Here is a 60,948-nt window from a genome sequence, read left to right as displayed (position 1 = left end):
TGGACAAGCTTAATGAGTTTTTCGAAAAGCTTAAGTCATGTTCAGCTAATATTGAACTTGAAGTAGGGGAGAACTCAAGGGCTCCACTCCAAAACCATAGAGCATAACCTGGGAACACCAATGGAAACCGTCAAAATGGATCACAGCAGCATTTCGCTCCAAAGCTTGTCAAACTCGATTTTCCTCGTTTTAATGGTGTAGACGACACGATGAGTTGGACTTGCAGGGTAGAGCAATTTTTTCAGTTCCATCAAACACTAGAGGCAGAACGTGTGGGCTCTTATGTCCTTCCATTTGGAGGGTGACGCTCAGCTGTGGTACCAACTATTCAAACAAGAATGAGGCAAAATGACCTGGCAGACGTTTTGCACGCTACGTATGGTCCCACCCAATTCCAAGATTTCTTTGGAGAGTTAGCTAAGTTGCAACAAATTGGAACTGTTCAAGACTACCAAAGTCAATTTGAAAGGTTGCTCACTAAGGTGGGGTATCTTCCTCCTAACCGCCAAGTTAGTTGTTTCATCAGCGGATTAAGGGACAACATCAAGTCATACGTGTTAGCAGGGCGCCCTACAACCTTATCAGCAGCTATCAGACTTGCCGGTTTGTACGAGGCCTGTAATTTCTCGCAGCGATGAGTTGTTCCAACGTCCGATGCGAAGAAGTCCATCACAAGCAACAAAGAGGCAACCAACAGTCTTCCGATACGAAGAAGTCCATCACAAGCAACAAAGAGGCAACCAACAACTGTCCTACGTGTCCAGTTCGACAGATGACATCTGCTGAATTGCAAGAGAGACGTGTAAAAAGGTTGTGTTATAATTGTAATGAAAAATTTGTGTCGGGGCATCAATGTAAGAAGTTTTTTTTAATTAAGGCATGTTATGAAGAAGAAGATAGCATCGTTGGAATAGACCAACAATTTTCAGATTTTGATCTTGAGGACAAGACCAAATTTTAAGGAGGGAGGAGATGTTTGATCTTGAGGACAAGACTGAATTTTAAGGAGGGAGGAGATGTTTGATCTTGAGGACAAGACCGAATTTTAAGGAGGGAGGAGATGTTACATGCCTAACATGTAGTTCATCAAACAAGATAAGCATGGTAAATAAGGCAGGCATGGGTATGTATATCTCATGCAGAGTCGTCTAGGAGTAGTTAATAAAGTGATGTATATCGAGTTGACCGATTCTTTGGGTAGATTTATACAAGTAGTTAATAGAACTGATATTTTGGCTATTTTCTTGGGTTTATCGGGTAGATTAGTAGTTAATAAAAGCTAATATTTGGCTTATTCTTTTTTTTTTTGTAATAATCGTGGCTTGAGTATTTAATGAAAAGTAATTTTTCGAGAGGGAAGCTTTTGAACCCCAACCAACACTTGTGTGTTAACGATAACAGGTTTCCTCCATTAAACCAACCAACATTTACACTTGTGTGCTAAGTGTTAACGAGGACACACGACGTTAGGTTTCCTCCCTTAAACCTATTTTACTCACTACTAATTAGATGTTCTTGTTTTCTGCTACATTAGCAAAATAGGTATGTCGAAGAACAAGAACATAGAAACTAAGGAGAACATAAGGGAAATGACAAAAAATGTAGGCAAAATCAATGAGAAAATGCATAGAAATGCAGAAATCATAGATACACTACTAAATGTTTATACTAAATTGAACATCACTTATCATAAAAAAAAATCATAAACTAAAAATTATTTGGGGACGAAATAAATGAGAGGAGAGAGAGATACGTATATATTTAAATTAAAAAACCATTGAGTGAAATATGGCTGCTGCTTTACATGTGACAAGAGAGAAAATGAAAAATTTGTGATTGAGAGATAATATGAGAACGTTTTGGAGAGAAGAGAGAGTTTGTTAAGATATGAGAGAAAAAATAGAGTTTCCATAATAGATATAATGCTATAAATTCGAAATAGAGAGAGAATCCGTGGTAGGGAGAGAGTTAGATAAATAGAAGAAAGATTTTAGGAAAGAGGATGAGAGAGAAAGAGATACTATAAATGAGAGAGAGAGAGAGAATCCGTGGTTAGGGAGAGAAATTGTAGGAAAGAAGAGGAGAGAGATAAAAGAACGTTGATAATAAAAATAAGAGAGAAATATCCATGGGGAGGGAGAGGGTTACGATAAATAAATAGAAAAGGTATATTGTATAAATAAGAGATAGAAAAACCATTGTGAAGGGAAGAGAGAAATAGGAATAAATAGAAGAGAAAGTAGAGAGATTTTAGGAAAGATGAGGAGAGAGATTGAAAATGTAGATGATATAAATGAGAGATAGAAAAACCATTGTGAAGGGAAGAGAGAAATAGGAATAAATAGAAGAGAGATTTTATAAAAGAGAGAGAGAGAGATAAACGGTAGATAATATAAATAAGGGAGAAATGAGAGAATTTAGGAAAATAAATGGAAGAGTGATTTTTAAGAAAGAGGGAGATGAGTAATAGAAACTGTAGATAATATAAATAAGAGAAAGAATTGAGGAAAAATGTAAAAGGTTTTTAATGAGAAGAACACGTGGCGCAAAAATAAGCAGGGTCCTTCTTTCGCTTAATATATAATAACTAGTGATATTCACGTGAATTGCACATGAATTAAATGTTAATTACGAAAATAATTATTTATCTGGAAACATTAATTTAAAAACACATTCAATAATAGAGAGAAAGAGAGAGCCTACATCTTAATGTAATTGTAGTGAGAAGATGGATCTACATTGCAAGTCTCATTTGATGGAAATAATTGACAAATAATAGTCAATTGGAAATATGAATATTCCTCTCTTATTCTAATTTAAGACATCCTGTTTACTTATGTTTGGAACTAAATCTCAAATACTTCCTTATTTGTTATTATGTTTTTCTTTTTCTTTTTTCAATCATATCATTCATTAAATTAGTTTTACTTATATTAGTACATATATTATTTACTAATAAGTGAGTATTATTTAGGAAAATTTTAAAAAAAAAACTAAAGATGCAAAAAAGAGCAATAATGAAGGAATTATCTTATTTCTTTTTGGTTTTAGCAAGATAAGTATTAACTTTTTACATTTTAATTATCAGTACATATTATTTACTTATAAGTAACTATTATTCTAAAAATTAGAGATTATGAAATTACAAAAACACGTTACATACTATATATAATAACCTTATAATAATTAGATATCTATTGCAATCAAAGCTAATCATAACTCGGTATTTTTGTTCTTTCATGATAGTGACAATCTTTGTTATTTGTTTTCAATTTAGTTTTAGATTTTGAAAAATATGAAAAATGTAGACAAAAAATGAAAGGAGCAGAAAAGAAAAAACATAATCAATAAAGAAAATTGGAGAATGAGTTTTTTTTTCATATACTAATTGTAGTCATACTGCAATTTTAATTACTTTATTATACTAATGTAACTTGCATTTTGAGGTAGTTATTTCTCGAAAATAATTTCAATTGTATTATTACTTCTATAATTTTCATTTATGATTAATTATTATTCTATTTCATTTTATATTTGCAATTACATCATCCACTAATTAAATAATTTTTAATTATACAAAAAATGTAATCTTATATGTAAGTAGCAAAAAAAAAAATAGTGAAAGAATTATCTTTTTGTTGTTTGCATTTACCGCTATAAGTACTAACTTTTCCCTTTTCTTTTTTAAGGCAATAGTACATGATTAACCTATATAATTAGCATTTCCGGTTGATTATTTTCTTTTTTATATTACATTTTCAAGTTTATATGTTGTAACCAACTCCAAAATTCTCTATAAATATATTAGCAAATATATTATGTACTTCTAAGTACATATTATTCTAGAAAATTATAAAAATAAAAAAACAAAAATATGTCACATAAACTTCAAAATACAATTAGAATTCTATTTATAAAATATATTTACAGGTAACTATTAATTCTTTCTCTCTCACTCTCTCTTTCTATTGAGAGAGAGATTGGGGGAGATAACATAATTAAGAGAAAAATCCAAAATCTAAAAAAATACATAACATTTAATGCTACTAAAATAGGATAGGAATGCAAACCGGGAGAAAAAATCTAAAAAATATGGAAGCATGTACGACAATGAGAAAGTACATGGAAATAAGGAGGAAAACTTGTGGAGCCATATATCATATTAAAAAAGAAATATAAATTCAATCTAAAAAGTAGGGAAGAAGTTAAGATAGTGAGAAAAAGTACATCCAAATTCTGATAGCTTTAAAATTCAATGATTGAAATGCCCGTACAAATTTTAGGGGAATTATAATAATTTTATCATGGGCAATATTTTTTGTTATTTTTATCTTGTGCTCCCCTATTAGATGTATGCATGCCCCAAAAGTTGCTACAAATTATTTATACAACAAAACTTTAAAATGAAACACTTTGAGCCGTCAGATCAAGATCTGGCACTCAAGAATTTACTCTATTAAATCGGACGGTTGAGAGCAAGGGTCATGTATACTTTATATATGGGTGGGGTCATGTGTAAAGTTTTCCTTTTAATAACATTAAAAAGAGTATTCGTGCATGAAAATAGGGAAAAATATAATTAGAGGGACAATATACTAAGATCTCATGGAAATTAGGAGAAACACCGTGGGGGAGAAAGATAGAGAGAGAAAGTATTAAGAAAGTAAGCCAAAATTATATCTAAAATAAAATTTTTAGGAGTGAATCTAACGTTTTATTACATGAATATATTTCAGTAATTAATTTTTTTATTTATTTTTTATAGTCATATAATATTTGTACGGTTCATACTTCATATTTTTGTAAAAAGAAGTAAATTTAATATTTCAATAATATAATAATTTAGAAAAAATATCTCCATACCCCCTATTTTTAAGTTTCATTTTACAATAGATCCAAAGTTTTAAAAGATATTTTGGAGTATAAAAATTGTAGATTTTATTTCTTCTAACATCTTGATTTAAGTTAAACCTATTTTTTTAGGCCAAACAATATAAAAAGACGTGTTATTTTTTAAATGCTATTCTCCCTTTCTAAACCCCTCTCCCTTCACGTTTTCTCTCTCCCCATCTACCAAATCCACGTTTATCTCAAACCCCTCTCCATATTTCCCCATTTTCTCTCGTTGTGTCTCTCACTCTCTCTCTTCCCATGCTCCCCTACTCTTTCTCTCTCCCGTGATAAATCAATTTGATAGACAAATTGCATAACCCAATTTGACTGCCACCCATCTGGTACTCCACCAACTCTAACAATCCATCTCAAAGCTCAACTCCATTTTGACTGTCAACCCATCTGAAAGCGCAGAGGATGTGTTTGAGCATATTGCATAACCCAATTTGACTGAAACCCTGAAAGCACAAAATTTAACTGCTATCGCATCTGAAAGCACAGAGGATATGTTTTGGGAACAAAGCTCAGAGAATGTCTTTCGAGAACCATATCTATACTAGTTCTTGAAAATATTGACTTTGTCCATTGAAGCTTTGTACTCCATCTATGTTGTCTATATACTTTTAAACGTTTATGTTGCAGAAAAAGAGTTGGGTGTAAAGAGAGAGTGGGAGACAGGGGGAGAGAAAAAGAATGAGAATACGGAAAGAGAGAGAGAAGACAAGGAGAGAGAGGGGGGATTTTGGGAGATGGGGAGGGAGAGGGCAGGAAGAGGGCATGAGAAGAGAGAGAGAGTGAAAGACAAGGGAGAGAAAAAAATAGAGAATACAGAAAGAGAGAGAGGATTGGGAGAGAAAAATAGTGGAATACAGAAAAGCGGATAGGATTGAGAGAGTGAAATATAAGGGAATAGGGAGAGAGAGAGGGGTTGGCAGATGGGGGGAGAGAGAATGGGAAGAGAGAGAAGGGTTTCGAAAAAATCAATTTTTTTTAAGTCTGACAGGAGGAGCGAAAGGGAGGAGATAGAGAGAGTGAGAGACGCAGGCAGAGAAAGAAAGAGAGAAATTTGGGGTATATAAGTGAAGAGAGAGAAAGGATTGAGTTTAGAAATAGTATGTCTTTCTCACATTTATTTAGATTAAAAAATAAGTTTCAAGTGACCAGAAGTTTAGAAGATATCTTTTGAAACCTTGGGTTTATCAAGAACTGAAACCTAAAAATAGGGGATATGGAGATATTTTTTGAATACTTTATAAAAATCTAAAAAATTCTCATAAACTCCATCAGATTCAATTATTAATATCACAAGTTCTCATATTTCTTAAATAACATATCAAGCTTATTTCAAAAACCCTGAGATCTTTAGGAGGTATTGTCCTTGGTTGTTCTCTCTTCCCTGGCCTTGGCATCATTGGACTCGATGGAATATAGGTTTATCTCAACTCAAACACTAGCAGCAACAACTCACACAAAACCCAAGATGACGAGGGCGGCAATGAATATAACAGTCATGCAAATCCTCATGAACCCGGATTTAATTGGTTGATGCCTGATGATTTGCAACGCTACGTCCTACGTTCAATTCCTACCATGGGTAGGGGTCCTCTCCCTACTAACTCACCCCAAAAACAAAAAAAACCCTAACCTAATGGATAAACCCGATTATAATCTCTCTCTCTCATATCTGATGGGCATTAGGGTTCAATGGGGTTTTCTTTAGGAGGAGAGAGAACTCTTGTTGTCTCTCTTGTTCAACCAAACTTTCATAAGAAGTATTAATTTTAAATTAAATATAAAAAAATCCACAAGCTTTTTTTATGAAAACAATTTTAAACGATGCATCCAAACAGGCCCCTAATAAGACCTGAAGTCAATTATATGACAACAACCCAAATTAACAAAACTCGTGGATCCCAAATTAGAGTCGCCCATCATGCCTTTGGGGTGGTCGTAACAAATATTGATTAGGAAATTATTAAAAAAAAGGTTGAAAACGTTTATGATATTATTAAAGGGGTTAAAAGATTATAAATTACACTTATGGGCATATACTTTCAAGTTTTATATCAATCAGGAATGTCCTAAAAATATTGAAAAAGTTCTCAAGTTGCCCCATTCAGTGTTGAGAAGCCAAAATAGTTAGGGTTACTTTAGTAATTTTACCCCCAAATAAGCCTTAACCCAATGACACTTGGGAGCAAAATTACCTATGTATCTCTAATTGTTCTTGTTTCCCTACAAAGAATATGAGCAATTGGAGAATTTTTCATTTTTTTGATGATGTACCTCATTGATAAAGAAATTTAAATGTATACCCTCGAGTGTAATGTGTTACCTTTGGACCCCTTTAATGATATTATCAAGGATTTCATCCTTTTTTTTAAATATTTTTGCCACAATAATTACATAAACTGAAACAACATAGAGAACATGCTTTAGGCAAAGGTGGTTAGGGTGTCTCATGCCACAACATGAGATCTAGAGTTCCATTTTCACCATGTCCTAAGTTAACATTCAAATAGACCAAAGGAAAACAAACAAGTAGTAATAAAGAGGGAAATTATGTATGGACACGGTTAAAATTTTGGAAATATCCTTTGGTCCATAATTTCATAAATTTTACAACAAAGTCCTTCATTTTCATTTTTTTTTTTCCCCCCCCCCCTCATTTTCCCTCAATTTAATGTTTCAAAACTTAGGCCGCTTTATTTTTTATTTTTATTGTTGAGATTTATGGCGCAGTCTGATGGATAAGATACTTGATCACTCAATTTCTAGGGTGTTTTGATATTTGAAACATTTGACTGCCCTATGATCCAATATATTCTTTTGTATGGGGCGGTTTGATATTCCATGTCATACCTCTTCTTTCTTTAAGGTATATGGGTTCGATGTTTGAAACATGGGACCGCACCATACAAAACACTGGCGGTTCGATGTTTCGAACATTAGACTACCCCACAAATGCCAATTTTTTTTAAAAAAAAAAGCGAAAAAAAAAAAAAATCAAGCAATTCAAAGTTTGCAATATCGAACCAAGAGCAATGTTGGAAAAATATAAAACAAGGACCTTGCTGGACCAAGGATATTTTTGTAAATTTATCCCGTTTTGTACATAAACTTCCCCAATAAAAAATACACAGTGCATTTTTCTATAATCAAGATAATCTTTCTCAGGCTCGATCTTATTCTCTTTAAAATTCTTTTGAGGATTTCTATAATGTTTTAAAACTCAGATCGGTAAGGTGAACCTGCCACCCGAGAAACCGGTTTAGGTTAGTGAATCACTAATCCAGATTGGACATCCAGCCTAGAGAATCAGCCAATAATAATAAAAATAATTGAGAAAATTAAAAATTAAAAATAATAAAAAATTAAGTGTGGTGTCGGATTGGTAGATCTATCAGAGAACATGTGGTTTTTAGTGTGGACCAACCTATTCCTAATATATTCAGGAAACCATGATAGCCCCATTGATTCCTAGGTCGGATTGGCGATTTCGATCCGACCAAGCATTTTTTTTAAACTTGAGCACTCTCTTAATTACTTTTGACTGAAAAGGAAATTATAGAAAGAGAGCATCTACTTTTATTATAAAGAGGCCACAATCACTCTTGTCCGTTAGATTAAAAATTGGGTGGTTGTGAGCATGTCATTAATTAGACTCAATGTTAAAAAACATTTCTCAAACTTGTGACACATGCCAAGCCCTCCAATTGGACATCTAATGGCTAGGAGTAATTGTGATCTCTATATATAAAGGGTGCGGTTTGTATAGAGCCGAGGCTCTAAACAATCAAAGTAAAGTACACCTTCAATATATATTTTTTTTATCAAATAAATTTTATTGGAAACTAGCTCAGAATGGAAGTCTAAAAACTTAGCATGGGCCATAAAACATTATGTTGAGAATGGAAATAAAATCATGACTTCCAATCATTAAAATAGTTTTCGTTGCAGAAAATAGCAAAACCACAAGGAATTTCTTGATGAAACTGTTTTTTTTTAAAAAAAAATTAGACTCAATTTGATGAGTCACAGTCAAATTTTAGCTTGAAATAAAATCATATGGTTGGTGGGAAAAATCACGGAACTCAATGGACAGTTTTTGGATTTTGCAGGATCAAAACTGACACCCTTCATTGATGAATCCATACCTCTAAATTCCCTTAGGATCCTACTCTAAAAAACACATAATATTACTAAAGTATGCAATTGAAAAATGACTCATTATTTTCTTCATATCACTACCCTAAAGTAGCATAGAATACCCATTTTGCATAGTACTTTTTTTGGTGTTTGAATATTCCAATAATTCTTTAACTAGGGTGTATTGCTTGACCACAAAGGTTATTAACTTTTTTATATCTCATTCTCAAGTTTGATCTAGACTCAATAAAGAGAAAAGAAAACTAATTAAATCAAATATCAATAGCTTCGTTACCAATGAAAGAAAGACTAATGTGATCTTGTCGAGGGATATATTTTTTTATTTTTCTTATTTTCACCCCTTTTATTTTTATTTTTCTTTTCTTTTAGCAAATATTACTTACAAGTAGTCTTATCACAATAACTATTGCTTCAAAGAAAATAAAACTAACGAATCCAAGATCTTAAAAACCTTGATGCCACTAAACCAATTTTTTTTAATCAAAAAAAATAACCACAATTCTTGTGCTTGGGAATATAACGACAATATTATTAAATATGGTAACATACAAAAAGAGAGTGTCGAAGATTACCTCAATTGGGCTTATTACACCCCACACCGAGTCACCACCATCCGATGGTGACAGATCAACAATCAATTTTCAATCTCAACCGGCAAAGCAAGTTTAAGCCAATGCAAGTATGAACTTCTCTTAGATCACAAATCTCAAACTTAGGTTCAAAATCTCACTAAGCCTAGTTCAACAGAGATAACATCTACTTACTACTATCCAACCCTTAGGATCAACACCACTACAATATAAGCCAAGAGAGAGAGAGACAGATCTAAGTGGGGCATGCCCCCCTCTTATAAAACTTTGGAAGAGAGAGAGAGAGAGCTTCTAGGTTGAGGTGTACCCCTTTACGGTTTAGAGAGAGAGAGAGAACTCCTAGGTTGGGGGCGTGCCACCTTAGGTGGTACTTCATAGGCCTCACCCACATGCAATGGTGGGGCCCATTAACATATTGGGCCTCCCATGCAATATTAAAATTAATTATATGATTTTTTTTAGAAATCCATAAAATCAAATTTGAATATTTATATAAATCCAAATTTGTTAAAATAAAATATTCATAGATCTAAAAAAATTCAAATAATAATTTTAAAAATCTCTATCATTAAAACAAACATAATTAAATTAATTAGATGAGAAAATGATCTATATAGTATAAGAATTAAATAAATAAACGTCGTGGACTACGGTCCACACTTGCTTTATCAAACCGACCCATTGTCTCCCATGACCCACTGTCCATGTAGGGGTTCATTAGTGGGTCACCAAAATTTGACCAATGAGCTCAGGGGTTGTAATCCCAATTTATGGATTTTAAGTTCAAAGTCACCTAGACCTGATCCGACCACCGCTCCTATGTCGCATAGGGGTATCTCTCACACATGCACAAAATTTACCCTGAAATGTGGTTCGCTTTACCAAAACAACTATCATTCATGCATGTCGTGTGATGGTTCTCGGATGAGGCTTTGGCCCCCATCTTTGAAGGCCACCATCACACACAAGGTTCACACAGTCCCTTAGCTCACTCATGGGGGTATACTTTGACCTCATCAAGGGATGACTTATTAGAACCCTTATCAAAAATATGTCAGGTAACATAGGTTTTTCTCAATCGACTGGCCTAGCTCGTCAGCTCAGTCTGGTATCAACAAACATCTTTTGTTTAGAATGGTCCACACAGGATCACACTCCCACTGAGTTCATGTTCCATTATATTAAAATGTTTATTACAATCACTCATACGGCCTTTAATGATCACACTCACCCAACATCTCCCATTTAGTATTTAAAGGTATTACATTTTCTTTTCCTCACTTTCTCACATCTCCATCTCTCTCATATGTCTTACAAAAGCATTAGAGGCAACCTCCTTTGTTAGAGAATTTACAATCACCAGATCGGTCGATATATAGCTAATATCGATCTCTCTTAATCTCACATCATTCCTCAAGTGATAGAAATATGGTTTTATATGCTTGGAGTTCTTATGGAATCGTGGCTCTTTTGACACGCATATCGCCGTCGTATTGTCGCAAAAAATCCTTACTGTCTCACAACACATGGGGTGAAAGTTAAGTTGATTAAGAAATCTCTTAATCTATAGAGCCTCCTTGACTGCCAAACAGCAAGTCACGTACTCTGCCTCCATGATAGACCATACCATTACATCATGTTTCTTTTTTTTTTTGTTATAGTTGTGAATTATATTTTGAATATTATAAGACAATTTTCAAATTTATTCTTATTTGCATAGTAAATTATTATAAAATATAAATTAATAATTTTAATTTCAATGTATTATATTATAGTTAGTTAGATTGTGATAATTTCAAATGAGTGAAGAGAATTTATAAATGTTTGATGTGATACTAATTCACTTTATATGGAAAATATATTTTTTTTAATCTTATAATATGAAAGTGTTATCTAATATTTTAGATTCTTTTGATGTAATATTATAATATTATATTATAATTAATAATAATAATACAGTCATCCAAACATGATCACAGACTCTCAATATTTACCTATTTTTATAAAGTAATGAAAGTACATAATGTGTCACTCCTAATTACGTTTAGAAACTAAAAGAACATTATTTTAGAGATTTATAGTGATTTTTTGAAAAAAAATTGAGACCAAAATTGCTAATTCCACCGATTCTCCGATCCGGCATGGGTATGGGTGAGGCCGATTCGAGTCACCGATCCGATTTTTTAAACCTTGATATTAGCTAATAGACTTCGACATGTATTGCATTTGGTTATAAAAGGTCATCAATCAACGTTCTTATAGGAGAGACAAATTATGATCTGTTTTCTGGGTGCGTAAGAATGTATCCATTCTAGACTTAGAAAGTGAAAGCCAAGTCTTATCTGTGAACTTGATTTTGAGAAGGCCTATAACAAGGTTGATTAATAGGTGTTGTGTACAAAATCATGGACATAATGGGCCTTAGATCAAGATGGAAAGTATGAATTCTTACGTGTTTTTCCTCTGCTCATTTCTCTATCCGGATTAATGGGAAAGCTTCTAGTTTTTTAAGGATTCTAGAGGCACCTATCGCTCTTACTATACACATTAGTAGCTGAAAGCTTAAGTATTATACAAGTCGATGGTGAATCGAGGCCTGACACCATTATCTTTTGCAACACAGATAAGGTGGAAATAAAATGCATGGAATCTGTTACGTGGCCTAGGGTCAATTTGACAAAGACTAATTTGATGGGGGTGGGTTCCCGAGAAAATACAGTGAAAGTAGTGAGAGTTTTGGGTTGTGGATTGGAAAGTCTTCCTTGCTAATATCTGGGTATTTCACTAAAGAACAATCATACTCCATGTTTTATCCGTGATCCGGTCATTGAAAGATTCGATAAGAAGTTTGATTTGTGGAAATCAATATGTTTTTTTTTTTTGAGGTAGATTCACGCCAATTAAATCCACTTTATCTAACTTGCCCGTGTATTATATATCATTGTTTCGTATTTTTAAAGAGATTGGAAGGTGTTACGAGGGCCTTCTTATGGGGGAAACTTTGACAGTTCAAGGAAATTGCACCTTTTTAACTTGAACAAATGTTGTACTGCCGTAAAAGAATGGGGTTTGAGGATAATAAAGCTTAAAATCATGAATTCTAGGCTCCTCATGTTCTCAAGGAAAAGTATGGTGTTGATTGTACAAATGTTTTAACCAAAAGCCCCAAAAATAAGTAAGCTCTATCAAATGTTTGGAGAGGCACCGATAATCGTAGACCCATCTATCTCCGGCAACATTGTAAGGTGGTAAAAAATGGTGAATGTACCTTATTTTGATGTAATAAATGGCTTGGGAACTATCCTCTACGTTATATTTCTTGAGGTTTTTCCAAAAGTTAGTAATCCTTTGGCTACGATCAAAGAGACAAGAAAGAAGAGTAGTTCTAATGGGTCGTGGTCTATAACTTGCAAATACATGGTGATAAATGATAGATTCTTTAATGAATTTCAAAGTCTCATGCGCAAGTTAGATCAATTTTATTACTCACCCAATATGGAAGATCACAATATATGGGATCTAACCGTGTTGGCTTAGTTTATTGTTAAATTAGTTTACAAGTTGTTATATAATGACCATAGCAGATTGCTGGAAGAGGATTTAGCAAAAATTTGGAAGATACAAGTTCCTCTAAAGGTGTAGATGTTTTTTTGGATTGCATCCCAAAGTAAGTTGGCGAGAGTTCATAACCTCCAAAAAAGAGGATTGGTGGCTGATTGAATTTCTGTTTGTAAAGACTATAAGTTCACCAGAAGCCAAATCATCTTGAATCTTATGAAAGTATCTCGATTATACTTTTATAAATGGAGAAATATACTGCCATAATCCCCCCACCAGTTGGTAGTGTAAAACTAAATTTTGATGGCAGCTCATTAAGTAATCTTAAGCCGATAGGATTTGGAGGGCTCATAAGAAATCATATAGGACAAATTCCAGTAGCAATGCAATAGTTAATGAGGTAGAAGCGAGTGGTCTATTGGAAGGACTTAAGCTTCTAAGAGGTATTGATGGCTGCAAAATCATCGAGGAGGACTCTGCTAATGTCATTGTTTATGGAAATGGTGAGTTTAGATTTCCCTCGAGACTAACTGCAACTTTTATGGAGGTTAGATATGTATTATCCACCCAATCTATTGAGTTGGGCCACATTTTTTGGGAGTCCAACGTTGAGGCTAATTCACTGGCGAAGGGTGGTGTGCACAACCATAGTTGGTAATTACCAACTTTGTTAATCTTTGTACCCTTTTGCGTATTCTATCTCTTGTACTATTTCTTAGAAGTTAGTAAATTGTTAACATTAAGAAAAACAAAAAATAAGGTCCACAATCTTTATAAGCTCACCATATGCTCTATTTTTTTTTTTCTATTTGATAAGTTGAAGGTGCAAATCGAGGGTGAGACGTTATGTTGAGGCATCCTCCCCTAACCATCGATGATCCAACCCCAATTCCCTCATGATTTGCTCTCTTCACAGTATCGATTTTTTGGTTTAGCAGCGAACGCTCTATCCAAGAGCTATGATTGGACTTTGCACATATTTTTGAAATATTCCTTTCAATTCTTCAAATGTCATGAGACATGCAATGCTTTTGGAGCTCGAAATTCATGAGTTCAAGGTAGGAATATATTTGCATATTTTCAGATGCGTTTTGAGTACAATCTGAGATATGCTTCCCTTACTCAGAAGAAGCCAATGATTTTCGAATTTTCGATTTTTCAATTAGGCCAAAGCAAATCAAAGAATTATAATTCATTCTCTCTCTCTCTAAAGAGTCACGCCCTAATATTTCCTCTCTCTTCCATATTAAAGCTTTTTAGAGAGAAAAACACCTTAAAAGTGAGGCGCAATTTATCTATAGTGAGGGTTTTGAATAACATTCAAGATACTCTTGGTGTTGATTGACGGTAGCTAACGAAGGCTAGGGATTACTGAGATCGATGTTTGGCTAAATCTACCAAACTTAGTGAAATTGGGGATTGTTAAATGCTATCTAAGAGGTTGGTGGGAACCGCCATTAGTAGGTTGTTTTTAACTTAATTTTGATGGAAGCACTTTTCGTAATTCGAACATAGCCAAAATTGGAGGTGTAGTGGGAGTTCGAATGGCAATGTCACTCTACGTTATGCTGGTTTGTGTGGTGTTACAACTGCTAATCACTCTAAACTGCTTTCTTTACTTCAGGGGTTGAAGTTGTTCAAAGAGAAGATGTTAGGTAGTTTCATTATGGTGGAGGGAGACTATTTGAATGTCATCACATGATGTAATGAGGAAGAAGTAGTACCATGAGTTTTGAGGTCTCATTGGTTGCGGATTTTAGATACTAGGGCATTGTTGCAGATTTTATTTTCTTTTTCGATATTAGGGCGTTCTCGTTTTCTAGCCATATATAAAGTGTGCATCACACACACATGTGAATGTACATATGTATGTTTGTATGTATGCATGTAGGTATGTTTGTATGTATATAAATATATATAAATCACACACTCGTGCAAACACACACTAACTCCTGCATAAGATTTTAGCAAATATTAATTCATGATGACTATATGGCTAATAGAAAATGGCTCATTGGAATCATGTGTTTTTGAGAATCACACTTTCTAGACCGCATATGTAGAAATACGGTCCAGCCCGCATGAAACAATTTTCGATAGAATAATCTTATTGCAAGTGTGGTCTGTATGGGGTGCAAACGTTGAACACTTAAGTGAAACGCACCTCCAAATCATGTTGAAAGATGTAATTTTGTTGCCGGAAACCCTGTGGTAGCTAAAAAATCTAATTTCAAACCATTTTATGAAATTTAAAGCTCCAAAACTAGTGTGGATTGAGCAAATCTATAAACAGTGGTAAATATTGAAAATGAATTGTCCACATATTGCATTATAAGGTGCAGTATTCTAAAATTTGAAATCATTTTTTTCATATTCATATATCTTGAATTTGAGATGATCGATTGGAAAGTTTTCCAACATCCAAACAGCTTTTTGACATGTTATAAAGCTGCGCCTTACTTCTATATACCTTGTAATTTACCCCAAAAACAGGTCGACACCTTGTATAAATGTTTTCTATTACACTAATCAACTACATTTCCGTACACTAATCAACTACATTTCCTTACACTAATCAACTACATTTTTGGATAAATGTATAAATTATCCAAAAATATGTCACAAGTTCTTAAGCTTATATATAGGCAAATTTGATTATACATAATCAGATCTTAAGTATTAAACTGAGTATCCTTACTTTTATATTTTTAAATTATTTAATTGCTTAATTTCTAGCTATGAGAAAGTGTCCCTTAACTCTCAAGAGGCAACTTAAATCACCATACACGATCTATTGTAAGCTAAACATATAGCCATAATCTATGCGAAAACAATAATGATATGTGAAAATTTATATTTTATTGATCATGTATCATGTCATTTAATTCTACATCGTCGTATAACACGTGCAACACATGTGCTTTTGTTGATTAACTTGAATGAAATTAAATCAAATTTTGGCATGGAGAGCCAAGAACTTGGTCCTCCTCCAAGCCAAGCCAAGCCAAAATTTCATTCAATTTCATCCAAGTTATCCACCAAAATATGGACCTCATCCTTTAACAAAGTCTCCCATTTTACTTTTTTTTTTTTACTATACATACATATATATTATTTTATTTTATTTTATTTTTTATTTTTTTTCTTTTTTTTGTACTGAAAGTATTGGATGTCTCCTGACAAGCCGAATTTATTTTTTAGTTTCGTTTAGATATATGATAATCAAATAAGCAAGATGCATACGGCGTAGATAAGCATGGCTCATGTGGACTATCATTGTTATGATGAGAAAGAGGTCCATGAGTCCACAATTTTAAGAGAGGGCCATAATTATTCATGTGGCCGTCCAAATTATTGGCGCATGTGCATTTCAAAAAATCGGTACTGCGCTCCGGTTCACGAATGGATTGTGCCCTTGCCAAACTCAGTTTGATCGAGTTTGATATTAACTAGGCTATTATCACCCGAGCTTTATTTCATTTAGAGTTTGATATTAACTAGGCTGTTATCATCCGAGCTTTATCTCAACTAAATCAAATAAATTATTTGAAAAACCAAAAGACATGTGGTTCAAGGTTTTCCAGGCCCATTGCTAGCCTCGTGGACAAGCCATTTTTAAATGCGAAAAGTTTATATACCGCCTAAGCTCTAAACAATTAAATTAGAACCTACCTCAAAAATTTTACTGGAAGAGGTTGTTTTGATGTCCAAATATCCTCAAATTGATTATCTCGACATCACGATGCATGTACTTGAGACAAAAATAGATTTCAAGTTTTGAAAATAGTACGTAATGCATTTTTGAGCCGTCAAATTTTAAGTTATTCAAGTTTCATAAATTTAATCGATCTACACTATTTTTTAAGCTTTAAATTTTATAATTAAATATAAAAATATATTTTAAGACTGGTCAAAGATTATTAGTACTGAAACTACATTTCTCGATACTATTTGAAGGTGGGCTCCAATTTGATTGTTTAGAGCCTCGGCTCTATATAAACCACACCCTTTTTAAATCCTCCACCTAATTACCTCCATTGGTCAAAGAAAAGCCAAAAGCTTTTATAGTCTTGTGGTATTCATGCACTCCATCAGGTAAAATTCAATGTAGGAGAAATTCTCGGTTCTCAAAATTTCACGATGTAACCTCTTCAACCCATACACTAACCTCTAAAAGGAGAAATTCCAAACTATCTATGCACTTAAACAAAATTTAACATCTCAATATTGAACATAGACTCTCCAATTTTTTGAAAGTGAGATCTAAATACTAAAAAAACTTCAAATTCAAATTTCATGTTTTGAAAATAATTATTTATTTTCTATTCGCTCCTAAAATTGTAGATCCAAAAAAACTTTCCAAGTAGGTTTTTCCTCGAGGGACATGATTGCTCTCGCGGGAGTATAATATATATGCTCAAGAAAAATTGCATCACCATCCAATAATTAGGTGCAAGAGAATTAGGAAATGTGATAGGATCCTAGGTCCTACATTACCACCTATCCAACGATTCGCCATTGATGGATACTTCCGGAAAAAGTATACAAAAGAGACCATTTAGTTTTGGTACGGTCACAAGCATTCTTGTCCTTCAAATTTCAAATCAAATGGTTGTAAGTGTACTTGTGACTAAACTCAAAGCCCAACAAATTCTTTCTTGAACTTCATGGCATAACCCAAGCTGTTCAATTGAACATCTAATGGTTAGGACTAATTGTGACCTCCTTGTACTAAAGATAAATGGTCTCATTGTAAGGACTTATGATAAAGCACGGTGTATATATTTAAAAAAAAATTATTTACCCCTACACCGGGAAGATCACTTACAATGTCCCAATATAATCAAATCACTTTTGAAATAAATAAAATAAAAATATAATCGATTCTCAATTGCTGCCTCTTCAAATACAATTCTTTATTCAAGAAACAAAAGTAGACTTTAATGTTTTATGGGAAGAGAAGTAAATATTTTAAAAGGTAAAATTGCCGGAGATTACCTCAACCGGAATTAATACGCCCCACGCTGAGTCTCCTCATTTCGATGGTGCTCGAGATCTATGATCGGTATGTTGATTTCCCTACTATGGCAAATATTTGACTTAATCTTCATCAAGTCTCTTAACTTGATTTTAGAGAGATGAGAGATGAATATGAAAAGAGAGATGTACTCGAAAGGGGTTCCACCCCTTTGCCACCCATAAAAAACAAAGAACCCCTTTGCCACCCATAAATAATAGAGGTGATGTGTGCCATCAAAACATGGTGCAATTTGGAGAAAGAGATATAAAATTGGGAGGTGCCTCCCTATGGTAATCCAAAGCCCTTTTTGGGGTAGGGAGATAAAATTCTTAAAGAGAGAAAAGAGAATATGTATCTCATTTTATGAGGGGAGACCTCCTTTTATAGATTTTTTATGTTATAGATTTTCTATGTCATAGATTTTATCTCAATTCATAGGGTCAAATCTCAACCGTCGATCTAAGGAGACTTGTGGAGGTGAAAGATTTGAATAATCTATCTTTTTGATCTACCATCAAGATTCAAAGATATGAGCTAGAGTCTTATCCCCCATTTCGTAAATCTATTCCCATCAAATAAAGAAAACTTATATTTTAATATATTGAATCCTTAATTATTAGATCAACCAAACTTGATTCACAGATTTAATAAATATCTCAAATATTCAATCTTATCACATAAATTGTCTATACATAAAAGGATAAGCCAACGAAGAGGATACACATTATTCTCAATGTTACGTAAATGGGTGGGGGCGTGCCACCCTTTTAGTGCCCACATGACCCCATTATTCTCAATGTTCCGTGAATGGGTGGGGGCGTACCATCCTTTGAATGGCCACATGGCCCCACCTAATCTACATCTTTTTAAATTTTTGGCTCCATATTTTATGGAGGTCCCAAGTATTTTTTAAAAACTATTTTATTTTATATTTATAATTTTTAAATCTTATATTTTATTTAAAACATTGAAAAATTAATTTATCTTAATTTATAAATTCAAATGGTAAAAATAAAATATCAATTCACAAAAATTCAAATAAACATTCTAAAAATCACATACCATAAAATTAATTAAAATTAATTAATTTTGATAGGAATCAGATCCATTAGATTTAGGAAATTATCAATACATTGGAGCATTCCACCTTCAACTGCGAATGATGATCTGCCTAGCTTTATCAAACTGACCCAGCAGTTCCTATGACCCACAGTCCACTGTAGGGGTACATGATCGGACCACCAAAGTCAGTCAATAGACTAGGAAACGCAAACTGTGAGGTTCATGATCGGACCACCAAAGTCAGTCAATAGACTAGGGAACGCAAACTGTGAGGTTCATAATCGGACCACCAAAGTTAGTCAATAGACTAGGGAACCCAATATCAGTTTATGGATTTCATATTCTCCCTTAGAGACAAAAATCATGGTCTTCTAGACCATGATACAACCATGACTCTACAGTGCATAGAGGTAATCTCTCGTATATGTACACGCTTCACCCTCATTGGTGAATCTCATAACGGCTATCTATGTACATGTTGTGTGATGATATAACGGTGAGGTTTTAGCCCGCCTCTAAAAGCTATCCATCACACACAAGGGCCACACAGTCCATTGGCTCTCATCTGAGCATACTCCGACCTCATCAAGGGATAACTCACTAAACCCTTCTCGGTAGATCCATACGTCTGGGTATCTTGGTTTTTTCCAAACTTCGATTGGCCTAGCTCGTCGAGCCTAGTCTGAGTAATAGAAAATAACATTTGCCCAATATGGTCCACAAAAAGACCACACTCCTACTGAGTTTATGTTCCACTCTATAAAATGCTCATACAAACTCTCATAAGGCTTTTAATGGCCACATAAACCCAACACTCATAGTATTCAATCTCATATTTGTTGTAAGACTTTCATCTTTGATGGATTTTATTTTATCATTTTCTCCTTTTAAATAATTTATTGAGATGTTAAAAAATTAGCAGACACCAAATAATTGAGATAATGCCTGAATGATAATAATGATGACGAGATGCTAAAAAACCAAAAAGTTGTGTTTCAATCTCATCTCGTTAAATAAATATTGGCGTTCAAACAAACACAAACAAGAAGGATAGACATTTTAAGTTCAATCCAACTTACAATAAGCCAGTCTAATAAAATAAATATAAGCGAGCAAATTTCCTCACTAGGAGGACCCTCCATTCGCTTCGCAACAGCAAGATTTCACTAGATCAACGCTGTAAAAAAAAAAAAAGTAAATAAATTGTCACTTATAAACATAAAAAAATGAGAAATGGAAAATACAATAGTATTAATAAAGCTGAAGAAAAAAATAAATAAATCTAAATAAAATTTGGATTATTATGATATATTGTCTATGATACAGCGATGATTAAGAAGGTGAATGGTCGAAAATGTGATTATGGTGAAATAATGGTGATGACAATGATAATGGTGATGGATATGTTGATGACCTAAAATAAGTACAATAAAAAAGGACACTTAGAAGGGATTGTCTAAAAGACTATTTATTTTTATTACAAGGAGGTCACAACTATTCTCACTCATTAAATGTCAAATTGAATGGCTTGGGGTAAGCCACGAAGTGCGAGAATTTTTTATTTTTATTTTTTTTGGAACTTTGTGTCTATTCAATGACATTCTTACAACGACCCATTTTGAAATTTAAAGGACGAAAATGATTGTGACCTTCTTGTACAAAACGTAAAAGGTGTGATTTGTATAAAGCATAGGATCTAAACAATCAAATTAGAGCCTACCTCTAAATAGTATTGAGAAATGTGGTTCCAATATTAGAAATCTTTATGATAGTCCTAAAATATATTTTCCTCTTTATTTATAAAGTTTAAAGCTTCAAAAATAATATAAATCGACAGATCTATGAAAACTTGAATACACTATTTTCAAAACTTAAAATCCATTTTTTTCTCATATCCATGTACCTTGATGTCAAGATGATCAATTTGAAGAAATTTGGGTATCAACTCAACATCTTCTAGTGAAATTTTGAGGTAGGCTCTAATTTGATTGTTTAGATCCTCGGCATGGCCTCTTTGTAGACCATCCCCACTTAAAAGGGTTACAACCATCTTTTATATATATATATATATATATATTATGTGTTCTTATCTAACATTTAGAAAATCGACTAAGCCATAGCCAAGGCCCCAGTCGAGCTAATGTTGTATTTGTTACGCAGCTTGAGATAAAGTTATATCTTTGCAAGAGGTGTAGGATTTGATTCTTGGGGCTATACCTTTTATTTAGAACTCCATCTTATATATAAAAATAAATAAAAAAAGGTTCATTAAAATGTAGAATTAAGGTGCACCTCAAAAATCCATTATCAAAGGTTGTTTTGATGTTGGTATACCCTCAAACTGATAATCTCGGCATTAAAATGTATGATAAAAAAAAGATTTCCAGTCCTAAAATAGTGTATCGCGCAACAAATTATCTGGACCGTCAATTTTCAATATTTTCAAGTGTTTATAAATCTACTTGATTTGAACCATTTTTGGAGTTTAAGATTTTATAATTAGATATGGAAATAGATTCTCAAGCCATCTTAAAAAAAAATTACACCAAAATTATATTTATGATAAAGTTTAGAGATGCGTCTTAATTTGATTGTTTAAGGTTGCAACCTTATATGCTAAAACATATGTGACAAAACTAACCGTAGAGTCATCTAAACATATATGATTTAAATTCACTGTATTAATATAAATAGAGTTTATAAACATGTTGTACAACCTACTTACCCAAAACTCGACCCGCTCATAGGGCTTGGCCGAGTTACTCAACCAAATCCGAGTGGCCTCGGCCGATTCTCATAACACTGATCTAATCAATTGAGTTTCAATAAGAAAGGCTACTTATTCTAGTCTATTAAGTTTTTCTATTGAACTTTTAATATAAATAATTAACATTCTATTAAAACAACTGCCTAACCTTTATTGCCACATTAATCAACAGAGGCTTTACTATTTATACGTTGGCCACCAATTCTTTTAGTGGAACACTATGGAACCAAGGTTAATGAGAGAACAAGAAACGGCGGTTGACTGTGGTTGGCCCAGAGAGAGAGAGACATATTTATTTTTGGCGAGAGAGATTTTTATTTTGGAGAGAGGGTTTTATTTTGGGGGGAGTGGGGTGCTTTTTTTTCACAGTCCTCCTCAAACTTAAGATGATATGGGAGAGAGCAATTGGAGTTTAAACACTAAGTTGTAGAAAACAAGTAGTTAGATATTTAGGTGCATATTTGGATTGCTTTATCAATAAAGCTTGCATATTTGGATTGCTTTATCCATAAGCACAGAGGAACAACATAATAGGGCAAGCTCAAACAACAACAGATCAATAAGCTTCAGAAGCAAAAGGCTCGAATAGAACATGCTTTAACAACAAACAAAAACTTTAGATCTTCTCCAAAAAAAAGCATTTTAATCAACTGAAATAACAAAATAGTACTCGAAGGAGCCAACATAATTTGGTACAAATCCGAGACCGATTAAGCAACTCGCGGATAGACAGACAGGATCGAGTAAAAAGACAACAGACTTGATCATACATAAAAGAACAAGATCAAGTGATGTATTCGATCATATAGGAATGGACACAATAAATATGAATATGGCTCTGGTACTATGTGAAGAGTCTCAAGCTTTCTCTGAAAAGACTTAGTAATTATTAAATCAATATGTATATACATGATTGTCATGTATAAACAAATACAAATGACAAGAATAGAAATATATCACAAACGCCTATACTATATCCATACTAATAATAAATTACAAGATATTTTACTTATCAGTGTACACCAGTGTTCGCAAAACCAGACGATCTAACTGCTAACTGCCTGGTTAGATCAGAACCGGTCACTATCCGGTTCTGGTTTTGGGCGGTTTTAGTAATCAACCGGTATTTTAAACTTGGGAAAAATATCTCGATATCTCCTATTTTTAGGTTTCATTTTACAATAGACCCAAAGTTTTAAAAGATATCTTAGAGCGTAAAAATTATAGATTTTATTTCTTCTAACCTCTTGAGCTACTATAAACCTATTTTTTATAGGTCAAACAAATCTAAAAAGACATGGCTTTTTTAAAAGCCATCCTCCCAAAGTTCCATCTTTCTCTCTCTCGACACCCTTTCTATTTATCATCATTAACCCTTCACTCTCTCCTCCCGCTCTCTCTCTCCATGTTTCCCATCTCTCTCCCCTCACTCTTTCTCCTCCCAAACACACAATAAGTATACATAAAGGAGGATATGTGTTTACATAAACATAGGAAGAGAGAGAAGTATTTGGTGGTAAGAGGTTACTGGGAGGAGAGAGAGGTGTTTGGATAAACACAGGAAGAGGGAGAGAGGTGTTTGGATAAACACAAGGAGGGAGAGAAATGTGTTTGGATAAACATAAGAGGAGAGATATGATTGGTGGTAAGAGGTTATTGAGAGGAGAGAGAGGTTTTTGGATAAACACAAGAAGAGAGAGAGGTGTTTGAATAAACACAGGATAAGAGAGAGTGAAACACGCAACAAGAGAGAGAAAGAGAGAAGTTTGGGGTATATAAATGAAGAGAGAGAATGGATTAGGTTTAAAAAGATCATGTCTTTCTCACATTTGTTTAGATTAAAAAATAGGTTTAAAGTGGCCAGGGGCTTGGAGGATATTTTTTGAAACCTTGGGTTTATTAAGAAATAAAATCTAAAAATAAATGATATAGAGATATTTTTCCTTTAAACTTTAAATAGAATACTACCTCAAATCCATGTCAGATATATTAGTATGGTTTATTGGTTAGTTTTTATGTTTAAATTTATCTCAATCTCAGTTCGAATCCCTATTAGTATGGTTTATTGGTTAGTTATTTTATCTCAATCATGGTTCGAAGCCCTGTTTTTTTTTAAAAAAAACTTCATTTTGTTGGAGTTCAAAGTTTTGATGTTTAAATTTTATCTCAATCACAATTCGAATCCCTGTTTTTTTTTAAGACTTCATTTCGTTGAAGCTCAAAAAGACTTCCCACCAGGATCGAACTAAAAAACCTCTAATAAAGAAGTCCTTTAACATTTTAAGAATTCATTTCGTTGGAGTTCAAAAAGACTTCCCACCAGAATCAAACTAGAAATCTATAATAAAGAAGTCATTTAACATTAGGCGCACAAACCAATAGATCATTTACTAGTTGGTTGATAAAAAAAGGGCATATATTATATATAACTTAATTTTTTTCTGCATTTTTTTTAAAAAAAAAATGAGTTGGACTCAGGCGAGTTACTCAAACTCACCTGAATAACTCGCTTCGGCCAGGTCCCGATTACCTTAGCCGAGTCGATTTTTTTAATATTGTTTTAATATTATTTACATTATGGTAAAGATTAAAAGTTGTTTTGGTCATAAATACTCACTATTATATTTTTCCATCTTGTTCAGAAAATTTTAAAAGTACCCGTAGGCACAAATCGATTCATTAAAATCCTTTTTCTTTTTTTTATTAATTTTCAACTTCATTTGAGTGTGTTTTGTTTTAATCATTATTTATATGTTTTTCGTATTTTAGTAGTTTTTTTTTTTTGTATCACTTTTCTTTTTTTCAACACTTTTTTAACTGTTTGGGACACCTGGTTAGAGCGATTGAATCGGCCAGTTTACCTGTTTGGCCAGTTAAACCACTTCCGAGCCCATATTCAGCTAACCGTTCTTGTTCAATTTTACGAACACCGATGATATATACTTTCCTTTCATACTTTGTGTGTGGGCGATCCATTGGTTTGAGGTTGAGAGGGTTTAATGTTGGATTAATTTTGTTGGGTTTAAATATTGGATGATAGATTACAAAAGAGCCCAGGTTTACTTGAAATATTTATTGTCCATCTTTTGAATTTCTTGATATATGAAATTAAAGTTTGTGGGGATCTCCAATTAGGAGGGGTGCATATGCTACTTATAAGAAGTTTTAAGGGTACGTTGATCAATAAGATGGCTAGGGCTGTAAAAATAATCGTTCAAGAAAAGGTAAAATTCCAGGATTTTTTCCTGAAAAACACCAAATATAGAAGACAAAAAGGCGGACGAAATTTCCTCCTCGTGTAGGATCTTAATCCCTATTTTCCAACTTTGGGGTTCACAATTAGTAAAAAGATTTTCATTTCAAAGTTCAATGCACTATTTTTATTTTTATTTTTTTCGAATCAAATACCCAATGCACTTTTGATACAATTGCCATTTAACCTCATTGACTAATGAGAACCAAAAAAATAAAATAAAAATAAAAAGCAAAAGCATTGGGTAATATATTTGTAAGAGAGAGAAATCCAATCCTTACCAGGAACAGAAAACCGTCAAACAACGACAAATCGCACCCTTCTGTTTTGTTTCTATGGGAACTTGTGGGTGGTGAGAGGGACCATCTTTGACAGGATATCCAGGTGGAGGGGGTGGGTAGGTTTGCACTGGAGGAGGGGGATAAACTGCAAACCATAATAAATATCAATAATTCATCTCTAGTTTTTAGAGGACATTCATCAAAATATTTTCGTCATCATAGTTTGTTTCCAACTATTTATGATCGGCTAATACTCATCCCAATATATCAATATGTATTATATTTAATTATTTATACACCCCTAGTAAGAGAAAGAAAGCTCAAATTTCAAAACGAAATAAAAAATTCAAGGCAACCCCTTAGACAATTAAACACGAAAAAATATAAATAAAACAGTTAAATTTGCCCAAAATAGTAGTGGATATCATCCCAAAAAGCCAAGTTCAATTCAAAAACTGAGATCCCCCTATACGAAAAATTAAACACCAAATGTGTAAAGAAACAAGCAAATACAATCACAGAAAAAGTTTATATAAGGTTGTAACCTTAAAATGTAGAATTACATATGCACCTCAAAAATCCATCGAAAATTATTGTTTTACTGTTGAAAAACTCTCAAATTGATCAACTCGACATCGAGATGTATAAATATGAAAAAAAAAATAGAAAAAAATATTTTGATTCCCAAAAATAGTGCATCTTGCAACATATTATCTAGACCGTCCATTTTCAAGATTTTCATATATTTATAAATCTACTTGATTTTAACCATTTTTAGGGTTTTAAATTTTATAATTAGATATAAAAATAGATTTTCAGATAATCCTAACAATGTTTTACACCAAAATTACATGTTATGATCAAATCTGGAGGTGCACCTTAATTGGACTGTTTAAGGTTACAACCTTGTAGAAACCACACTCATAAATCAATGCCCACAAGGGCCAAATACAAACCCAAAAAGTAAGACAAAAAGAGGATAGAGAGAGAACTAACCCAAAAGACCCAATAAAAATTAGAAAAAAATATCTTTGTACACTCTATTTTGATGTTCCATTTCCCAATAGACTTAGGATTTGAAAACTTTTTTTACGATATAAAAATCACACATAATATATCTTCTAATCCCCTAGACCAATTTTATCCCTTTTGACTGTCCATTTTTAGCCCAAACAAAAGTAAGAAAGACACTCGTGTCTATTTTTTTCTAATCCCCCTTTCTCTCCCTGAATTTTTCCCCCAAACCTCTCTGTCTTTCTCTCGCCCCTCTCTCTCTCTCTAACGAGTCTCTCTCTCTTCCCCTATGTTTCCCCTCAAAACCTCTCTCGCCCCTCTTTCTCTCTAACGAGTCTCTCTCTCTTTCCCTATGGTTCTCCTCAAAACCTCTCTCGTCCCTCTCTCTCTCTAACATGTCTCTCTCTTCCCCTATGTTTCTCCTCAAAACCTCTCTCTCCCTTCTCTCTCTAAGGAGTTTTTCTCTCTCCCTCTATTTCTCTCCCAAATATGTCTTTCTTTTTCTCGTCCATCTCTCTTTCATCCTTTTTCTAGAGATAGATAACTTGTTATAAAGAGAGAGGGGTTTAAAAAAGAACAGACATGGGCATCCTTTTTAGTTTTGTTTAGGTTAAAACAAGTCCAATCAAAAGAAGTAAAGTTTGTTCAGGGTTAGAAGATATATTACGTGGGATCTCTATGTCATAAAAAATATTTTAAAATCATGAGACTGTTGATATATAAAAGCTCAAAATAAAGTGTACGAAGATATTTTTCCTAAAAATTATACAAAAAATAGATAATCAATAAAGAGATAGGAAGAGAATAAGAGGTGAGGGGATTACGTTGGGGAGGAGCTTGGTGTTGATCGTACTGATTCATCTTGAGAGATATGGAAGGGAAAGAGCAAAGTTTGTGTTGGTTGCGTTGGATGAAAAAATAACCAATGGAAAATATCGTGCCCGGAGAAAGAGAGAGGTGATGGGGGAGAAAACAAATGGAAAATAAGAGATAGAGAGAGGTGATAAGAGCTTGTGGGTTTGGTGGCTAAAGGGGGGAAGGGGGTATTTATTGAGTAGGGTGAGGGTAGGGCTGAGAATTTATTCAGTTTGGATTTGAATCTTGAATTTTGGATTTTATTTGGTTATAGTATAGATCGAAAATTTGAATCCAAAAATTTTTCCAACAACAATAGGACGGTGCAAAAGTTCATTTACTTATTTGTTGATAACCTTATTTTAGAACTGTGGAATTGATTCGGATCCGGATCTTATGCACAGTTTTTAGATCTGGATCTAGATCTAGACTTGAATCTCATGTATACTTTTCAAATCTAGTTCTGGATCTGATCCGAACAATTCTCAACCCATGAAAGAAACTTCCTTACATTTACGTGTGTGGTTTTCATGAATGCCATCGTCTCCATCCAAAGCACTAGAAAAGGATAAGTGTTTTGGGTTAGCGGTCATGCGTTGTCCTTATCTTAAAGAAAATATGGTGGAAAAATTTTAGAAATTGTTGTTCTTTTAATTTCTACATAAGCTTTAGATTTTTTGATTTAGAATGCATTTGTCCAAAAAAAAATGTATATTGTCTTTTTTCTTTTTTTTTAAGAAAGTACGAGCTTCATTAAAATAATTAATTGAAAGTATATAGTAGGAGAATAAAAACCTAAACAGAAAGCACTGAAAAAGAAGGGGGGAAAGAGGGGAAGGGCAAAGAGAAGATAAAACAAGACAGAGAGGTGGTTCTATAACTTATAACGTGGCCGTGATAGTAAAAAGATTTGCCTCATAATTCAATCCCCAAACCACATGGAAGAAGACTTGAAAATCCCCAAAAAGCATCAAGATTACATCCATAAGACTGCTAAGCCGCTACGGGCTGGTGTCCGGTTCCAAGCACCAACTAATCACATTGCAGAGTCACCTCAATGACCACTTTAGATAGAGAAAAGTCAGCAGCAGTCACTTACAAAGAGTTAATGTTTTTTTGCAAAGTCACTTTAAATTATCCAATGGATCACAAAAAATTAAAATGGAATAAATAAATTTCATGATTATATTTCAAAGGTGATATTATAACTACAAATATTTAAAGTTAAACATTTTACTTAAAATAATAATTTTGGCCACTCTTTTTTTTTTTTTTTTTTCTAAAAAAAAAAAAAAATTGGAACTTACGTGGCAAAATTAGTAATTTAACCAATAGGTAATTGAAATTTTAAATGACCACGGATATTGAATTTAGGACGCGGTTAGCATACGGCCAGCCTGCATATTGTAGAAATGCTGGCTTGGCAATAAATATATTTTTTAAATATAATTTGATCATAATTTTCAAAGTGTATATAATCTATAATATGGAAATCATGATTATGAAAAATAAATAAATTTTAAAAACTAGAAATAATACCAATTAGTTATAATTGTTTTTAGATTGACCACCTATTTGCATCCATCTTTAAGATGGATGCTTTAGACCTGTGGACCTTATATTGTAGAAGTACGATCCAGCCCACATGAAACAATTGTTCTTGAGTTTATGATAAGAAATAGTTTTAGTAATAGTTTATAATTGATCTTTATAAGAATTAATGAAACAACATTTTATATTTTTATATGAATTAATGAAACAAAATTTTATATTTTTATATGAATTAATGAAACAACATTTTATATTTTATATGAATTAATGAAACAACATTTTATATTTTTAGATGAATTAATGAAACAAAATTTATATTTTTATAAATAAACTATTACTAAAAAATAGTTTTAGTAATAGTTTATACTTGATCTTTATATGAATTAATGAAATAACATTTTATATTTTTTAAAAATAATGTTAAGAAATGAGATACCCTTTTAAAAAATATGAAAATGATAATAACGCGAATGTGTTTGGACGCAAAGTTTTGGTCCTTTTATGCGAAAGACCATAAGTGACTTCATTGTTTATGTTACCTCTCAAACCTAAGAAGGATAAACGAGAGGTAAGGAAGGGAAAATTTATGTATGCTTTTGTGTATATTATGCTTCAACTCTTGGGCATATGTGCATATTCAATTATTTATTGGAAAAGAGTAAGAACTTAAAATTTTATATCTAATTTAATAAAAAAAACATTTTATTTATATATTAAAAATAGTTATATTCTTATTTTTATTAATAAATATATAGACTTGCAAGACCACTAAATAATAAAATTCATTACATCGAAACAAAGTATATCACCCACACACTCTACTTCAAACCTAAAATATATGTAAGCAGACATAGTACCGATATAATTTACTCCTGTAGGATCATGTGTTGCATCTTTGATATTTCGACGGTTTTATGCCCAGTGACATTTATTAGTACCGTATCAACTCCCACGTGCTTTATAATTGACTTTTTCAAAAATAAAATTATGAGATTTATTTTTAATACGGGGTTATATTAGGGTGCTTATATTATATGGAGTAATTTATAACTGTATTAAAAATTTTTGGACATTTTTATATTCTTGTTTTATACATAAATCTTTTTTTAATGAATGGCATCACCCACATGTACCACACTAGTAACATTTAATTTTCTATATGGGTAATGTCATACTCTTCTTAATTATAAAAAATACACATATTAAAAAAAAGCTTCATATATAAAACAAGGGTGTATATGTACAAGGGTATATATGTATCCAAATTTCGTTGAGTATACTGATAAATTACTCCTTATGTGAGTACCTTAGCATAACCCTTACTTATAACCATCTAACATGAAATACGATAGCTTGGATGTGTTATAAAGTTCGAGAAAATTCTTTTTGAACTTTAGGCATAGTCAATGAAATAATTACAATTACCAAATTTCACATCTAATGGTCAAGATTAATGGTGACCACTTTGTACCAAAGGTAAATGGTCTCATTATATACTGTCCTTTATTTTATTCACTAAAAAAAACAATCATTATCTTAAAATCCTCTATCAATTTTTCAAAAAAGATATCCCTAATTTCATAACTTTCTAAAAAGCAACACACATAAGATAGTTTGAATTGTATAGAGTAAAAACATGCTCAATGTAGGTAAATTTTACATTCATTTTATTTATCAATATTTATTTTAAAGGGTAAAAATTTATATAAAAGATTATTTCTTGAAAACTTTAAGTCATAATAAGAATAATTTTGTTCTATGAGTATAATTTTGAGAACTCATTTTTTAAATTTTGATTCACAAATCTAAATGATTTAAATTTATATTATACAATAAAATTTATATTTGATAAATATTATTAATAAATAAATATAAATTGAAATCGATAAATAGTTGTAATCACAAATAGAGTCAATATAGTCAAACATGTTTCTAATTACCTATCTAGCACAATAGGCGATCAAATTAGTTTTTTAGCCTGAAATCAGTATTATCTGAATTGGACGAAAGATGCTAATAATTAGCAGCCATACCGATTAGGTTGAACCCCCCAATAATTATATTCGAAGCATGCTTTAATAATTGAAAGGAACATAGCTTTTGACCACATTTAATTAGTACAAATATTTAAGCAGAAAAGCTAATATATAAAGATCATTTGAAATCTACAAATAGTTTTAATCACAGAGTCAATATAATCAATTATGTGTTTAATTATCTATATAGCACAATTGGGGATCAAATTAGTTGTTTAGCCTGAAATCAGTATTATCTGAATTGGACTAGACTTACTAATAATTAGTTGCCATACCGATCAGGTTGAACCATAGTTAGCAAGTCAGGAAAGATCAATAATATATCGGTTCACCATAAAATTTGGAATAAATTATTTTTCTTTTAAAAAGTCGGATAAAAAAATCGAGTAAAAAATACAGATCGGCAAAAATACTTTATGTAAAAATATCGTAAATATATCGGACTAGGCTCAAAAAATCAGAGTGAAAAAAAAGGACATGTTTAAAATAAAATTAAGTAGAAATTAAAATAAAATTAAGTTCAAGTAAAATAATAAGTTGCTGATAAATATACGATGTGAATTGTCTCATTAAATGCTTTAACAAACATCACACATACTTAGTACATAACGCAAAAAAAGAAAAAGGTAATGTGAGATAAGTATAATTGAGTTGGGTATATTCATTTCTCTCTCTGTATGCTGATTGTCCTTTTATAACCATAGTTAAGCGACGGGAAGACGTACATCTTTTTTTATTCGACGAGTAACAAACACAATAGACCAAGAAGAAACATAGAACAAGAAGACGAGCATTATGCAAACACAAAATTTTCATAAAGAAACGCAGAGAGAGAGTGAGAGAGAGAGAGAGAACATGCATAGGCACAGAGAAACAAGATGGAACATAAAATCTCAGAGAAGATGAAGAGTACGGTGGATAAAAACCCAAATCCAAAATTTCTAGTCATGAATTAAGTTTGGGGATTGAGCCCTAATCTGGTTTTTTTTTTAAGCTTTTGTTTTAGGGATTTACTAATCCAAGATTTCTAGTCATGAATTTGGTTTGGAGATTGAGCAGTAATATGGTTTTTTTTTTTTTTTTAAGCTTTTGTTTTAGGAATTTAACATGTTGTACAAATTGTGATTATATGGGTCTTTGAGCCCTAATTTGGATGGAATTTTTGGTGGAATTTTTTCAAGTCAAAATTTGGGGATTTTTTATTCAATGGTTATTATGGTATTTTATTCTAATTTGATTCAATGGATTTGAGCATAAACCCTAAGATAATAAACCCTAACTATCTATTTGGGGATAAAATTTTATTTTTTAGAGAAGTTTTTTTCTTTTTTTTGGGAAATAATGTACTTTTTAGAAAGCATGGAAATAACAATTACATAAAATAGGAAAAAAGTTTTCATCTTTTAGAAGAAAAAAATACAAGTAAAAAAAAGCAAAGTTTTTTTGGACCGATTAAACATTTTTTAAAAAAAAACTTCGTATTTTAAAAAAAGTCGTATTTTAAACGGCAACTTGCTAACTATGGGTTGAACCCCCAATGTGACCTTATTTAATTAGTCCAAATATCTTGATAATTTCTTAAGTATTTATATTTCATATAATTATTTATATTACATATAGACAAATTCAAATAATATTATAACACATTATCATTATAAATATCATACATATAATATATTATTAATACAAATAATATATAATAATATAATAATATATATTATAATAATATATAAGTATGTATTGGTAACATCTTATCAAATTATCATTACATATAAATATATTACAAATAATTATTCCGGACTCTATTTATTTCTAACTTTATGCGGTTTGAAGTTATTTGTAGAAAAATAAAAAACAAAAGATAAAAAATGGGGATAGGTGTGCAAGACATAAACTATAGGAAATATTGTTTAAGTGATATTATCATAAATTTTTCTTTTTGAGTTTAAATAAAAAACAACACAATCATTTCAACGACTTGATTTATAAGGCACCTCACTAATGAAATAATAAAATATTATTTTTATACTTTAACAATTTTATGATTCGCACCATAATGGTACTTAAAATTTAATTTAACACACGCACTATTAGTATATTTGTTCAACAATTTGCCATTACTATTATTTCAACTTCATTTCTATCTAAATTGTTATCGATTAATCACAAATGAAAATATATTAAAGCTATGAGTGTTCTACTCAATTAAATTGCCCTTGCTTTTAAATAGCACTTTTTTTAGATAGAATTATAATTCTGGCCCAACTAAAAATGTTTTTTTTCATATTTTTTCATAAGAATTTTGTTCACACGAAGGGCATTGTAGCTATAAAGTGCAACATTATAGGAAACAGTTTCTATATGAGTGTAGCATACAATTATGCATTGACAAATTTCTATATCCATAATTATTTGTAATTGCCATATCTATTCACACTTCCCCTCAAACTTGAGATGATTTGAAGGGAATCATAGAGAGTTTGGAAACAAACTGTGAGAAATGATGCGGGGGTTGAGACTCAGTAAAAAAGTCGGTGAGTTGGACTGCAGAAGTCACATATGGTAAGGAAATTGTGCATGCTGGATATTCTTGTCGAACATAATGGCAATTGACTTCAATATGTTTTGTGCACTCATGGAACTCCGGAATTTTAAAAACACAAATAGCACTCTTGTTGTCACAATAAAGTAGAGAATGAGTAGAAATAGTAACACCTATGTCTTCGAGCAACCAACATAGCCAAACAATCTCAGTGATGGTTTGTGCTATAGCCTGGTATTCAGCTTCTGTAGTTGATTCAGCAATTCATTTTTATTTCTTGATTCCAAGAAAAATACAAAATCTTATCGTAGGTTTGTGATCACTCGAATTTCCTGTAAATTCGGAGTCTGTATAGGACCAGAGCTCAAGTAAAGTAGACGAGGAGAAAAATAAAGCTTGGTGATGGGTATCTTTGATACAACGAATAATGCACAAAACAACGAGATGTACAAAATATGGAGCACTTAGAAACTGTCTAACCATATGAACTTCATAAGCAATATCTGGGCGTGGTCTGATATATTAGTTTCCCAATCAGTTGTCTATAAAAGGTTAGGTCATGAAGAGCTTCACCATCAATAGACTAAAATTTGGCATTGACCTCAAGATGGGTATCAACTCTCTGTGTATTGTCGTTGAGTCGAATAGGCAACTTCTAACCCAAGGAAATACTACAAGAAACCCAAATATTTCATTTCAAATGCTTTATTAAGCTTTTGTTTGATTTTGTGAATTGTGCCCATATCATTACTAGAGATAATCATATCATCCACATATAGTAACAAGAGAGCTCGTCCTTCAAAAGTTTCAGACATGAAGAGGGCTTGGTCATGATGACTTTGTCGAAATCTAACAGAAAAAACTTCATTACTAAATTTCTCAAACCAAACATGAGGTGCTTGATTGAGTCCATCTAAGGCCTATAGAAGTTTACACATTGGTTTTTAAGAATCCACAATGCCAGGAGGTAATTTCATATATATTTTTTTTATCAAGATCAGCATTGAAAAAAGCATTTTTAACATCTAATTGATAGAGAAGTCATTGCTAAACAGAGGCTACTGAGATCAGTGTACCAATATTAGTCATATGGGCAATGGGAGCAAAGGTTTTTGTAGAGTCGATGTCATATTGTTGATTGTAACCTTTCGCAACAAGTAGAGTTTTGCCAATCATGGTTGTCATCTGTGTTGGTTTTAATTTTATATACCCATCGAAAACCTACAGTAGTTTTTCCTTTCGGGAGAGGTATCAGGTCCCAAGCATGTATGCGCTCGAGAGCATTCAACTCATCAATCATTGCTTGTTTCTACTCAGGTTAACTTGCAGCTTATTTGTAAGTCTGAGGTTCAGAATAAGAATGAACAGAAGCAAGGAATGCTTAGTGTTGAGGTAAAAATGTTTTATAGTCAGCAAGTAGGGCAGGTGGGACATATATCTGGGTGTTTCGTCTAAGAGCAGGGAGCGACAGAGGATCAACAGATACAATATTCTAATCAGGATTATCAGCATGAGTTGGTGGAGTTCCTTCTTGGGCTTAAGATGGATGGACACGAATGGAATAATTAGAGGATTTGGGAACAGAATCAGAAAAAAAGACCAAGAAACAAATGTGAGAGGATGAGTGGTCATTTTTATTTTCAAAGAATGGAATATGCTCCGAAAATATCACATATCGGGAAACCCAAAGTCTTTTAGCCACAGGTTCATAGCACCGATATCATTTTTGATAATTAGGGTAACCTATGAAGCAACATTTGACAGTCTTTAGAGATAACATGTCTCTCTCAGTTGGGGGTAACAATGCAAAGCAAGTGCAGCCGAATACACATAGGAGGGAATAATCAGGTGATCGTGTAAACAATTTTTGGAAATGTGTTTTGTCAGATAAAATGAGGATGACATGATGTTGATGAGAAAGATTGATTTACGAACAACTTCAGCCCAAAATTCTTTTGGAATAGATGTGACAAAAGAAGGGATCTTGTGGTTTTCATGATATGACGATTTTTATGTTTGGCAGCACCAAATTGTTCTGGAGTGTAAGGACAGTTTTTTGGTGTTGAATGTTTTTATCAGCCAAACTTTTTTGAAGTAACCCACTGATATATCCCCACCAGAATCTGAACATAGGGCTTTGATCTTAAGGGGAAATCGGGTTTCTACATATGAATAAAACTAAATGAAAAATTTTAAAAATTCAGTGCAGCTATTCATAAAAAAAAACCCTATATAATGAGTATGATCATCAATAAAGGTTACGAAATATCGTGACCCTCCTTTAGATAGAATAGGTGCCAAACCCCATACATCAGTATGAACAAGATCAAACATAAAAGATGAAATGGAAGTACTTCAAGAGAAAGGTAAAGCATGAGATTTAGTGAATTTGCAAGTTGCATAATGTTAGACATAGGTAAAAAAATTCATTTCTAATCGTATCAAGCACATTGCAGGAAAATAAAAATTGTAAAGGAGAACCAGAGATGTAACAAGACGTTGATGCTATAGATGTGTCATCAGCAATAGAAACAACACAGACATAAGAGGTTGGCATATACAGATAGTCCAGGTAGTACAAACTTCCAACTTTACGCCTAAACCCAATTAATTGCCCTGACTGTCGATCATGTATATAGCAACAAGATGGACAAAAAGCAACATTATAGTTCAAACAGGTAATCTAACTGATAGACAATAAATTCATGGCAAGTCAAGGAACATGGTAAACATAAAAAACCTTTAATTTACCTTAAGGGGCAAAAGTAAGAGATATGGAGCCCATTTTTTAAACTTTCATAGTGGCTCCATCAGCAGTATAGATAGTATCAGGAAAAAACTTACAATCAACTAGGATTGACTTATTGGAGTTCATATGAAGAGAGATTCTTGAGTCAATCAGCCAAGAGGTAGAAGCAAAGTTACTTTAGAAAGATGGCGTGTGTTCAGATGCTAGGTGGGACTAGGAAAGCATAAATTGCATTTGTTCAAGTGTAAATGTCACAATTGGTGAAGCAGTAGTACAACTGTGACATCTAGCTTGAGTTGGTGGGTACTTGATCAATGGTTGATTTGTAACAATGACAGCAACTAAGATGGATTTTTTCTTCTTTGGGCATGTATATTTGATGTGTCCCAATTCTTTACAATGGTTACATCTGACAGATGACATGTTCTTGGGAAGGACATGGTTCGAATTGCGTTGATGTTATTTTGGCACATTTGATGTCTGAAGCAAAAATTGTTTCTCCTTTAAAACCTGCGATAAGAGATTTAATCTTCGTTTCTTCTGCAATTAGCTTGAAAAAAGCTTGATTCAGAGTGGGAAAAGAGCTTCTACGGACCAGCCCATTTCTAACACTTTCAAACTCTAGAAGGAATGCCTTTAAAAAATCAATAACTTGAAATTCCTCTAGATATTTGGCAACTATTTCTATAGTATGACCATCTTCAATTGCAGTTCCATGAGTGCCAAAGTATCCCAATGCATATTCATGGAAGAGTTAAAAGTCTTAAATGGACTGTTCTCCCTGCCTGAGGGAGAGAAGTTCTTATACTAACTAGTACTTTCGTGCCCAGTTAGTCTAATTATAAATTTCCTCAAAAAAATTTCATATTTCTCAAGCAGTTTTAAAAGTGTTCAGATCTATCACTATATTACTTTCTGATGAGCCTATCAGTCATGCTATAATTCGAGCATTATTTATGCAATATTCTTCTATTTTTCCTAGCTTATCAAGTTTTTTCTGGATCCCAAGTATGTATTTGATGAGGCCTTTTCCATGAAAGACATTCCGCATAAATGATGCCCAGAAAGTGTAGTTGGTGTCATTGAGTTTAATGCGTACAAGCTGGAAAGACTAAGATTTTTCCATTTGAAGAGAAATGTTGGGTTTTTAAAATACAAAAGAGAGAGTCAATAGTAGAGATGGGGGATGTATTTTTTGTTGGGTTTATGTGGCCTTTAAAGGCCCTATGAGTGCGTAATGAAAAACATTTATTATAGTTGAACTTAAACTCAACGGGAGTGTGGTTCCTCGGGGACCGTACTAAGCAAATGATGTTTGCTAATACTGGATTGTACTTGACAATTTAGGCCAGTCGGTTGGAAAACCCATGATACTTAGGCGTAAAGAATAAACTGAGAAGAATTTTGGGTTATCCCTTGATGAGGTCCGAGCTTATGCCTGGATGAGTTAACTACGGGACTGTGTGACCCTTGTGTGATGATAAGCCTACAGAGACGGAGGCCAAATCCTCATCTATTATCCATCACACGGCATGCATATCGATAGATCATTCGAAAAACCCAGATATCCACCTTTGGGTGAAGCGTATGCATGTGCGAGAAATGCCCTTATGCACCATAGAGCTGTGGTCGCATCAAGTCGTGGTGACCTTGACCATTCTCTAGGGGTGGATCTGTAATCCACATACTAGGATTGCGACCCCTTGGCTCATTGGCCAGACTTTGGTGACCCGCTAATGAGCCCCTGCTTGGACTATCGGTCATGGGAAACACTAAGTCTGTTCAATAAAGCAAGTGTGGTATGTAGTCCATAGTTGAAGGTGGAGTACCCCATTATTGCAGATTGAATTCCTAAACCATGTGGATCAATTTCCCACCAAATTAATTTAATTGTATTCATTTTATTATAAAAATTATTTTAGATTTTTTATTTGATTTTTTATGAATCATTTAATATTTTATTTATGATTTTTGGACTTCTAAAAATGAAATAATTGATTTTACAAAGTTATAAAATTCAAATAATGTTTTAAAATTATTTTGTAAAATCTCATAGAGACCCATAGTGCACATGGGCCCACCATGTGACAAGTGGGTGGGGCCCACATGTGCCACATATGGGTGGAAGGCCCTACCCCTTGCATGCTTCCTTCTCATTGCTTTGAAATCAAGAAATCTATTTTTGGTCAGTATATCTTGATGCATGTGGTCAAATTGAAATATGGCATATTTTGACCATATCTTATCTAATTGAGATAGCAAATATTTACTTGATATCTTTTGAAATATTCTTATGTAATATATGATCTGGATTATGCAATTTTATGAAATGCATGATATTTTAATAGATTTAATTTATTTAAATATATTGATGGGAAAATGGTTTAAGGAAAATGGAATAATGGCCCATGTACATTCCATAATGTTGATGGCCCATCTATGGAATAGATGGCTCAGATTTCTCATCCCACAAATTACCCTGATTAATGGTCCATAATAAATAACAGGAAAGAGGCAAACTGTGAGAAACTCTAATAAACCCTAAACTTAACTTTGTACTATAAATAGGGGTGTATCCTCCCCTATTCTCGACACCTTCTTTCTCCCACAACTCTCTCTAATCTCTCTCCTCAGGGTTTCTCTCTCTAACCCTCTCTCTCTCCTAAAGACCCATAAGGGGCACGCCCCAACCCTAGGCCTCCTACTCTCTCTCTCGCTCTCGCTCTACTTAAAGATACTAAAGGTTGAAAAATTAAGGTTAAGCCTAAATTATTTTTGGGGTTAGGATTTTGTAGCGATTTAAGAGTGCTTATTCAGTTTGATCGAAATTGGCTTCCCCAGTTCGAGATTGAATCTAGATTGTTGATCCCACGCCATCGGATATTGGTGACTCGGTGTGGGGTGTAATAAGCCCGGTTGAGGTAATCTTCGACATCTTCTTTTATTTCATACAAATTTATTTTATTATCAAGCGTAGTGTTTAGTTGTATAAAAGACATCAAGTGGTTGAGTTTTATTTTATTGTTAAGTTGTCTTTATTTTGAAATATTTATTGATTGTAATAAGACCATCTGTAAGTGATCTTTTTGCCAAAGAAAAAGGGGTGATTAAAATTTCTTTTTAAAAAAAATTATATTCACCAGCAAAAGGTCACATAGGTCTTACTTTTATGGGCATCAGAGCTAGTTTTACTTGATTGCCATTAAGCGTCTTTTCTTATTTTTGCTTGAGAATAGAAAGATATGGCTGCATGTACCTCATCTCAGAGATCCTGAAAACCGAAAGGTTTGATGGGACCAACTATACTTTCTGAAAAAAAAAAATCAAATATGTGCTCTATGAAGAAAACTTGCATGAGGTACTCTATGAGCACCGACCTCGTCGTCCAACTGATGACTCATCTTAAGAAATTAAAGATGAGTATGTCAATTGGAAGAGGAAGAACCTGATATGCAAGTACACTCTTTTATGTGTCATGACTGACTCATATGCTTCTAAGTATAAGTCAAACTATACTGCAACTGAGATTTTTGATAGACTTAAAAGAGAATATGTTGGACCCTCTCTCATAAAGTAAACCATGGCTATGACGAGGTATAATGAGTTAAAAATGATAGAAGGTACCAAGTTTACAGATCATGTGCACGTCTTTCGTACGCTAGTCACAGACCTAAAAGATACATGCACGAAACCCAATGAATCTATGCAAGTGATTTATCTCATGAATTCACTTTTTAATTCATGGGAGACCTTCATATCTTCCATCTCGACTAGAAGGAAGGCACCAAAATTGGAGGAGCTAATCACTACAATCAAAGCAGAAGAAGAGAGGAAAAATTCAATGCAAGCACTCACAACAACTCCAAGGGAAGCCGTGCATATGGTAAAATCTCCACCTTCTTTTAAATTTAATAAAAGAAAGGGAATAAATTAGTTTGGGAATATAAGAGATTTCAAAAGTAGAGATTTTGGAAATAAGGGAGCAAAAAGAGAAACTTGAACATGTTTTATTTGCAAGAAGGTGGGCCACATAGCTAATAGTTGTCGGTTCATCTGGAGGGACCAACAAGGAATTGGCATGTGTGGTCTTTGAGTCTATGTTGGCTGACCCCAAGGGAGTTTCTTGGTGTCTTGACTCGAGGGCTACGACCCATGTCACAAACATCAATGAAGGTTTATGTTCTTTAACTCCTATGAGGCCAGGGCCTTAACATATTTATATGGGAAAAAATCAGAACTTGGAGTTGGAGATTTTGAGTTTAAATTGAAGAGTGGGAGCATCATGATCCTAAAACAAGCACTTTATGCTCCTGATATAAGGAAGTGTTTGGTTTCGATTTGTAAGATGTCTATGGCTGGATTCACGATCACTTTCATTGGGGAGAAAGTGGTAGTCAATAAGGGAAAAAATGTGATCATGATTGGACGAATTGTCGACGGGCTATTTACTATTTAAATAAAAGAGAACGTTGCTTATGTCTCGTCCCCTAATGAATTAAATGCTGCCTTATGGCATATGAGGTTAAGACACATTAATATCAAACGAATGGAAAGATTGAAAAATGATGACATTATTCAAAATTACAAGGGAGATTTATCGAAAGTGTGCGAATATTGTGTGCAAGGAAAATTAATAAGGAAAAAAACCACCAGAGAAAAAAGAGCTACTAGCGTATTGAAAATCATTCATAGTGACATATGTAGACCTATGAATGTGACCATCAAAAGTAGAAAAATATATTTCATCTCTTTTATAGATGACCACTCATGATATGGCCATATATACCTTATTCATACAAAATCAGAAGCCTTAGAAAAATTCAAAAAATATAAGGCCGAGGTAGAAAATCAAACCAAACTAAAAATCAAAGTCCTTAGAACCGATAGAGGGGAGAATATTCATCTGACCTTTCAAAGAACTCTACGTTGAAAATGGAATTATCCATCAATACACCATGCCTTATACTCCCGAACAAAATAGTGTAGCTGAGAGACGGAATATGACCTTAGTTGAAATGATAATGAGTATGATGAGACATACAAATCTCTTCTTAGACTTTTGGGGAGAAGCCGTGTTAACAACATACTACATCCTTAATTGGACTCCTAGAAAAGCTTATTCACTTACTCCTCGCGAAATTTTCACAGGTCGTACTCTTTCCCTTAATCACTTGAAAGTTTGGATTTACTCAGCCCATGTCCTTATCCCATACCAAAATAGAACCAAATTGTAATCCAAGACTGTCAAATCTATTTTCATTGATTACCCAAATCATGGTAAGGGGTATCGATTCTACAACCTTAAAACATGAGCGGTCATTGAGACCCGCGATACTCACTTCTTCGAGAAAGAATTCCTTGAAGCAAGGATGAGTAGAAAACAAACCGACTTCTTTGAGAAGGAAAAAAATAAGGATGTAGTTCAAGAACCTGAACCTGAAAATTCAAAACAATCCCAACCTGAACCTGAGCCCCCTAAAGATAGTGAACCGTTACCCGAACCAAAGCGAAGTAACCGAGCCAGTAGACCACATCTGTAGAACAATTTGTCTACCTTAGGGAACATTTTATTAGAGTTGGGAAAGATCCAGATTTTGAGCCTAAAACCTACCATGAAACCTTGTCCTGTCCTGAAAGGGAATACTAGATTTGAAGCCATGAAAGATGAGTATGCTTCAATTAACCAAAACCATGCGTGAGAATTAGTACCTCTACCTCGAAAACGTAAGGCAATTGGTTGTAAGTGGATTTTCAAAAAAAAGTTGAACTCTACAGGGAAAATAGAAAAATACAAAGTTATGTTGGTTGCAAATAGTTTCACCTAGAAATAAGGGATAGATTATGAGGAAAAATTTTCTCCTGCTGCCAAATTTTCATCAATCTGAATCCTTATAACTATAACAGCCCTCATTTTGACTTTGAGGTTTTTCAAATGGATGTCAAAATAGGATTTCTAAATAGGGACTTAGAATAATAAATTTACATGATCCAACCTGAGGCATTTGAGGAGAAAGGGAAAGAGAACCTAGTATGCAAACTTAATAAACCCCTTTATGGTTTGAAACAAGCATCGCGACAGTGGTACATAAAATTCCAAGCGACCCTTGCTATTACAAGGTTCTCTATAAATAATGAGGATTATTGCATATATCAAAAGGTCAGTGGGAGTGATGCGGTCTTTATATCGTTATATGTGGATGATATGCTAATTGTTAATAGCTCAATTGCCCTAATAGTAGAGACGAAAAATTTTCTTGCACAACACTTCGATATGAATAATCTTAGAGAAGCTTCATATGTGTTAAGCATCAAGATAATAAGAGAAGACTAACCAACTTTCCCAGGAACCTATTGTAAGAGGATACTAAAAACGTTTGATATGAGTATGTGTAAGCCCATGTCTACCCCAATTGACAAAAAGATGAAGCTTAATAATAAAATATGTCCTACCGAAGACATGGATATAAGAGCAATGAAGAGAGTGTCATACATGAGCGCAGTTGGGTCCCTTACGTATGTCATGACTGGAATAAGGCCTGACTTGTCCTTCATCATGAGTCTGATGAGCCGTTTCCAAAGCAATTCAGGAGAGGAGCATTGAAAAGCAGTAAAAAGAATTCTCAGATATTTAAAGGGAACCATGAACTATGCGCTCACATATAAAGGAGGAACTGAAATAACAATAAAGAGATATTCAGATGTAAGCTATATCGCGGATCTAGATAATGTGAATTCTACATCTGGGTATGTGTTTATGCTTGGAGGGGGTACGGTTTCTTGGAAGTCAAAAAAACAAGATATAGTGGCATTATTCACCATGGAATCCGAGTATGTGGCATGCTGTCTTGCAGCCAAGGATGCCATGTGGATTAAGAAGTTTCTTAATCAACTTAATTTTCATCCTTTATATTGTGAGGCAATGCGGATTTTCTGTGACAACACGGTAGTTATTTGTTTCTCTAAGGACCTTAATTTTACAAGAATTCCAAGCATATAAAGCCATACTTCTATCACCTGAGAAATAATGTGAGATTCAAAGAGAGCAAGATCCACTACATATCTATAGATTTGATGATTGCAGACCCTCTGACTAAGGGAGTTGTCCCTAATATTTTTATAAGACATGTGAAAAGATGAGGATGAGAGAAAGTGGGGAAGAGAATGTAAGGCCTTCAAAGGCCAAGTGGGAGATGTTGGGTTTTTGTGACATTTAAAGGCCTTATAAGTGTGTAATGAAAAATATTTATTGTAGTGGAACATAAACTCAACGGGAGTGTGGTCTCTCGGGGACCATACTAAGCAAATGATGTTTCCTGATACCAGACTGTGCTTGACGATCTAAGCCAGTTGGTTGGAAAACCCAAGACCTGGGTATAAAGAATAAATCGAGAATGGTTCGGGGTTATCCCTTGATGAGGTCGGAGCTTGTGCCTGGATGAGTGAGCCGAGAAACTGTGTGACCCTTGTGTGTGATGGTAGGCCTACAGAGACGGGGACCAAAACCTCATCTATGATCCATCACACGGCATGCATATCGATAGATCGTTCGAAAAAGCCAGATATCCACCTTTGGGTGAAGTGTATGCATGTGCGAGAGATACTCCTATGCACCACAGAGCTGTGGACGCATCAGGTTGTGGTGACATTGACTGGTCTCTAGGGGAGGACCTATAATCCACAAACTAGGATTGCGACCCATTGGTTCTTCGACTAGACTTTGGTGACCCGCTAATGAGCCACTGCTTGGACCGTGGGTCATGGGAAACACTAGGTCGATTCGAGAAAGTAAGTGTGGTCTGTAGTCCATAGTTGAAGGTGAAGTACCTCATTATTGTAGATTGAATTTCCAAACCATATGGATCTATTTCCCATCAAATTAATTTGATTGTGTTCATTTTATTATAGAAATTATTTTAGATTTATTATTTGATTTTTATGAATCTTTTAATATTTTATTTTTGATTTTTGGACTTATAAAAATTAAGTAATTGATTTTACAAAGTTATAAAATTCAAATAATATTTTAAAATTATTTTGTAAAATCTCATGGGGGCCCATAGTGCACATGGGCCCACCATGTGACGAGTGGGTAGGGCCCACATATGCCACATATAGGTGGCACCCCCCCACCCCTTGCATGCTTTCTTCTCGTTGCTTTGAAATCAAGAAATCTATTTTTTGTAAGGATATATTGATGCATGTGGTCAAATTGAAATATGGTATATTTTGACTATATCTTATCTAATTGAGATAGCAAATATTAACTTGATATCTTTTGAAATATTCTTATGGAATATATGACATGGATTATGCAATTTTATAGAATGCATGATATTTGAATAGATTTAATTTATTTAAATATATTGATGGGAAAATGGTTTAAAGAAAATGGAATAATGGTCCATGCACATTCCATAATGTTGATGGCCCATCTATGGAATAGATGGCTCAGATTTCTCATCCCACAAATTACCCTGATCAATGGTCCATAATAAATAACATGAAAGAGACAAACTGTGAGAAACTCTAAGAAACCCTAAACCTAACTTTATACTATAAATAGGGGTGTACCCTCCCCTATTCTCGACACCTTCTTTCTCCCACAACTCTCTCTCATCTCTCTCCTTAGGGTTTCTCTCTCTAACCCCCTCTCTCTCTCTCTCCTAAAGACCCATAGGGGGCATGCCCCAACCTTAAGCCTCCTACTCTCTCTCTCTCTCTCTCTCTCTCTCTCTCTCTCTCTCTCTCTCTCTCGATCTAAAGATACTAAGAGCTGGGAAATTAAGGTTAAGCCTAAATTATTTTTGGAGTTAGGGTTTTGTAGAGATTTAAGGGTGCTTACTCAATTTGATCGAAATTGGCTTTCTCCGTACGAGATTAAAGCTAGACCGCTGATCCCACGCCATCGGATGTAAGTGACTCAGTGTGGGGTGTAATAAGCCCGATTGTGGTAATCTCCAGCATCTTCTTTTATTTCATGCAAATTTATTTTTATTCTCAAGTGTAGTGTTTAGTTGTATAAATGACATCAAGTGGTTGAGTTTTATTTTATTGTTAAGCTGCCTTTATTTTGAAATATTTATTGATTGTCATAAGACTATCTGTAAGTGATCTTTTTGTCAAAAGAAAAGGGGGTGATTTAAAAAAAAAAAATTTTATTTATTTCAAACCCAAAGAAAACTGTGGGTTCAAAACCTCGGTAGAGCAAGGCCCAATGCCCTATTATCTAAGAGAAAAAGATTTCTTAGAGAGAGGAAATTAGGAGAGAGAGAGAGAGAGAGAGGGAGTCACGGGTGAATGCAAGTGGTCACATGTGGATGGCAATGGTCACCAAGGTGGATCTTAGCAGCTACTAACAAAGAGAAAATAGAGAGAGAGCAGAGAAAATAGAGAGTAGAGAGAGCTTAGAGAGGTATGAGAGAGATCGAGAGACAGACAGAGAGAGAGAGAGAGAATAGGGAGAGAGTAGAGATCGCGAGAGTAGAGAGATCAGTGGGAAAGTAAAGAGAGAGATCTGAGAGAACGTAGAGGGGAGATTGAGTGACTGTTTCAAAAAGACCAAAGAAAGAGAATGGCAGAGTGGTTGTTTTAGAGAGAGAGAGAGAGAGACAAAGATATGTTGTAGGGTGGGAGAGAGAGAGAACTTCAGAAAGAGGTAGATCACAGCATGAGAGAAAGCTTGCCAGGCTCACAGTGAACTTCTTGGCTGAGGTACTCACATCAAGAGAGACATGAACTTCAGAGAGAGGCAAACCATAGAGGGAGGCAGATCACAATGTGAGAGAATAATCTATGATTGGTACGGACTGTTGCAGCAACACCTTTAAAACCATGGAGACTGAAAGAAGAGATTTGTTGATAAAGCATAGGGCAGCCAAGAGAGAGTAGAGGGGAGATCGGACTCAAGAGAGCAGAGAACCACGCTCTGATACCATGTGATAAATAACCTTTCTGACGAATAAGCTTTCTCTGTATTCAATTAATTGAATTAGACTATTATACAATTCTAGATTTATACTGAGAGTACATGCAATGCTTGCTAACTCTATAAGATACAATTTCTATATGGGTGTAGGATACAATTAGGCATTGACAGATTTTTATATCCATAATTTGCAGTATGCATATCTATTGTAGTTGCCATATCTGTTCACATGAGGGAGAGGGAGGAGAGAGAGATGTGATCTTTTCTCTATTATCAAGGACTCTCATTTTTATTTTCATGTGTATTATTATTATTTTCGACCATAATTTGTGTAAACATCTTTAACAAAACCTTTTTTTTGTTTTTTAAAATAATTGTGTATCTCAAAATAATAGGTAGAATTAGAAGAAAAGTAACCCAATGAGAAAAAAATAATTATCCGTTTAACCCATAGTGTCCTTATAAAAACAAGAGAGAGATTCAATGATACTACAAATCGAGATAGCTAGAAATTCAGTATAACATTCAAATTTGCTTAAGCATTTTGTTTTTTTTTAGGGTTTTGTTAGGGGGCTCATACTATGGAGTAATTTATTATTATACTTAAAAAATTTTGGACACCTATACATCTGTTTTGTATATGGAGCATTTTTTTAATAAGGATATTTTTGGTCATTAGGATGGTAGGACGTCATCTACATGGGGTGTAACATCATCTACATGGAGCACACTAGTGGCATTTAAATATTCTATGTGGATGATGTCATACCCCATGTAGATGACGTCACACCCATCCTTAAAAAAAAAAATACCCTTACTAAAAAAAGCTCTATGTACAAAACAAGAGTGTATAAGTATCTAAATTTTGTTGAGTAGAATAGTGTGAGCACCCTAACATAACCCCTTTTTTTATTCATAGAGAAGTCGGATTAATTATATTTTTTATTCCATTGGTGTATACAACATAGCATTTTGGATAGACTACTATTTTATATATTTGGGTCTTTGCGTTTTCTTTTAATTAACTGCAATCCTATATTGAGAGTATTTTTTTTTGGAAAAATAATCCTATACATTGTTTCACAGTTTTTGTTATTTTTTAATTAGTTCTTGTGTTTAGTATTATTGTTGTTGTTTCATTTTATGCTCCCAATAAATTTTGTGTTGTGAAAACAAAGTAACCATTGTTGTTGGATTTATTGAAAGTTTCAACAAAAAATTGTTTAGTACTACTCTCATGACACTAGTACGACAATAAAATTATTGTTTAATGACTTGGATATATATCTATACAATAGCTACAAATCATAATCCTATATTGTGTCATCTTTACATATCTGATTTTTTACTATGTTTTTTTAAACCAAATCCAAAATATTCATGATCCTCTAACTTACCTTATTTTTTGGCAATTTATATTTTTTATCCTATTTTTTCCTCTGACTTTTTTAAATGAAATGGATTTACTACTGATGTTTAGGTTTGCCGATATTTTATTGTTCTCCAACTTGCTAACTATGGTGTGTATTTAGTGAACCTAACTTTACGGTTCCAAAAAGGATGTGGATTATAAAATAAAAAATAAATGAGAATGTGGACCTCAAAACCTTTTAATTGTTCATTCGTACTACACAAACTGCCTGCTCAAAAAACAATCTGCAAGGTGATCAATGGTGCACGCGGCATACACTTTTGGGGCTGCAAACGAAGGGTAGGATAGGGTCTGTCATGTCAGGTCCTGATAAAAATAAAAATAAAAATAAAAAATATATATACATATAAAGAGACCATTTACTTTTATTATAAAGATATTTCAATCACTATTGTCCCTTGGATTTTAAATAGGATAGTTGTGAATTTGTCATTAACTAGACTCAAACTTCAAAAAAACTTATCGAAAACCTTGTAGCAAGCCCTGAGCCATCCAATTTCACCTCTAATAGCTTGTAGCATCCAATTTCACCTCTAATAGCTTGTAGCAATTGTAATATCTTTGTAACAAAGATACACGGTCTTGTAGTATACAATCCCCAAAAGAAATATCTTGGATAGAGTTACAAGTATTGTTTTTATTTTATCAATCAATGGAGGGCATTTATTGCAATTCCAAATGTTCCAACTTTTCAATTTTCAAAACTTTTTGTTTTTAAATATAGAACTCACTTGACATTTTGAGAGAATATGTACAGTAAAGCACACCAAAACAAATTATTTCAAAAATTAGAACAACAAAAATGACCAAGGTACCCCCCTACCCACATTTTTAAGTGCATTTCAGTCATTTTATTTTTTATAATTGTTTGTTGAAAAAAAGATGTATACCCCCACTATAATCATACTCTCAAAGAACCCTCCACTCTATAGAAAGCTCATGGACCCCTCTAAATTAAAAAAAAAAAAACATTTAACTTCCTCTGCACCTAAATTATAGCTATAATATATGATATTTAATATTTATCACTGAAATATATTTATCATTGGAAAATATTTTTAATAAAACATGGCCTTAGAGATTATTGAATTTATCCTTACAATTGAATACTTTTATTAAATAATCATATTTAAAAAAAACTATGAAAGAAAGAAATAATTCAGATATATTATTTGTGATAAAATAAAATTAGTGGGATACCAAAAAATTGTAAATGCTATTTTAATTAGAGGAATCTTTAAAATTGAACATTGTATTAAAGAATGATAATTAATACATTATTTTAAAAATATTTAATTAACACGTATCCATTTGGCACAAATTAGAACATAAATGATTAAATAATTCAAATTGTATAAATAAAAGTGATAGAGTATCGTTCTCCAATTTCGCTGTAGATTTTAGAAGTTGTAAAAAGAAATGAAAAGAAAAAAACAGAAAATACCAAAAAAAAATTTAAAAAAATTATATTATTTTTAAAATATATATTTTTACATAAAATAAAATATTTACTGACATGTTATAATTTGAATTATGTCGTCTTATATTATTTTTTGATTTTTATAAAACAAATCTTTTTCGTCAAGAAATAATCTATTTACTAATATATCATAATTTACATTATTTTAATTACAAAATTACTTTAAAATGATTTATTCGTATTAAAATTATTCTTTTAGATATTATGTTATGATTTACCAAAAAAGAATTATAAGTTTACTAATATATTATAATTTCAATGCTAAATTCGTGAATATATTTATAAAAAATATAAATCACGGTTTTGAACTTCTATATAGATGGCAAATCATGCCCAATTGTGATGCCGTATGCCTTTAAAGAAATATTATTTGTAACTCCTATTTCCTTTGCAATTTGATGGGAATCAAGGAAAATTGAAATGTCAACATGCTTAGCATACACACATAAAGGTATGGTTTCAGGAAAATAAAGTTTAGGGATGTAGTCATAGTATGCATCTACGCTCATAAAGAATTCTCCTTTTTTATCAACAATTTAACAAGTTTGTCATTTTTCAACCATTCCAACTCAAGTGAAGGATTAGGGAAAAATTTATTCATTAAAAATTCTTTAAAAAACTTTTGTTGGGAAATAGAAATTGAAAAAAATACTAATTCATTACTAGCTGCCGATGTAAATTATGTAATTTACTTGTGTAGAGAAAAGCATCAAAATTATCTGTAGTAGACTTAAAATTTAAAAATATTCATTACTATTTAATTAACCTAAAACTGAAAATAATGCATTTTTAGGAGCATAAATTGTTAGGATTGGGTATTAGAGAGAGAAAGAGAGACCACATTGGCATATACAAAAAAAGTCATATAGAGTAAACCAAAATATTAAGCAGACTAATTAGAATTTATTTCTAATCATATTATTCGTATTTCAACCCCAAAAAAAACCAAAAATTTCATGCATACACTGGCTCAACATCACATGACATTAGAGAAAAGAGAAGGTAAATAAAATATCCAAACACCATAATAACCAAATAAAATTCAAAGCAACAAATCTTTTTCGCAAGAAATGATCTATTTACTAATATATCATAATTTAGATTATATTAATTACAAAAATACTTAAGAATATTATTTATTTGTATTAATATATTTTTTTTAGATAGTATGTTAGGGTTTACCCAAAAAATAATAAGTTTACTAATATATTATAATTTCAGTGCTAAATTAGTAAATATCTATACTACATTATTAAGCAAGAGTTAAGGGGTGCGCACGTGGTGCGAAAATAATAAGGTACCTTAATGTTATAGAGGTTGTAGGACATAGTCCCCATGTTTAGGGGAAGAGAGAGACAAAAAAATTGTGCGTTTAGAGTAGAGATTTTAAAAAGAGAGAGAGATAGAAATGAGAGATTTTAAGAAGAGAGAGATATTGTTTCCATATCTTATTCAGAAATATGAGAACTTTTTTTATCCACCCATTACTTAAAATTTGTACGTGAAGAGTAGAGAAAAGAGGATATCCACCCTTTCCTAATATTTTATGCGCGAAGAGTATATATTTTAGGAAGAGAGAGAAAAAGTATATATTTTAGGAAGAGAGAGAGACATTTTTTTAATATCTTAATTTGTAAAATAGGAGATTTTTCCCCTATATTTTAGTTCAAACTTCTTAAATCCCAAACTCAAAGTCAAAAGAAATATATGTATATATATCTAATATTGTTTTCAAATCCAAGAGAGTTCCCCATCCAAGTATGATAACCTTTTGTTTCCCCATCCAAGCATGACAACATCTCTCAATGCATGCTGCATGCACGCTCCAGTCTCTCTTTATCTCTTTTTCTTATTAGTTGGGGTTTCGATGTTATAGAAGTTAGAAAACCCTAAAATGACATTTCATTTAGTATTATGTGCTTAATTATGGAAATAAAAAGAAATATTGGTACCTATTTTTCTACATTTAAATTTTGCTATTGCAATAATCGTTAGGTTCAATGAAGCTTAACAAACTTCAAATTGAAGGTACGTTGTAGGAATTCTTGTTATTTTATTTTTTTTGTTATCTTTATTTGTATTTTTAGGTGTTTATATTGAAGGTAATCATAGTAATTCTTTTTATTTATCTATTGCATCACCTTTGTTTGTTTTTTTTTTAAGGTGTTCTTTGTATTTTTTAGGTGTTTACATTGAAAGTTAGTCTTAGTATTTCTTTTATTTATTTATTGTATTATCTTTGTTTGTATTTTTTTTTAAGGTGTTCTTTCCCTTTTATGAAAATTGAGAAACACATTAATCTTTAAAGGTAAGAGAAATCTTGCCTTTCCCAAGGTACTCAATTATTATTATTATTAAATTTCATAAGTACTTGCTTTGAATTAATTTATACATGGTCTTATTTTACAAATGTTCTATTTGAAGTAAAAAATAATAAACAAAAGTTACAAGCAATGAAAATAATTACAAATTTTTACTCTACTTCACAACAATAGTGAGTTTTTTGATAAACTAATATTTCACAAGGTGTTTCTACACCAATGACAAATACTATTCCTTCATCATCAAACCAATTCTCAAATGACAATAATTTTTTCCAGTAAGAGAGAATAGATCCTCATGTAATATTGACAATGACAATTGTACGAACTCAAAATCATTGTTGTTCTATACAAATTTTCCTCACATATTTTTTAAAGGAAAAATTGTAACAAATTATAAATTTTTATTACTTTTTCGTTTTAATTATAACTATTTCATATTATTGTAGTTAAAAATTTCTTATTATCTAGTGACTCATGATTAATCAAATTTTTTATTAATAGATCTCTTTGATAATTGAATATTTAGTTAAGTTGTTATAAGTAATTGCAAGTGTGCAACGCAAGTAATTCAACTAGTATTTATAAAATAAAATAAATCAAGGTTTTCATCATCTATGGAGATACGAAATCATGCCCAATTGTCATGCCTTACGCCTTTGAAGAAATATTATTTGTAGCTCCTATTTCCTTTGCAATTTGATGGGAATCAAGAAAAATTGAAATGTCAACATACTTAGCACACACACATATAGAAGTATAGTTTAAGGAAAATAAAGTTTAGAGATGTACTCATAGTATGCATCTATGCTCATAAAGAATTTTATATTTTATTAATAATTTAACAGTTTGTCATTTTTCAACCATTCCAACTCAAGTGAAGGATTGGGGAAAAAATTATTCATTAAAAATTATGTAGAAGAATTATTGCAAGGAAATAGAAAATTGATAAAAAAATATTACTAAGCTCACCTCTAGCTGCCAATATAAATTATGGAATTTGTCTGTATAGAGAAAAGCGTCAAAGTTAAATGTAGTAGACCTAAAATTTAAAAATAATTCATTACTACTTAATTAACCTAAAACTGAAAATAATACATTTTTAGAATAAGTTAGAAGCACAAATTATTAGGGTTGGGTATTAAAGAGAAAGAGACCACATTGGCAAATACAAAAATAAATCTTATAGAGCAAACCAAAATATTAGGCAGTCTAAATAGAATTTTTTTCTAATCATATTATTCGTATTTTAAACAAAAAAAAAAACAAAAAACCAAAAAATTTCAAGCATAGACTGGCTTAACATCACAAGACATTAGAGAAAAGAGAAAAAAATAAAATATCCAAACACAACAATAACCAAAGTAAATTTAAAGCAACATACCCATATTTGATGGAAAGAGCGTGAGAGGGGAGAAATGTGGACGCACTCAACTAAGAGGATGAGAAAGACAAAATGGTAGAGAGAGATAGAGAAATCATGGAGGGAGAGAGTGCTGGGAAAACCTTAGAGAGCGAGAGGAGAGAAATTTAAATAAAAGCATTTTAGCGAGATAATTTTTCAAAATGATAGAAATATCAGAAAATTTTAAATGTTTAGAAACCTTTAGTGTTAGTGGAAAAATGGGGTGGGAGAAAGAAAATAAGAAAATTTATAAAAAGAGATAAGTTATGAAATGTGGGGGAGAGAGGTAGAGAGATTTTAGGAATGTTGTGAGATCTTTTAAATAAGAGGGAAATAGAGAGGTAGAAAGATCTATTAGGAGAGAAAGAGGGAAATAGAGAGGTAGAAAGATCTATTAGGAGAGAGAGATGTGAATATGGGTGAGGAGAGAGATAAAAAAGTGGGGAGGGGGAGAGAGATAGAGACATTTTAAAATTGTTGTAATAAAAATTTTAAAATAAGAGAGAGGAGGAAAGATTTATTAAGAAAGAGAGAGAAAAAAAGGTGGAAAGATTTTTAGGAAAGTTGATTTATTAGGAAAGAGAGAATAGAGTTACATGAGAATATTGGTGACGAGAGAGAAGAGAAAAAAAAAGGTTGGGGGAGAGATTTATTAAAAGAGAAATTTTAATAAAGTTGATTTATTAAGAGAGAGATGAGATACATGAGAATATTGGTGAAGAAAGAGAAGAGAGAGAAAAAAGTGGTGGGGGGAGAGAGATTTATTACGAAATAGACAATAGGGACACGTAGTACAAGAATAGAGATGGTGAGTAGAGAGAAGAGTGAAAAACATGAAGATGGTGAGAAAAGTAGGAGTATTTTAAAAAAGTTATAATAAAAACTTTTAAATAAGACAGAGGTGGAAAGATTTATTTGGAAAGAGAGAGAAAAGGGTAAAAAGATTTTAAAAAAGTTGATTTATTAGGAAAGAGAGAGAGACGCGAGAATATAAGGGGCCGTTTGGAAACTTGGAAATATATTGTCTGTAAATGGATTGTTATTATTTGGGTAGTATTTAGATGCAACATGGGAAATATATTGTTATTGTTTGGCTATGCCAGGAAGAAATATAGAAAATGCATTACCAACATTTTATCAGCACGTGCCTATAAATTATCATTTCTTTCTTTTTTGTCACAAAATTCCACAAAAATACAGAATTATCATTTTTTTCTTTTTTGTCGCAAAATTCCACTAAAGTACTGAATTAATATCATCATCACATCATTCCAAACAAATTTCTAATAATAACATTATCACCATTTCAAAAAGATTTTCTAATAATAACTTGTACCATCTTACCATCATGACACTATTTCCTACTTATTTTAAGTGCCTTTGGCACTTATATGCAATCATATGTTTTCTAAGATAACATTGGTTTCAATATGATAAGTCATTGGAACAATATAATTGGAATAACATGATTTTATTATGATACGCTTTATTTTTATTTATTTTTTATAGAAGTCTTTCAAATGTCTCTCTATATAATTTCAAATAAACAATAAATTTAAGATACTAAATTCAAAATCCGTAGGGCATGAGTTAAAAAATGGGAAGCAGTTTGATTAGTAGACTAGAATGATTGGTAATTGCGGTATAAAATTTTAAGATATTGGAGGAAGGGATTTGAGGAGACTAAAGATGTATGTTATTTCAATTAAGATTTTAGTAATGTCGATTATGTTGTCTAAAATTTTTTATTATAATTGTGTTGTGTAATTTATCATTGATTTTTATCTTTATAATTTTTGTTTTTATATGACACTGATGCATTCAAATGAGGGGACGAGCTTAAAAAATGAGGGATAATATTATGTTGTATAAAATTTTTTATTATGATTATGTTGTGTAATTTATCATTGATTACTGATTTTTATTTTTATTATTTTTGTTTTTATACGACACCTGATGCCCTTCGGATAAATGACGAGCTTAAAAAAGGAGGGATCTCCTAGTTATTATGAAGAGAGAGGGTTTAGAAGATTTTTTTAATCAGGAATAGGGTAGGCAAAAAGGGCACCTAAATATCTTTCCATTTCTTTACGATTAAGTGTACCTAAAAAGTGGAAATGCCATATTTACACTTAAACAGTGGAAATACCATATTTCCTTGTAATCTATCGTCATGTAATAGATTTCCAAGTACCCAAAGGGTCCCTAAGTGAAGAGAGAGAAGAGAGATAAAAACGTTGAGAGAGATATTTTTTAAAAAAGATAAAATATGAGAGAAATTAAAAAAAAATGATTTATTAAGAGAGAGATGAGGTACATACGAATATTGGTGAACAAAGAGAAGAGAGAGAAAAACATGATGGAGGGAGAAATTTATAACGAAAGAGAAAATAAGGACACGTATCACAAGAATAGGGATGGCGTTGCTCTAGCTTAATGTATAATAAAAAAGGTTTATATAAAGTTACAACCTTAAAATGAAGAATTAAAGATGCACCTCAAAAATCCATCACACAATATCGTTTGGATGTTAGAAAACCCTCTAATTGATCGTCTCGACATTGAGATGTATGAATATGAAAAGAAAAAAAGATTTTGAGTATGCAAAATAGTGTATCTTGCAACACATTATCTGGACCGTCCATTTTCAAGCTTTTCATGTGTTTATTGATCTACTTGATTTGAACCATTTTTAGAGTTTAAAATTTTATAATTAGAAATAAAAATAGATTCTCAAGCCATCCTAAAAAAAATTGATATCAAAATTACATTTATGATAAAATTTAGAGATGCGTCTAAATTGGGTTGTTTAAGATTGCAACCTTATGTAAACCACACCCATATATAATAGATGGATATTTATCTTTTTTATTTTATCCATCAACACTTTAAAAAAGCTCATTATTTCTTTCTCTTTCTTCTTCATCATAACATCTTCCTCTTTTTGTCTCTCTCATTGAATCCTCATGTCTCTCTCATCTTAAAGATCTCAGCCTCATGTCTCTCTCGAACCCACCCTTACCGTTATTTCACCCTCTCTCTAAAGTCTAAATCATGGCTCTCTTTCTAGTCAGATTCCAACAATCAATCCCTTTCTTTGTTCAGGGTAAAGATTAGGGTATTTCTCTCTCTTCGCTTACAAAGAAGATGGTTGCCAATGGAGAATCAAGGGAAAACAAATGATCTCTCTTGAGAAATTGGGTGTGTTCAAATGATCAAACCCTAAATAGCTGTGTTGCAGGCAGACCATATCATCCAACTACTTCGCAGTACACCACCTGATTCAGTGATTAATATCACAAGTTCACAACTTCTTGTATTCCTTTTAATAACACGTCAAGCTCAACTCAAAAAACCTAAAAATCTTTAGGAGGCGCTGTCCTCGATTGTTCGCTCTTCCCTTGCCTTGGCATCATTGGACTCTGAAATACCGGTTTATCACTTAGAGCAACAACTCACACAAAACTCGACATGACAAGGGAGGCAATCAATATAGTAGTCATGCAAATCCTCATGAACAACCCTAAACTCAGGATAACTTGATTATAATCTCTCTCTCTCATATCTAATGGCCATTGGGGTACAATGGCGTTTTTCTTTGGAAGGAGGAGAGATAACTCAGGTTATCTCTCTTCCTACGCAACCAAACATACTATGTACATAATAAAGTAATATTAATTTTTAAATTAACACTTTTTTTATCAGAACAATTTTTAAATGATCTATCCAAACTGGCCCCTAAAAAAAATTGAAGTAAATTATACGACATCAATCCAAATTATCATAACTTGAGGATCCCAAATTCGGTCGCCCATCATGCCTTTGGGCTGGTCATAACAAATAATAATTAAAATATTATATATATATAAAAAAAAGGGTTGAAAATCTTTATGATGCCACTGAAGGGGTCAAAAGGTTATAAATTACACTTGAGGGCATATTTATAAGTTTTTATATCAATCAGGTAAGTCTTTAAAAATATTGAAAATTTCTCAAGTTGCTCCTATTCGGTCGGTATCGAGAAGCCGGAATAATTAGGGATACATTAGTAATTTTACCCACAATTATCATTGGATATAGGCTTATTTAGGGGTAAAATTACTAAAGTAACCTTAATTATTCCGACTTCCCAATGCCAAATAGGAACAACTAGAGAACTTTTCAAGTTTTTTTTATGACATATAAAAATTTAAATACATACCTTCATGTGTAATTTGTTATTTTTTTACCCCTTTAACGATACTAGTAAAATGCATGTGTGGTGCACGTCTTGCAATAAAAACTGGTTTATAAAAAATTACTCTCTCTCTCAATGTCAGCATTTTTTTGGGGTTCTACGATTGCCTGGTTGTTGCATTCAAGCTGCTTTCAACTTCAATGCAAATAATGGAGAGACATTGATTAGGTGAAGAAGTAAATGCGCGCTAAGAATTGGTCATATGGTGCCCTCTAGTTTTGATTCACCATAAAGATCTGCAGAGCGAGCTGAGCTCTTCCTTGATTTTGATCGATGAAGTGCCGAGTTAGTCAACGGCTCGTGCAATGATCAGTTATGGAAGGAAACGGGGTTGTTGGCTGAAAAATATGGACAACCGCGTAATGATGTAAAGTAGTCCCCGCGCGAAAGGAAACAGGGTTGTTGCCTCTAAAAGACGGACCATCGCGTAATAATGTGAAGTAGTCCCCTCGAAGCTTTTGGGAAGAGAGGTAGTCTTCCCATACACCAGAGATGAGAGTGCGGCTTTCCAATATGATGAGAAGCAAGTCCAAAAATAGGGCCCCGCAGTGGCTAAGGCTATGGGCCTTGAAGGGTACCATACCTCTCTCTCTCTCTCTCTCTCTCTCTCTCTCTCTCTCATGGGCCAAAGCAATCTTTATCGTGTAATTGACATGGTGCTTGATCATAATTATATCCTCTCTCTCTCTCTCTCATGGGCCTAAGTAATCTTTATCGTGTAATTGTAATTGACATGGTGGTTGATCCTAATTATATCGAGTGGCATTTGGGTGGGGTTGAGAATTTTCGGTTCGGGTTTGGATCCACTTAGATTTAAATCTAGATCCAAATAATATGCATGAGATCCAAATTTGAATCTGATCGGATCTAGAATGTTCAAATCCAGATTGGGATCTGAAAACTATATACATAGGATACAGATTAAGTCTTCTAAAATTTTAAAAAATTACATATAAGTTAATGGAGTAATGATCCTATAGGTCCCTCCCCCACCCATGTGTGTAGGACTCCAATGAATCACCATTAAAGTTGACAATGATTTCTAAAAAATTCTTACATGAGCGTGGGACTTGATTTTTCCATAGATCTGTGTTAAATTTAATGACGTCATTTGGGATCCTACACACATGGGTTGGGGAGGGTCCTAGATCATTTTTCAAATTAATAAGTACAAAACTATATATATAAAATAATATATATACCAAAAAATAGTGCCCTGCAGGTTCTTGCCCATGAATCCATTGGTGGATCGTTAATGCTCTCGGCCTTCAAGGGTATCATACATCTCTACGTTCTTGCTCATGAATCCGCTCGTGGATGGCTAAGGCTCTAGGCCTTCAAGGGTATCATAATCTCTCTCTTTCTCTCTAAAATGGGCCAAAGCAATCTTTATCATTTAATCAACATGGTGATTCATTATAATTATATCAAGTGGCATTCGAGTAGGGTTGAGAATTTCTTGGTTTGGGTCAGGATCTATCTAAATCTAGATCTGAATACTATACATGGGATTTGAATCCAGATTTGATTGGATCCAAAATGTTCAGATCTAAATTCGGATTACGATTAGGTCTTCTAATTTTTTTTACAAAAATATTTGATGTTAAAAGTATTTACATATTTTTCTTGAAAAAATATTTACGCACGACCAAACGTGCCGTTGGAGAAAAGCCCACTCCCACTCACACACAAATTTCCAGGAAAAAGCATGACTTCCAAAGCAAATACGTCTTCATGCCATGCCACAAGAAAGCATGACTTTCATAACCTCTTTGACTAAGCCACAAAGTAATAAAGATAAGAAAATTTAGAGAGAGAGAGAGACAGAGGCGCTTAGTTGTTAGATTACGACCATTAGGAATGACGTGGTTGAGAGAGAGAGAGGGTGATAATAACTTTTGAAGGGAAGGGAGATAGAATGAGGATTAAGTAGATAGAATAAATGCAAAAATATAACACGACTTAAACAAACAGTGAGAGAGAGTGTGGAGCGCCCGCCCATTATGTTCAATATTGAGATTTATATTAGGAAAAAGCTCGAAATTTTAAAACGTAGAATTAAATATGCACCTCAAAAATCTATCGGACAAGGTTGTTTTTAAAGTAAAAAAATCCTCTAATTGATAATCTTGACATCGAGATATATGAATATGAAAAAAAAAAAGAAAAAAAAAGATTTTGAGTATTAAAAATTATTTAGACTGTCAATTTTCAAGATTTTCATATATTTATAAATCTATTTGATTTTAACTATTTTGTAAAGTTTAAAATTTTATAATTAGTGTTGAAAATAGATTTTGAGGTAATCTTTAGATTTTTTTTTTATAAAAAAATTATGATAAAATTTAGAGGTACGCCATAATTGGGTTGCAACCTTATGGAAACCACACCCTTTATATTATCTTGTGCGCTCTTTTTCTTCTTATATTATGCAACTTTCAAGACATATTCCTTGCGTTACAACTTAGAGAGAGAGGGAAAAGATAAAGAGAGAGAGAGATAAAGAGAAATTCTTTATGAGGTTAAACTGTTAAAGAGAGAGACAAAAAAGACGTTTGCGTGAAGTTGGGGATGGTGCAAAGACGGAGAAGTCGCATCATAAGAAAAAATGGAATGGATGACAAAAAGTAAGACTTCATCTCCTATTTATACAAAAAGCCAAAGCCAAAGCCAATGGCTATGAAAAGCAAGACCTCCAAAGCTGTCAAAGTCTTTCACCAAATGACGATGAGACCCTCTAGCGGTGGGACAAAGATAAGAAATTGATGAACCATTTTCGATCTGAGCCATCGATTTAGATAAGAAATTGATGAGGACCGAATTAGTTCTCAAATGGGATGGGTCCTAGCTTGACTCTGTCCTTAAAGCTTATTTTTTTTCTCTTTTTTTTCTTTTTTTAACTTTATCCAATGATTGTATGGTCCCATTTAAATCCACACCCCATAAACCTCTATTTTGATTTTTATTTTACTTTATTTATTTTTTAAGTTTTTGAAAAACAAGACTTCTAAAGCAACTCCAGCTGTCAAAGTCTGTCACCAAATGATGATGGGAGCCTCTAAGAAAGAGAGATAGATGATTAACTTAAAAGAGAGAGAGAGAGGAGATATTTGGTGTAAGTAGTGGCCGTTCGTTTAAATAATAGAAAAATAAAAAATATTACTACTCTTCAATTAAATTCATTGTCCACGAAAAAGTTCATGCTATTTTTACACATTATCGCTAACATTTTCTTACTCTTTTTATACGGAATCCATTTTCAGTGCCAAATTCCACGGTCCAAAGACTACCGCATGAAACGTTAAAGACTTGCCCAATTCCATTGGAGTTTCACTCGGTGGCAAATATTCGATGGGGCCGGCCACCTCCTACTTGAGAGAGAGTGATTCTGTGGTCCACACTTCCTCCACCAAAACTCTATAAATGTCAAACCCAATCTCAAGCAATTACTCAAGCAAATTGAGTGAAGTTTTGCATACCATGAAAATGGGAATGGTGGTGAGATCTCCATCTTTTTTCTTCTTCCTCCCCTTCATTTTAGGTCTTTCGATTCAATCCTCTGGTTTGTCAACGGTTGATTTAGAAGCTGAAGCATTGCTGAACTGGAAAACTAGTCTGAAAAATCACGCTTTGGTTTCATGGTTTCTTAAAACCAGCAACTCCACCAGCCATTGCAATTGGATTGGTATCAAATGAATGGTCTAAATATATGAAAATCTTGAAAATGAATGGTCTAAATTTTTTTTACTATTCCGATCTAAATTTTACATCCGGATCCAAATTTCATATCCAAATCTAAAATCCATA

General features: G+C 32.8%; 1 long non-coding RNA gene across 1 annotated transcript; it reads right to left on the bottom strand.

Annotated features, from left to right (window-relative positions):
• Positions 1–20,281: 20,281 nt before the first annotated feature.
• On the bottom strand, positions 20,282–27,635 carry LOC105421322 (uncharacterized). The gene is made up of 3 exons (XR_016048916.1): positions 27,433–27,635; positions 25,595–25,739; positions 20,282–20,470 (listed from the first exon to the last, which is right to left on the bottom strand). It is a non-coding gene; the product is annotated as an uncharacterized LOC105421322 (long non-coding RNA).
• Between the last annotated feature and the right edge of the window lie 33,313 nt (positions 27,636–60,948).

This window comes from Amborella trichopoda, chromosome 2 (genome assembly GCF_054954075.1).
Source record: "Amborella trichopoda isolate Santa Cruz 75 chromosome 2, AtrichopodaSantaCruz75HAP2 v2.0, whole genome shotgun sequence".
NCBI lineage: Eukaryota > Viridiplantae > Streptophyta > Magnoliopsida > Amborellales > Amborellaceae > Amborella > Amborella trichopoda.
This window is presented reverse-complemented; position numbering and strand designations above follow the sequence as displayed.